Source organism: Ptychodera flava, unplaced genomic scaffold (genome assembly GCF_041260155.1).
Source record: "Ptychodera flava strain L36383 unplaced genomic scaffold, AS_Pfla_20210202 Scaffold_122__1_contigs__length_183411_pilon, whole genome shotgun sequence".
NCBI classification, from domain to species: domain Eukaryota; kingdom Metazoa; phylum Hemichordata; class Enteropneusta; family Ptychoderidae; genus Ptychodera; species Ptychodera flava.
Window position 1 is genome coordinate 63,971 of NW_027248304.1, and position 72,089 is coordinate 136,059.

The window sequence follows — 72,089 nt, forward strand, 5'->3', positions numbered from 1 at the left end:
AGATGGCGGCGATTGGACGACAGGTGCACTCATTCAAGGGCCACAATTACACGTACTTAAAGTGCGACCATTGTAATTGCACTGAATCGGCTGCCGGGGATAGGTATGCCGTGAAAGAGATTGAAAATTTCCCGTATAAGAAGCGCCTTGATTGGAATCGCTGTCGGCGCGCAGCAGACCACAAGTGTGCCCGGAAAAGGGTGGTCATTTTCCATACCAAAGAATGTAGATGGGATGACCGTCAGCGGGCAGTTAGTGAAAGTTTTACCCGCAAAAAGGATTGACAATTTGCCGTACCTAAGGTTCGTGAAATTAACTGACTCTATGGGGGCAGCTTGTGAAAATGCCCAATAAACAGCTGACTATCTTTCGTATCTAAAGTACGACAATTTCAATGGTCCATATACGGGCAGAAGCCATCAAGTATGCCGCTGCAGTACTACCAATCTCACGTCAGGAAAATAAATAAAGACAAAAATGTACAAATTTTGTTCTGCGTGTACATTTACTGCAGATGGAACAATATATACTTGGCAAACATGAATTTAGATTGATTTCCTTTTCAAAACAAAATTTACCATTCAATGAGTCAGCATAAATGTAATTGGGGAAATGCGTAGTGATGTGTTAGAGTGGCACGGTTCTACGGAGATTTTAATATTCTCCCCGAGACAGTTAACGGTCGAGCTAATAGAAGCTTAATAAAGTCTCCTACTGCTCCTGAGTGGTCAAACAAAGTCATGACAGAACGGATGTAGGCCTATGTTGTCGAGTATCAGGAATTAGGCAACCAATATACTCGGTAAAGTTTGCCAATGCTGACCACTAAAATTTGCGTTGACTAGACAGTCAGACGGCGGGAATCGGTGACAGGTGTATCCGATAAAGAATAGAAAATTTACCGTTCATATGAGCGTGAATAAAGATGTCAGCGTCGGGACCAGGATAGCTTATTGTGCGGTAAAACATTGACAAAAGTATTTTTTACTATAACACAAACGGGATACGAACCCCCACATACTCATGGCAACATCGCCTAGCTGCTAGGCCTCACAGAAAACCAGTCGGCTACCGTTTCCAACCCAAAAGAATTGGTCACACCAACCGACCTAGATGTTACAATCCTGTGCGCGACCGAGCAACACAATGTGAATGAAGCAGACGACACACAGACACAGTACAAACACACATATAGTAATCGGAAAAGCACGAAGCTTTTTACTGAGCTATCAGACAGACTCGGGGACAAGTAAATATCCACCAGCAGAAACTGTCCACTCAGGTTAAAGAAATATAATTTTTACTATAACCCAAACGGGATTCGAACCCCCACACACTCACGGCAACATCGTGTAGCTGCTAGGCCTCACAAAAAACCAGTGGGCTACCGTTTCCAACCCCAAAGAGTTGGTCACAGCAACCGACTTAGATGTTACAATCCTGTGCGCGACCGAGCAACATAGTGTGAATGGAGCAGACGACACAGAGACACAGTACAACAAAGTGTGAATGGAGCAGACGACACACACACACAGTACAAACACACACATAGTACCCCAAGTACAGTTATTTGAATGTCAGATGGCGGCGATTGGACGACAGGTGCACTCATTCAATTGCCAAAAATTACACGTACTTAATTAAAGTGCGACCATTGTAATTGCACTGAATCGGCTGCCGGAGACAGGTATGCCGTAAAAGAGATTGAAAATTTCCCGTATAAGAAGCGCCTTGATTGGAATCGCTGTCGGCGCGCAGCGGACCACAAGTGTGCCCGGAAAAGGGTGGTCATTTTCCATACCAAAGAATGTAGATCGGATGACCTTCAGCGGGCAGTTAGTGAAAGTTTTACCCGCAAAAAGGATTGACAATTTGCCGCACCTAAGGTTCGTGAAATTGACTGACTCTATGGGGGCAGCTTGTGAAAAATGCACAATAAACAGCTGACTATCTTCCGTATCTAAAGTACGACAATTTCAATGGTCATATACAGGCAGAAGCCATCAAGTATGCCGCTGCAGTACTACCAATCTCCCGTCAGGAAAATAAATAAAGACAAAAATGTACAAATTTTGTTCTGCGTCTACATTTACCGCAGATTGAACAATCTATACCTGGCAAACATGAATTTAGATTGATTTCCTTTTTTAAACAAAATTTACCATTCAATGAGTCAGCATAAATGTAATTGGGGAAATGCGTAGTGATGTGTTGGACTGGCACGGTTCTACGGGGATTTTCATATTCTCCCGGAGGCATTTTACCGCCGAGCTGATAGAAGCTTAATAACTTCTCATACTGCTCCTGAGTGGTCTAACAAAGTCATGTCAGAACGGATGTAGGCCTATGTTTTCGAGTATCAAGAATTAGGGGACAATATGCTCGGTAAGGTTTGGCAATGCTGACCACTAAAAGTGGCGGAGACTAGAAAATCGGACGGCGGAATCGGTGACAGGTGTATCCGATAAAGAAAAGACAATTTTCCGATAAAGAAAGACAATTTTCCATACAGATGAGCGGTACCCAAAGTACTGTTATTTGAATGTCAGATGGTGGCGATTGGACGACAGGTGCACTAATTGAAGGGCCACAAATTACAGGTTCTTAAAGTGTGACGATTGTAATTGCTCTGAATCGGCTGCCGGGGATAAGTATGCCGTGAAAGATATTGAAAATTTCCCGTATAAGAAGCGCCTTGATTGGAATCGCTGTCAACGGGCAGCAGACCACAAGTGTGCCCGGAAAAGGGTGGTCATTTTCCATACCAAAGAATGTAGATCGGAATGACCTTCAGCGGGCAGTTAGTGAAAGTTTTACCCGCAAAAGGATTGACAATTTGCTGTACCTAAGGTTCGTGAAATTGACTGACTCTAAGGGGGCAGCGTGTGACAAGTGCCCAATAAACAGCTGAATATATTCCCTACCTAAAGTACGACAATTTCAATGGTCATATACAGGCAGAAGCCGTCAGGTATACCGCAACAGTACTACCCATCTCCCGTTAGAAAAGTAAATAAAGACAAAAATGTACAAATTTTGTGCATAATTAATGAAGTACAGGATATGTCATCATAAGGTGTCCCATCATACCAAATATGAAGGGTGTAGCCCTTTTGGTTACTGTGTTATAGACATATATGTATATTTGAGGTCCAAGGTCGTCAAGGTCACGTGATATTTTGTCAAAAAAATTATAATCAATGGTTATCCTTATACACCAAATATCATACCTAAAGCTAAATTGGCTTGCCCTGGAATTAGATATGTGCATAGTTAATGAGGTAAAGGATATGTCGTCATAAGGTCTCACATCATACCAAATATGAAGGGTGTAGCACTTGTGGTTACTGAGTTGTGGACATATATGTATATTTGAGGTCAAAGGTCGTCGATGTCACTTGACATTTTGTAAAAAACATTGTACCCAATTGTTAACCCTATGTATAAAAAATCACATGTCTAGCTCTATTGGCTGGCTCAGAATTAGATATGCGCATAATTGATGAGGTACAGGATGTGGTGTCATAAGGTCTCCCATCATACCAAATATGAAGGGTGTAGCACTTTTGGTTATTTAGTTATGGACATATACGTATTTTCAAGATCAAAGGTCATCGGGGTGACACAACACTTTGTCAAAAAAATTGTACTGCTAAGTTGTCCCTATACACCAAAAATCAGACCCCTGGCTCTATTGGCTGGCTCAGGATTAGATATGCGCATAATTTAGGAGGTACAGGATGTGGTGTCATAAGGTCTCCCATCATACCAAATATGAAGGGTGTAGCACTTGTGGTTATTTAGTTATGGACATATACGTATAATCAAGGTCATCGAGATCACATGACATTTTGTAAAAAAAAATGTATTGCTAAGTTGTCCCTATATACCAAAAATCAGACCTCTAGCTCTATTGGCTGGCTCAGCATTAGATATGCGCATAATTAATTAGGCATGCGATGCGGTGTTATAAGGTCTCCCATCATACCAAATATGAAGGTTTTAGCACTTATGGTTACTTAGTTATGGACATATACGTATATTCAAGGTCAAAGGTCATCGAGGTCATATCACATTTTGTCAAAAAATGTGTATTGCTAAGTTGTCTATATATATATATACCAAAAATCAGACCTCTAGCTATATGAGTTGGCAAAGAATTAGATATGCGCATAATTACTGAGGAATACGATGTGGTGTAATAAGGTCTCCCATCATACCAAATATAAAGGGTTTAGCACTTGTGGTTACTTAGTTGTGGACATATACGTATTTTCAAGAGCAAAGGTCATCGAGGTCACATGACATTTTGTCAACAAAATTGTTATAAGTTATCCCTATGTAACAAAAATGAGACCTCTAGCTGTATTGGCTGGCTCAGAATTAGATATGGACATAATTAATGAGGTACAGGATGTTGTGTCATAAGGTCTCCCATCATACCAAATATGAAGGGTGTAGCATTTGTAGTTACTTAGTTATAGACATATACTCAAATTTAAGGTCAAAGGTCATCGAGGTTACATGACATTTTGTGAAAAAAATTGTTTTGCCAGGTTATCCCTATATACCAAAAATTAGACCTCTAGCTCTATTAGCTGGCTCAGAATTAGATATGCGCATAATTAATGAGGTACAGAATGTGTTGTCATAAGGTCTCCCATCATACCAAATATGAAGGGTGTAGCACTTTTGGTTACTTAGATATGGACATATACGTATATTATAGGTCAAAGGTTATCTAGGTCACATGACATTTTGACAAAATAAGTGTATTGTAAGTTGTCACTATATACCAAAAATCAGACCTCTAGCTTTATTAGCTGGCTCAGAATTAGATATGTGCATAATTAATTAGGTATACGATGCGGTGTTATAAGGTCTCCCATCATACCAAATATGAAGGTTTTAGCACTTGTGGTTACTTAGTTATGGACATATACGTGTATTCAAAGTCAAAGGTCATCAAGGTCACCTGACATGTCGAAAAATGTGTATTGCTAAGATGTCGCTATATACTGAATATCAGACCTCTAGCTCTATTAGCTGGCTAAGAATTAGATTTGCGCATAATTAAAGAGGTATACGATGCGGTGTTATAAGGTCTCCCATCATACCAAATATGAAGGTTTTAGCACTTGTGGTTACTTAGTTATGGACATATACGTGTATTCAAAGTCAAAGGTCATCAAGGTCACACGACATTTTGTCAAAAAAATTGTATTGCTAAGTTGTCCCCATACACCACAAATCAGACCTCTAGCTCCATTGGCTGGCTCAGAATTAGATATGCGCATAATTGAGGAGGTACAGGAAGTGGTGTCATAAGGTCTCCCATCATACCAAATATGAAGGGTGTAGCACTTGTGGTCACTTAGTTATTGACATATACGTATTTTTAAGGTCAAAGGTAATCGAGGTCACAAGACATTTTGTCCAAAAAATTGTATTGCTAAGTTGTCCCTATATACCAAAAATCAGACCTCAGGCTCTATTAGCTTGCTAAGAATTAGATATGCGCATAATTAATGAGGTACAGGATGTGGTGTCATAAGGTCTCCCATCGTACCAAATATGAAGGGTGTAGCACTTGTGGTTACTTAGTTATGGACATATACGTATTTTGAAGGTCAAAGGTCATCACTGTCTCATGACGTTTTGTCAAAAAAATTATTATGCTAAGTTATCCCAATGTACCAAAAATCAGACCTCTAGCTCTATTGGCTGGCTCAAAATTAGATATGGACATAATTAATGAGGTACAGGATGTTGTGTCATAAGGTCTCCCATCATACCAAATATGAAGGGTGTAGCACTTGTGGTTACTTAGTTATGGACATATACTCAAATTTAAGGTCAAAGGTCATCGAGGTCACATGACATTTTGTCAAAAAAATTGTATTGCTAGGTTGTCCCTATATACCAAAAATCAGACCTCTAGCTCTATTAGCTGGCTCAGAATTAGATATGTGCATAGTTAATGATGCACAGGATGTTTTGTCATAAGGTCTCCCATCATACCAAATATGAAGGGTGTAGCACTTGTGATTACTTAGTTATGGACATATACGTATTTTCAAGGTCAAATGTCATCGCTGTCTCATGACATTTTGTCAAAAAAATTGTATTGCTAGGTTATCAATATATACCAAAAATTAGACCTAAAGCACTATTAGCTGGCTCAGAATTAGATATGCGCATAATTGAGGAGGTACAGGATGTGGTGTCATTATGTCTCCCATCATAGCAAATATGAATGGTGTAGCACTTTGGTTACTTAGTTATGGACATAGACGTGTAATCAAGAACATCGAGATCAGATGACATTTTGTTTAAAACATTGTACTGCTAAGTTATGCGTATATACCAAAAATCAGACATCTAGCTCTACTGGCTGGCTCAGAATTAGATATGCGCGTAATTAATGACGATAGGATGTGGTGTCATAAAGTGTCCCATCATACCAAATATGAAGGGTGTAGCACTTGTGATTACTTAGTTATCAACATATACGTATTTTCAAGAGCAAAGGTCATCGGGGTGACACAACACTTTGTCAAAAAAATTGTACTGCTAAGTTGTCCCTATACACCAAAAATCAGACCTCTGGCTCTATTGGCTGGCTCAGAATTAGATATGCGCATAATTGAGGAGGTACAGGATGTGGTGTCATAATGTTTCCCATCATACTAAATATGAAGGGTGTAGCACTTTTGGTTACTTAGTTATGGACATATACGTATAATCAAGGTCATCGAGATCACATGACATTTTGTCGGAAAAATTCTATTGCGAAGTTATGCCTATATGCCAAAAATCAAACCTCTAGCTCTAATGGCTGGCTCAGAATTAGATATGCGCATAATTAATTAGGTATGCGATGCGGTGTTATAAGGTCTCCCATCATACCAAATATGAAGGTTTTAGCACTTATGGTTACTTAGTTATGGACATATACGTATATTCAAGGTCAAAGGTCATCGAGGTCACATGACATTTTGTCAAAAAAGGTTTACTGCAAAGTTGTGCCTATATACCAAAAATCAGACCTCTAGCTCTCTAAGCTGGCTAAGAATTAGATATGGACATAGTTAATGAGGTATACGATGCAGTGTCATAAGGTCTCCCATCATACCAAATATAAAGGGTTTAGCACTTGTGGTTACTTAGTTTTGGACATATACGTATTTTCAAGATCAAAGGTCATCGAGGTCACATGACATTTTGTCAACAAAGTTGTTATGCTAAGTTTTCCCTATGCACCAAAAATCAGACCTCTAGCTCTATTGGCTGGCTCAGAATTAGATATGCACATAATTAATGAGGTACAGGACGTTGTGTCATAAGGTCTCCCATCATACCAAATATGAAGGGTGTAGCACTTGTGGTCACTTAGTTATCGACATATACGTCTTTTCAAGGTCAAAGGCCATCGAGGACACACGACATTTTGTCAAAAAATTGTATTGCTAAGTTATGCCTATATACCAAAAATCAGACCTCTAGCTCGACTGGCTGGCTCAGAATTAGATATGCGCATAATTAATGAGGTACAGAATGTGTTGTCATAAGGTCTCCCATCATACCAAATATGAAGGGTGTAGCACTTTTGGTTACTTAGTTATGGACATATACGTATAATCAAGGTCATCGAGATCACATGACATTTTGTCAAAAAAATTGTACTGCGAAGTTATGCCTATATACCAAAAATCAGACCTCTAGCTCGACTGGCTGGCTCAGAATTAGATATGCGCATAATTAATGAGGTACAGAATGTGTTGTCATAAGGTCTCCCATCATACCAAATATGAAGGGTGTAGCACTTGTGGTTACTTAGTTATGGACATATACGTATATTATAGGTCAAAGGTTATCAAGGTCACATGACATTTTGTCAAAATAAGTGTATTGTAAGGTGTCCCTATATACCAAAAATCAGACCTCTAGCTTTATTAGCTGGCTCAGAATTAGAAATGCGCATAATTAATTAGGTATACAATGCGGTGTTATAAGGTCTCCCATCATACCAAATATGAAGGTTTTAGCACTTGTGGTTACTTAGTTATGGACATATACGTGTATTCAAAGTCAAAGGTCATCGAGGTCACCTGACATGTCGAAAAATGTGTATTGCTAAGATGTCGCTATATACTAAAAATCAGACCTCTAGCTCTATTAGCTGGCTAAGAATTAGATTTGCGCATAATTAAAGAGGTATACGATGCGGTGTTATAAGGTCTCCCAACATACCAAATATGAAGGTTGTAGCACTTGTGGTTACTTAGTTATGGACATATACGTATATTCAAGGTCAAAGGTCATCTAGGTCACATGACATTTTGTCAACAAAATTGTTATGCTAAGTTATCCCTATGTAACAAAATCAGACCTCTAGCTCTATTGGATGGCTCAGAATTAGATATGGACATTATTGATGAGGTACAGGATGTTGTGTCATAAGGTCTCCCATCATACCAAATATGAAGGGTGTAGCACTTGTGGTTACTTAGTTATGGACATATACGTATATTATAGGTCAAAGGTCATCGAGGTCACATGACATTTTGTCAAAATAAGTGTATTGTAAGTTGTCCCTATATACCAAAAATCAGACCTCTAGCTTTATTAGCTGGCTCAGAATTAGATATATACATAGTTAATGATGCACAGGATGTTCTGTCATAAGGTCTCCCATCATTCCAAATATGAAGGTTTTAGCACTTGTGGTTACTTAGTTATGGACATATACGTGTATTCAAAGTCAAAGGTCATCGAGGTCACTTGCCATATTGTGAAAAAATGTGTATTGCTAAGATGTCGCTATATACTAAAAATCAGACCTCTAGCTCTATTAGCTGGCTAAGAATTAGATTTGCGCATAATTAAAGAGGTATAAGATGCGGTGTTATAAGGTCAAGGTCAAAGGTCATCTAGGTCACATGACATTTTGTCAACAAAATTGTTATCCTAAGTTATCCCTATGTAACAAAAATCAGACCTGTAACTCTATTGGGTGGCTCAGAATTAGATATGGACATAATTAATGAGGTACAGGATGTTGTGTCATAAGGTCTCCCATCATACCAAATATGAAGGGATGTAGCACTTGTGGTTACTTAGTTATAGACATATACTCAAATTTAAGGTCAAAGGTCATCGATGTCACATGACATTTTGTGAAAAAAATTGTTTTGCTAGGTTATCCCTATATACCAAAAATTAGACCTCTAGCTCTATTAGCTGGGTCAGAATTAGATGTATACATAGTTAATGTCATAAGGTCTCCCATCATTCCAAATATGAAAGACTAGTACTTGTGATTACTTAGTTATGGACATATACGTATTTTCAAGGTCAAAGGTCATCTCTGTCTCATGACATTTTGTCAAAAAATTGTATTGCTAGGTTATCCCAATATACCAAACTAAAGCTAAATAGACGTAATAGACCTAAAGCTCTATTAGCTGGCTCAGAATTAGATATGCGCATAATTGAGGAGGTACAGGATGTGGTGTCATAAGGTCTCCCATCATACCAAATATGAAGGGTGTAGCACTTGTGGTCACTTAGTTATGGACATATACGTATAATCAAGGTCATCGAGATCACATGACATTTTGTCCAAAAAATTGTACTGCGAAGTTATGCCTATATACCAAAAATCAGACCTCTAGCTCGACTGGCTGGCTCAGAATTAGATATGCGCATAATTAATGAGGTACAGAATGTGTTGTCATAAGGTCTCCCATCATACCAAATATGAAGGGTGTAGCACTTGTGGTTACTTAGTTATGGACATATACGTATATTATAGGTCAAAGGTCATCGAGGTCACATGACATTTTGTCAAAAAATGTGTATTGCTAAGTTGTGCCTATATACCAAAAATCAGACCTCTAGCTCTATTGGCTGGCTCAGAATTAGATATGCGCATAATTAATTAGGTATGCGATGCGGTGTCATAAGGTCTCCTATCATAAAAATATGAAGTTTTAGCACTTTTGGTTACTTAGATATGGACATATACGTATATTATAGGTCAAAGGTTATCTAGGTCACATGACATTTTGACAAAATAAGTGTATTGTAAGTTGTCACTATATACCAAAAATCAGACCTCTAGCTTTATTAGCTGGCTCAGAATTAGATATGCGCATAATTAATGAGGTATACGATGCGGTGTTATAAGGTCTCCCATCATACCAAATATGAAGGTTTTAGCACTTGTGGTTACTTAGTTATGGACATATACGTGTATTCAAAGTGAAAGGTCATCAAGGTCACCTGACATGTCAAAAAATGTGTATTGCTAAGATGTCGCTATATACTGAATATCAGACCTCTAGCTCTATTAGCTGGCTAAGAATTAGATTTGCGCATAATTAAAGAGGTATACGATGCGGTGTTATAAGGTCTCCCAACATACCAAATATGAAGGTTTTAGCACTTGTGGTTACTTAGTTGTGAACATATACGTATATTCAAGGTCAAAGGTCATCTAGGTCACATGACATTTTGTCAACAAAATTGTTATGCTAAGTTATCCCTATGTAACAAAAATCAGACCTGTAACTCTATTGGGTGGCTCAGAATTAGATATGGACATAATTAATGAGGTACAGGATGTTGTGTCATAAGGTCTCCCATCACACCAAATATGAAGGATGTAGCACTTGTGGTTACTTAGTTATAGACATATACTCAAATTTAAGGTCAAAGGTCATCGATGTCACATGACATTTTGTTAAAAAAATTGTTTTGCTAGGTTATCCCTATATACCAAAAATTAGACCTCTAGCTCTATTAGCTGGGTCAGAATTAGATATATACATAGTTAATGATGCACAGGATGTTCTGTCATGAGGTCTCCCATCATTCCAAATATGAAAGACTAGTACTTGTGATTACTTAGTTATGGACATATACGTATTTTCAAGGTCAAAGGTCATCTCTGTCTCATGACATTTTGTCAAAAAATTGTATTGCTAGGTTATCCCAATATACCAAACTAAAGCTAAATAGACGTAATAGACCTAAAGCTCTATAAGCTGGCTCAGAATTAGATATGCGCATAATTGAGGAGGTACAGGATATGGTGTCATAAGGTCTCCCATCATACCAAATATGAAGGGTGTAGCACTTGTGGTCACTTAGTTATCGACATATACGTATATTCAAGGTCATCGAGATCACATGACATTTTGTCAAAAAAATGCACTGCGAAGTTATGCCTATGTACCAAAAATCAGACCTCTAAATCGATTGGCTTGCTCAGAATTTGATATGCGCATAATTAATGAGGTACAAATGTGTTGTCATAAGGTCTCCCATCATACCAAATATGAAGGGTGTAGCACTTGTGGTTACTTAGTTATGGACATATACGTATATTATAGGTCAAAGGTCATCGAGGTCACATGACATTTTGTCAAAATAAGTGTATTGTAAGATGTCGCTATATACTAAAATCAGACTTCTTGCTCCATTGCTGGTTCAGAATTAGATTTGCGCATAATTAAAGAGGTATACGATGCGGTGTTATAAGGTCTCCCAACATACCAAACATGAAGGTTTTAGCACTTGTGGTTACTTAGTTGTGAACATATACGTATATTCAAGGTCAAAGGTCATCTAGGTCACATGACATTTTGTCCAAAAAATTGTACTGCGAAGTTATGCCTATATACCAAAAATCAGACCTCTAGCTCTACTGGCTGGCTCAGAATTAGATATGGACATTATTGATGAGGTACAGGATGTTGTGTCAAAAGGTCTCCCATCAAACCAAATATAAAGGGTGTAGCACTTGTAGTTACTTAGTTATGGACATATACGTATATTATAGGTCAAAGGTCATCGAGGTCACATGACATTTTGTCAAAATAAGTGTATTGTAAGTTGTCCCTATATACCAAAAATCAGACCTCTAGCTTTATAAGCTGCCTCAGAATTAGATATGCGCATAATTAATTAGGTATACAATGCGGTGTTATAAGGTCTCCCATCATACCAAATATGAAGGTTTTAGCACTTGTGGTTACTTAGTTATGGACATATACGTGTATTCAAAGTCAAAGGTCATCAAGGTCACACGACATTTTGTCAAAAAAATTGTATTGCTAAGTTGTCCCCATACACCACAAATCAGACCTCTAGCTCCATTGGCTGGCTCAGAATTAGATATGCGCATAATTGAGGAGGTACAGGATGTGGTGTCATAAGGTCTCCCATCATACCAAATATGAAGGGTGTAGCAGTTATGGTCACTTAGCTGTTGACATATACGTATTTTTAAGGTCAAAGGTCATCGAGTCACATGACATTTTGTCAAAAAATTGTTTTGCTAGGTTATTCCTATATACCAAAAATCAGACCTCTAGCTCTATTAGCTGGGTCAAATTAGTATATACATAGTTAATGAGCACAGGATGTTCTGTCATAAGGTCTCCCATCATACCAAATATGAAGGGTTTAGCACTTGTGATTACTTAGTTATGGACATATACGTATTTTCAAGGTCAAAGGTCATCGCTGTCTCATGACATTTTGTCAAAAAAATTGCATTGCTAGGTTATCCCAAATATACCAAACTAAAGCTAAATAGACGTATAGACCTAAATCTCTATTAGCTGGCTCAGAATTAGATATGCGCATAATTGAGGAGGTACAGGATGTGGTGTCATAAGGTCTCCCATCATACCAAATATGAAGGGTGTAGCACTTGTGGTCACTTAGTTATGGACATAAACGTATAATCAAGGTCATCGAGATCACATGACATTAAATTGTACAGCGAAGTTATCCTATATACCAAAAATCAGACCTCTAAGCTCGACTGGCTTGCTCAGAATTTGATATGCGCATAATTAATGAGGTACAGAATGTGTTGTCATAAGGTCTCCCATCATACCAAATATGAAGGTTTTAGCACTTGTGGTTACTTAGTTATGGACATATACGTATATTATAGGTCAAAGGTCATCGAGGTCACATGACATTTTGTCAAAATAAGTGTATTGTAAGGTGACCCTATATACTAAAAATCAGACCTCTAGCTTTATAAGCTGCCTTAGAATTAGATATGCGAATAATTAATTGAGGTATAAATGCGGTGTTATAAGGTCTCCCATCATACCAAATATGAAGGTTTTAGCACTTGTGGTTACTTAGTTATGGACATATACGTGTATTCAAAGTCAAAGGTCATCAAGGTCACACGACATTTTGTCAAAAAAATTGTATTGCTAAGTTGTCCCTATGCACCACAAAATCAGACCTCTAGCTCCATTGGCTGGCTCAGAATTAGATATGCGCATAATTGAGGAGGTACAGGATGTGGTGTCATAAGGTCTCCCATCATACCAAATATGAAGGGTGTAGCACTTGTGGTCACTTAGTTATTGACATATACGTATTTTTAAGGTCAAAGGTAATCGAGGTCACAAGACATTTTGTCCAAAAAATTGTATTGCTAAGTTGTCCCTATATACCAAAAATCAGACCTCAGGCTCTATTAGCTTGCTAAGAATTACATATGCGCATAATTAATGAGGTACAGGATGTGGTGTCATAAGGTCTCCCATCATACCAAATATGAAGGGTGTAGCACTTGTGGTTACTTAGTTATGGACATATACGTATATTATTGGTCAAAGGTCATCGAGGTCACATGACATTTTGTCAAAATAAGTGTATTGTAAGTTGTCCCTATATACCAAAAATCAGACCTCTGGCTTTATAAGCTGCCTCAGAATTAGATATGCGCATAATTAATTAGGTATACAATGCGGTGTTATAAGGTCTCCCATCATACCAAATATGAAGGTTTTAGCACTTGTGGTTACTTAGTTATGGACATATACGTGTATTCAAAGTCAAAGGTCATCAAGGTCACACGACATTTTGTCAAAAAAATTGTATTGCTAAGTTGTCCCCATACACCACAAATCAGACCTCTAGCTCCATTGGCTGGCTCAGAATTAGATATGCGCATAATTGAGGAGGTACAGGAAGTGGTGTCATAAAGTCTCCCATCATACAAAATATGAAAGGTGTAGCACTTGTGGTTACTTAGTTATGGACATATACGTATTTTTAAGGTCAAAGGTAATCGAGGTCACAAGACATTTTGTCAAAAAATTGTATTGCTAAGTTGTCCTATATACCAAAAATCAGACCTCTAGCTCTATTAGCTTGCCAAGAATTACATATGCGCATAATTAAAGAGGTACAGGATGTTGTGTCATAAGGCCTCCCATCATACCAAATATGAAGGGTGTAGCACTTGTGGTTACTTAGTTATGGACATATACGTATATTATTGGTCAAAGGTCATCGAGGTCACATGACATTTTGTCAAAAAAGTGTATTGTAAGTTGTCCCTATATACCAAAAATCAGACCTCTAGCTCTATAGCTGCCTTAGAATTAGATATGCGCATAATTAATTAGGTATAAATGCGGTGTTATAAGGTCTCCCATCGTACCAAATATGAGGGCGTAGCACTTGTGGTTACTTAGTTATGGACATATACGTATTTAGAAGGTCAAAGGTCATCACTGTCTCATGACATTTTGTCAACAAAATTGTTATGCTAAGTTACCCCAATGTACCAAAAATCAGACCTCTAGTTCTATAGGCTGGCTCAAAATTAAATATGCACATAATTAGTGAGGTACAGGATGTTTTGTCATAAGGTGTCCCATCATACCAAATACGAAGGGTGTAGCACTTGTGATTACTTAGTTACGGACATATACGTATTTTCAAGGTCAAATGTCATCGCTGTCTCATGATATTTTGTCAAAAAGTTGTATTGCTAAGTTATCATATAATACCAAAAATCAGACCTAAAGCACTATTAGCTGGCTCAGAATTAGATAAGCGCATAATTAATGAGGTACAGGATGTGGTGTCATAAGGTCTCCCATCATACCAAATATGAAGGGTGTAGCACTTGTGGTTACTAAGTTATGGACATATACGTATGATCAAGGTTATCGAGATCAGATGACATTTTGTCCAAAAAATTGTACTGCTAAGTTATGCGTATATACCAAAAATTAGACATCTAGCTCTATTGGCTGGCTCAGAATTAGATATGCGCGTAATTAATGAGGATAGGATGTGGTGTCATAAAGTGTCCCATCGTACCAAATATGAAGGGTGCAGGACTTGTGGTTACTTAGTTATGGACATATACTCAAATTTAAGGTCAAAGGTTTGAGGTCACATGACATTTTGTCAAAAAATTGTATTGCTAAGTTGTTCCTATATACAAAAAACAGATCTCTAGCTCTATTAGCTGGCTCAGAATTAGATATGTGCATAGTTAATGATGCACAGGATGTTTTGTCATAAGGTCTCCCATCATACCAAATATGAAGGGTGTAGCACTTTTGGTTACTCAGTTATGGACATATACGTATAATTAAGGTCATCGAGATCACATGACATTTTGTCAAAAAAATTGTATTGCTAAGTTGTCCCTATATACCAAAAATCAGACCTCTAGCTCTATTGGCTGGCTCAGAATTAGATATGCGCATAATTAATTAGGTATACGATGCGGTGTTATAAGGTCTCCCATCATACCAAATATGAAGGTTTTAGCACTTGTGGTTACTTAGTTATGGACATATACGTATATTCAAGGTCAAAGGTCATCGAGGTCATATCACATTTTGTCAAAAAATGTTTATAGCCAAGTTGTGCCTATATACCAAAATCAGACCTCTAGCTCTACTGGCTGGCTCAGAATTAGATATGTGCATAATTAATGAGGTATACGGTGCAGTGTCATAAGGTCTCCCATCATACCAAATATAAAGGGTTTAGCACTTGTGGTTACTTAGTTTTGGACATATACGTATTTTCAAGATCAAAGGTCATCGAGGTCACATGACATTTTGTCAACAAAGTTGTTATGCTAAGTTTTCCCTATGCCCCAAAATCAGACCTCTAGCTCTATTGGCTGGCTCAGAATTAGATATGCATATAATTAATGAGGTACAGGATGTTGTGTCATAAGGTCTCCCATCATACCAAATATGAAGGGTGTAGCACTTGTGGTCACTTAGTTATTGACATATACGTCTTTTCAAGGTCAAAGGTCATCGAGGACACACGACATTTTGTCAAAAAAATTGTATTGCTAAGTTATGCCTATATACCAAAAATCAGACCTCTAGCTCGACTGGCTGGCTCAGAATTAGATATGCGCATAATTAATGAGGTACAGAATGTGTTGTCATAAGGTGTCCCATCATACCAAATATGAAGGGTGTAGCACTTGTGGTTACTTAGTTATGGACATATACTCAAATTTAAGGTCAAAGGTCATCGAGGTCACATGACATTTTGTCAAAAAAATTGTATTGCTAAGTTGTCCCTATATACCAAAAAACAGACCTCTAGCTCTATTAGCTGGCTCAGAATTAGATATGTGCATAGTTAATGATGCACAGGATGTTTTGTCATAAGGTCTCCCATCATACCAAATATGAAGGGTGTAGCACTTGTGATTACTTAGTTATGGACATATACGTATTTTCAAGGTCAAATGTCATCGCTGTCTCATGACATTTTGTCAAAAAAATTGTATTGCTAGGTTATCAATATATACCAAAAATTAGACCTAAAGCACTATTAGCTGGCTCAGAATTAGATATGCGCATAATTGAGGAGGTACAGGATGTGGTGTCATTAGGTCTCCCATCATACCAAATATGAAGGGTGTAGCACTTTTGGTTACTTAGTTATGGACATATACGTATAATCAAGGTCATCGAGATCACATGACATTTTGTCCAAAAAATTGTACTGCTAAGTTATGCGTATATACCAAAAATCAGACGTCCAGCTCTACTGGCTGGCTCAGAATGAGATATGCGCATAATTAATGACGATAGGATGTGGTGTCATAAAGTGTCCCATCATACCAAATATGAAGGGTGTAGCACTTGTGATTACTTAGTTATGAACATATACGTATTTTCAAGAGCAAAAGTCATCAGGGTCACACGATATTTTGTCAAAAAAATTGTACTGCCAAGTTGTCCCTATACACCAAAAATCAGACCTCTGGCTCTATTGGCTGGCTCAGAATTAGATATGCGCATAATTGAGGAGGTACAGGATGTGGTGTCATAATGTTTCCCATCATACTAAATATGAAGGGTGTAGCACTTTTGGTTACTTAGTTATGGACATATACGTATAATCAAGGTCATCGAGATCACATGACATTTTGTCAAAAAAATTGTATTGCTAAGTTGTCCCTATATACCAAAAATCAGACCTCTAGCTCTATTGCCTGGCTGAGCATTAGATATGCGCATAATTAATTAGGCATGCGATGCGGTGTTATAAGGTCTCCCATCATACCAAATATGAAGGTTTTAGCACTTATGGTTACTTAGTTATGGACATATACGGATATTCAATGTCAAAGGTCATCGGGTCATATCACATTTGCAAAAAATGTGTATTGCCAAGTTGTACCTATATACCAAAAATCAGACCTCTAGCTCTACTGGCTGGCTCAGAATTAAATATGCGCATAATTAATTACGTATGCGATGCGGTGTCATAAGGTCTCCCATCATACCAAATATGAAGGGTTTAGCACTTGTGGTTACTTAGTTGTGGTTATATACGTATTTTCAAGAGCAAAGGTCATCGGAGGTCACATAATATTTTGTGAAAAAAATTGTTTTGCTAAGTTATCCCTATGTAACAAAAATGAGACCTCTAGCTCTATTGGCTGGCTCAGAATTAGATATGGACATGATTAATGAGGTACAGGATGTTGTGTCATAGGTCTCCCATTATACCAAAGATGAAGGGTGTAGCATTTGTGGTCACTTAGTTATCGACATATACGTCTTTTCAAGGTCAAAGGCCATCGAGGACACACGACATTTTGTCAAAAAATTGTATTGCTAAGTTATGCCTATATACCAAAAATCAGACCTCTAGCTCGACTGGCTGGCTCAGAATTAGATATGCGCATAATTAATGAGGTACAGAATGTGTTGTCATAAGGTCTCCCATCATACCAAATATGAAGGGTGTAGCACTTTTGGTTACTTAGTTATGGACATATACGTATAATCAAGGTCATCGAGATCACATGACATTTTGTCCAAAAAATTGTACTGCGAAGTTATGCCTATATACCAAAAATCCGACCTCTAGCTCGACTGGCTGGCTCAAAATTAGATTTGCGCATAATTAATGAGGTACCGAATGTGTTGTCATAAGGTCTTCCATCATACCAAATATGAAGGTGTGTAGCACTTGTGGCTACTTAGTTATGGACATATACGTATATTATAGGTCAAAGGTCATCGAGGTCACATGACATTTTGTCAAAATAAGTGTATTGTAAGGTGTCCGTATATACCAAAAATCAGACCTCTAGCTTTATTAGCTGGCTCAGAATTAGAAATGCGCATAATTAATTAGGTATACAATGCGGTGTTATAAGGTCTCCCATCATACCAAATATGAAGGTTTTAGCACTTGTGGTTACTTAGTTATGGACATATAACGTATATTCAAGGTAAAAGGTCATCTAGGTCACATGACATTTTGTCAACAAAATTGTTATGCTAAGTTATCCCTATGTAACAAAAATCAGACCTCTAACTCTATTGGATGGCTCAGAATTAGATATGGACATTATTGATGAGGTACAGGATGTTGTGTCATAAGGTCTCCCATCATACCAAATATGAAGGGTGTAGCACTTGTGGTTACTTAGTTATGGACATATACGTATATTATAGGTCAAAGGTCATCGAGGTCACATGACATTTTGTCAAAATAAGTGTATTGTAAGTTGTCCCTATATACCAAAAATCAGACCTCTAGCTTTATTAGCTGGCTCAGAATTAGATATGCGCATAATTAATTAGGTATACGATGAGGTGTTATAAGGTCTCCCATCATACCAAATATGAAGGTTTTAGCACTTGTGGTTACTTAGTTATGGACATATACGTGTATTCAAAGTCAAAGGTCATCGAGGTCACCTGACATGTCAAAAAATGTGTATTGCTAAGATGTCGCTATATACTAAAAATCAGACCTCTAGCTCTATTAGCTGGCTCAGAATTAGATTTGCGCATAATTAAAGAGGTATAAGATCCGGTGTTATAAGGTCAGGTCAAGGTCATCTAGGTCACATGACATTTTGTCAACAAAATTGTTACGCTAAGTTATCCTATGTAACAAAAATCAGACCTGTAACTCTATTGGCTGGCTCAGAATTAGATATGGACATAATTAATGAGGTACAGGATGTTGTGTCATAAGGTCTCCCATCATACCAAATATGAAGGGTGTAGCACTTGTTGTTACTTAGTTATAGACATATACTCAAATTTAAGGTCAAAGGTCATCGAGGTCACATGACATTTTGTTACAAATATATTTTTGCTAGGTTATCCCTATATACCAAAAATTAGACCTCTAGCTCTATTAGCTGGGTCAGAATTAGATATATACATAGTTAATGATGCACAGGATGTTCTGTCATAAGGTCTCCCATCATTCCAAATATGAAAGACTAGTACTTGTGATTACTTAGTTATGGACATATACGTATTTTCAAGGTCAAAGGTCATCTCTGTCTCATGACATTTTGTCAAAAAATTGTATTGCTAGGTTATCCCAATATACCAAACTAAAGCTAAATAGACGTAATAGACCTAAAGCTCTATAAGCTGGCTCAGAATTAGATATGCGCATAATTGAGGAGGTACAGGATGTGGTGTCATAATGTTTCCCATCATACTAAATATGAAGGGTGTAGCACTTTTGGTTACTTAGTTATGGACATATACGTATAATCAAGGTCATCGAGATCACATGACATTTTGTCCAAAAAATTGTACTGCGAAGTTATGCCTATATACCAAAAATCAGACCTCTAGCTCGACTGGCTGGCTCAGAATTAGATATGCGCATAATTAATGAGGTACAGAATGTTTTGTCATAAGGTGTCCCATTATACCAAATATGAAGGGTGTAGCACTTGTGGTTACTTAGTTATGGACATATACGTATATTATAGGTCAAACGTCATCGAGGTCACATGACATTTTGTCAAAATAAGTGTATTGTAAGGTGTCCGTATATACCAAAAATCAGACCTCTAGCTTTATTAGCTGGCTCAGAATTAGAAATGCGCATAATTAATTAGGTATACAATGCGGTGTTATAAGGTCTCCCATCATACCAAATATGAAGGTTTTAGCACTTGTGGTTACTTAGTTATGGACATATACGTGTATTCAAAGTCAAAGGTCATCGAGGTCACCTGACATGTCAAAAAATGTGTATTGCTAAGATGTCGCTATATACTAAAAATCAGACCTCTAGCTCTATTAGCTGGCTCAGAATTAGATTTGCGCATAATTAAAGAGGTATAAGATGCGGTGTTATAAGGTCTTCCAACATACCAAATATGAAGGTTGTAGCACTTGTGGTTATTTAGTTATGGACATATACGTATATTCAAGGTCAAAGGTCATCTAGGTCACATGACATTTTGTCAACAAAATTGTTATGCTAAGTTATCCCTATGTAACAAAAATCAGACCTGTAACTCTATTGGCTGTAGCTCTATTGGGTGGCTCAGAATTAGATATGGACATAATTAATGAGGTACAGGATGTTGTGTCATAAGGTCTCCCATCACACCAAATATGAAGGATGTAGCACTTGTGGTTACTTAGTTATGGACATATACTCAAATTTAAGGTCAAAGGTCATCGTTGTCACATGACATTTTGTCGAAAAAATGTGTATTGCTAGGTTATCCCTATTTACCAAAAATCAGACCTCCAGCTCTATTAGCTGGCTCAGAATTAGATATGCGAATAATTGAGGAGGTACAGGATGTGGTGTCATTAGGTCTCCATCATACCAAATATGAAGGGTGTAGCACTTTTAATTACTTAGTTATCAACATATACGTATTTTCAAGAGCAAAGGTCATCGGGGTCACACGACACTTTGTCAAAAAAATTGTACTGCTAAGTTGTCCCTATACACCAAAAATCAGACCCCTGGCTCTATTGGCTGGCTCAGGATTAGATATGCGCATAATTTAGGAGGTACAGGATGTGGTGTCATAAGGTCTCCCATCATACCAAATATGAAGGGTGTAGCACTTTTGGTTACTTAGTTATGGACATATACGTATAATCAAGGTCATCGAGATCACATGACATTTTGTCAAAAAATTGTATTGCTAAGTTGTCCCTATACACCAAAAATCAGACCTCTAGCTCTATTGGCTGGCTCAGAATTAGATATGCGCATAATTACTTAGGTATACGATGCGGTGTTATAAGGTTTCCCATCATACCAAATATGAAGGTTGTAGCACTTGTGGTTACTTAGTTATAGACATATACGTATATTCGAGGTCAAAGGTCATTGAGGTCACATGACATTTTGTCAAAAAAGGTTTACTGCAAAGTTGTGCCTATATACCAAAAATCAGACCTCTAGCTCTCTAAGCTGGCTAAGAATTAGATATGGACATAGTTAATGAGGTATACGATGCAGTGTCATAAGGTCTCCCATCATACCAAATATAAAGGGTTTAGCACTTGTGGTTACTTAGTTATAGACATATACTCAAATTTAAGGTCAAAGGTCATCGAGGTCACATGACATTTTGTTACAAAAATATTTTTGCTTGGTTATCCCTATATACCAAAAATTAGACCTCTAGCTCTATTAGCTGGGTCAGAATTAGATATATACATAGTTAATGATGCACAGGATGTTCTGTCATAAGGTCTCCCATCATTCCAAATATGAAAGACTAGTACTTGTGATTACTTAGTTATGGACATATACGTATTTTCAAGGTCAAAGGTCATCTCTGTCTCATGACATTTTGTCAAAAAATTGTATTGCTAGGTTATCCCAATATACCAAACTAAAGCTAAATAGACGTAATAGACCTAAAGTTCTATAAGCTGGCTCAGAATTAGATATGCGCATAATTGAGGAGGTACAGGATATGGTGTCATAAGGTCTCCCATCATACCAAATATGAAGGGTGCAGCACTTTTGGTTACTTAGTCATCGAGGACACACGACATTTTGTCAAAAAATTGTATTGCTAAGTTATGCCTATATACCAAAAATCAGACCTCTAGCTCGACTGGCTGGCCCAGAATTAGATATGCGCATAATTAATGAATTAATGAGGTACAGGATGTGGTGTCATAAGGTCTCCCATCATACCAAATATGAAGGGTGTAGCACTTGTGGTTACTTAGTTGTCGACATATACGTATATTCAAGGTCAAAGGTCATTGAGGTCACATGATATTTTGTCCAAAAAATTGATATGCTAAGTTATCCCTATATACCAAAAATCGGACCTCCAGCTATATTGGCTGGCTCAGAATTACATATGCGCATAATTAATGAGATACAGGATGTGTAGTCATAAGGTCTTCCATCATACCAAATATGAAGGTTGTAGCACTTGTGGTTACATAGTTATGGACATATACGTATATTCAAGGTCAAAGGTCATCGAGGTCGCATGACATTTTGTCAAAAAAGTGTATTGCTAAGTTGTCCCTATATACCAAAATCAGACCTTTAGCTCTATTGGCTGGCTCAGAATTAGATATGCACATAATTAATGAGGTACAGGATGTTTTGTCATAAGGTCTCCCATCATACCAAATATGCCGGGAGTAACACTTGTGGTTACTTAGTTATGGACATATACGTATATTCAAGGTCAAAGGTCATCGAGATCACGTGACATTTTGTCCAAAAAATTGTTATGCTAGGTATGCCTATATACCAAAAATCAGACCCTAGCTCTATTGGCTAGCTCAGAATTAGATATGCACATAATTGATCAGGTCCATGTGTGGGTCATTTCGCAAAGCACCATGGGTAATTTCCAAGGCCTTTCTCGCATTTTGAACCCAGTACGCAAGCGGCTCACTTCCGGCCAAGAAACGTGCTCCATCAAGGCTGTGTTTCGCGTTTGTTCTCCGTATGTTAAAACATCTTTGAAGGTAAGAAACTTATTTATTCGTGTTTTCATTCTACTTGTCTGTCATTGTGATTCAGTCTTGGGTCTATTCGAACCGATAGGCACGGGTTGCGGCTCGGCGTGAAGCATACAAATTAAAATCGTCCTGCGTACGGCCTACGGAAGCACAAAGAGCTGACCGAGCCATCGTGTTGTGGGGCCCGTATGTTGTGATTTAGCGACTCGAGCTCTAAAGTTCGTTCGATACAGGTGTTTTAAATGACGATTGGAGACGGTGGTCCCGAAATACGTGAAACGTTGTAACAACAGCTGCATCTTTATTTTTTGTTACTTATTTAGTGGAGATATGCATCATATGAAGTGTATAAAAGCTACAAGCTATGTGCTTGTCCGTAAATAAAACGTTTGCTATCCTGTAATGAAGCATTATGATAACGATGCTATTTTTTCTTGCCGTGTATATTAGGTTGAAATGGGTATAAAAAATTTATTACCAAAACTAACCAATGCCAGCAAGAGGGTTACTTTTGAGGAGATGAGGGGCAGTGTAATTGCTGTTGATGCTTCAATGCTATTGCACAGAGGGGCATACGGTTGTGCTGCAGATCTTTGTTGTGGAAATGTCACAGACAGGTAAGACTTAATCCCCATCGAGTATAAAACTTAGATGTACTACATTTTACATGAAGCAGTTAGTTTAGAAAATGTCAGCCTTTCTGACTTGGTTTTCAGTCTTGCATAATTGTGTTACCCCAGAAGAGACAGTCTGCTTTGTGTTTATATCTGTGTTTGTTTCATGGGATTAACACGACTTCTTGCTTGAGTTGACTAAAGCAGTGGTACTTGTTTTTCACTAAATTCTAGAATTTTTTTTGTTTCAGCTATGTAAAGTACGTGATGAAGTGGTTAGATGCACTGAAAGCCCATGGTATTCAGCCAATATTGGTATTTGATGGCATTCCATTACCAGCTAAGAAAGATGTAGATGACACACGTAAAAGGTCTGCATTTCTTGTTTCATATCTCAATGCTCCGCAGAACTACTAGTACCTTGAATAGAAGAATTCCGCACGCAGACATACAACACAATTATTCTGTATTATCATGTGGTGCTTCATTCACATCAAGACCATTTACAGTCTTTATATTTGCCTTGCTCATGGGTCATTTTTACTGATATTAAAACGAGAGCGTGCAGCGGCCGTTACTAGAGGAAAAGCGTTATTACAAGAAAATAAAATACAAGAAGCTAATATTCAGTTTCAAAGAGGGGTCACAGTGACATTTCAAATGGTGACTGCAGTCATAAAGGTAAATTATCACGAGAACTTAGGGTATCGTGTATTTAAAATTCATTTCCCACCATTCCAGGTTGTTATAATTGACTATATTATCCACTGCAAGATTACATTTGTGTATGTGTGGTTTTTGCCTTTCCAGAGCATTCATTCATGTTGGTCAAAGTATTGTGCAGAAATTTAGTATGTGGAAATTAGTTCTGCTTGTGAAGTAATCCCTGTAAAGTAAAATAGATGACCGTCAATTCGGTATGCCCCTCCCCCAATGCACAGTAGCTGTAACTTTGATGATTTTTTCAGTATTTTTGCTATGTTTATTTACTTCAGTTTCTTGTTCAACACCCTAAAGCATGTTTAAATGCCCAGTGTCCAGCCTGTGGATACAATAATGCATGCTCCTTCATAGTGTACGTAAGTTATTTGCACTGTCAGTGTGGACATTTGAATTCTATTCAGGACTAAAATTATTCATCAACAGTAACAATCTTTAATATATATACAGGTTGTGTTGATAAGTTGAACACAGCATTTCAAGATGTTATATGGATTTGAACAAGAAACTGAAGTAAATACACAGAGCAAAAACACTAAAACAATCATCAAACTTACAGCTACTGTCCCTTTAATATACATCCGTTGATGTGAATTGACTTACTAGTAACACAAGTGTTTCAATTGCAGGCAGTGCAGCAAACAGAATACTACTACATTGTTGCTCCATACGAGGCTGATGCCCAAATGGCTTACATGGCTAGAAGAGGTATTGTTGATTTTGTTATGACCGAAGATTCAGACCTTTTAGCATATGGGGCTCCTAAGGTACAGATGTTTATGATGATATAGCGACTGATATGTTCATGCAAATGTACTAAAAACTTGTAAACAGTGGCTTTGAGCTATTGATTGTAGTACTCCCTTCATTGGACTGACTGCTGTACCTACAGGATTGTGTTATCCTAGACTTTTCTCACTCCACTGTTTATGATGTTATTCATTGTACGTAGTATGACACAGTGTAAGGATTCAGCTTTGTTTTTGGTCATGGACTTAGACAGCATGGAAACCAATACATGACAGAACACCACCTTAGTAATGTGTGACACATGTTTTATCGTATCAGTATTGTCTGGTTGCTTCACACTTAAATGCTGTACTCTCATTTTATCCTAGGTACTGTTTTAAGGCACGTAGAAGATGGCGGAGGAATTCTCATAGAACAGGAGAAGCTACATCTTTGTTTTGAATTCCCATGGACTTTTGAAAAGTTAGTCTGGTTGTGTATCCTACTGAGGTGTGACTATTTGAAAATATAAATAATGTCGGTTTTGTCGCAGCATGCAAATTTCTCATGTCAACTGGTGACAAAGATATTTTTGAGGTAATGACTCATTTTATAAGATTTCAACTTATGACAATGCTAGTGTTGTATGTTCAAAAAGTACTTTTTTATTCATTATGGACAGCACATACATGAAGGGATACCCACGGTGTCAGTATTCACTCAGTTGTAACAGGAACACTTCAGACGCAAATGTCAGGTGTACAAAGTTCCTTTGACAGTTCCAGAGTGATCAGCTACCATACACAGCTTAACCAGTTTTACATAACAATGAACTGTACACAGCAGATGCGTGGCTGATGATGACCTTATGGTATTATGTTCATTATTTCAGACACTGCCATACATAATAGTCATACTAAAGAAATCATTGCAGATACCACATAACTACGGCCACCAGTTTCGGGTTGCATTATATACATTCAAACACAAGCTGATATACGACATTAACAACAAGTACCTGGCACCTGTAACAGCATATCCAAATGGTAATGATCACCGGGACTATCCACAAGCTGGAACGTATCCTTTCACATGATTTGCATCTATCTTGACATTGTTTGCACAATGTTTGTACAATATTGTACTGTATTGTACTGTACCTACTCGGAATAAATGTCATGTACATATTACATATACTGCAATGTTCTATGGAAATTGTACACTTGAGAAGTCATGTGATTGTGATACAAACAGAATACAAAATAGCTGTGATTACAAGTTTTAACATTTGCCTTGAATCAAACACTGGTTGATTGAAGCTGTGAAGGAGATGACTATGCACATTGTAGGTTGTCACGTGACAATGATATGTTCCTAGACACAAAAGACCAATCAATGTTAAAATGCCTTTAACAATAAATTCAGAAAACTGAGTCCGTCCAAAGTGCTTGAAGTGGCAGTTGGAAATATTCATACGAGCAACTTCAAGACAGTAAATTCATTCACACCATCTGCCTTGTTGGTGAGTATTACTGTGCTGGTCTCTTGGTATATGTTATATAGCAGGGGCCTTATTAGCTCACATCATCAGTTGCCTGTGTGTATATGTACGTAACATATATGTGTTGATCCTCTGCACATCTTTAGAACAGCTGCATGTATCACCTTAAAATTTTTGTTGATTCAAGATAAGCTGTAGATCTCCTTAAATGAATTGGTCTGCATATGCATTGAAGATTGTCCATTTTTTTAAAAATCTGATTGCTACTGTGCTTTGATATTCACTTCATGGTTACCTTTTATTGTAGGGTACATAATGGTGAATTTATCCTGACATGCTTGACTTTTACTACTTTTAATTCAATTACATTTTCTTTATCATAGGACCCAAAATCCATATTTGTGACTGTGGAAAGAGTGGACAATATGATTACATGGACGCTACCATGCTGCCCTGTTATAACGCTTCATCTAAGGACAGTGAACATCAAAACTGATTGTAATGCCTACCAAACTCTAACAGGTGTGATGAATGCAGCAGACATTCAAGTTAATTTAATGTCTGTACCATGTAAGATCCTGTGTAGTGCTCATTGTAATGTAACAATAAATGCAACCAATTATGTAAATTTATGGCAATGGAAACCCTGTAACGATGTTACTATTACTGGATCAGTCACCACATCTGAGTCTGGTAATTCTATCCTAGATAGGGTTGCATCGGTGTCTGATTCATTAGGATCTCTAGAAATTTCTAGCCAGTTATCTGAAGATACTGATACTGAACAAATGTTGAACATAGTCTGCAGTTTAAGGTTTTAGGGGTGACCAAAGATAACTCTCGCCAATCTACCCTTGAAGAGGCTTTTGTTAGGATGGAGGATAACAATGAAAACATCTCAGTTCGTTTGAGTCCAGAACCAGAAAGTGTATTTGACAAAGATGCCATAGCTGTGTATATTAATCTAGACACTGTGTGGAAAAAATTGGATACATAGCCTCTGAACTAACACAGTATGTTCATCCTCCACACAGAAGAAATTGTATTACAAATGTAGAGTTGAGTCATGTGAGGTATAGAACAACATTTAGAGAGATGGAATTTTATGCGACATTACGTATCACCCGCAAAGGTCAATGGGAACAAGTAGTTGTTCATTAAAGTCTATCAGTGAGGTAATTGTTGTGTAGTTTTACTGATCAACGGCCAAGTTTGGTGGAGGTGGCAGCACTTCAGGCAGGCTGTGAAATTCTGCTCTAACTGACAGAGCTCCATGTCTTGGAAGGCTGGCTCTGTTGGCATGAAATACACCGGGATCCGCCCGTCTCTCTATGCGCATTCGATCAAGTCTTTCAATGCCCTGTCTTGAAGGTTCGTTGAATGAAGGCAATTCACCAATTGTGTAGCGATCCTCTGTTCCTGTCCAATAATAAAAAGGAAGGTCTGCATCTAGTCGCTCGCTGAATTCGTACAAATTTTCCTGTAATAAAAATGCTATGGTCACTATGGCTTCATGGAGCAAGAAACTACTGTTTAGCACACTGAACACAAATAATGACAAATTGCAAAAAGTTACAGATAGTGTAAATTCCACTGAATGAACTGCCCACAGCAAATATACTAACCTTGTGTTATCCTTGAATGTTTTATGATCAAATATTCTGCCAAACATATTGTGGATAATTGAAAAAAAACCTTCTACGTCATCTGTGGTTGATGCCTGAGGATGCTCTGGTCCATACAAGTCATTCAATTTCCTTCGGTGTTCCAGACTTTCAACATTTGCTATTATAGCAACTACCACCTCTCTTGTGAATCCCTTGATCCCTTTCAGTGGCCTATGTAAAAACGAATAACCAAAACTATCACATGATTATGGCTAGGCCAGGGCAATGTAATGTGTACTGCATACATAATTTTTTGTTTGGTTGCAAGGTTGCAATCATCTGTGTTGATTTTTATTTTAAATATCCATTGATTAGTATTATTGCAGTGAAAAACAGGATGCATTAGTCCTGTGTTGCAGCTCACTTTAGATTCCCAGTGATGTATTTTGACCCTGATTTATTATTGCTAAACAGACAATCCTTGGCTTGTGTTGAACTGAAACCTTATTTTTTTTTTAATTTTCTGTACTTTTCCTATACACTGATTACACAATTACATTACCTGTATACTCCTTTAAACATACTTGTCAACTCAGTCTTCATAATGTATATTGTTATTGTCAAAAGATAATTTCAGTCTTGATTCTTATTTACTTGTAAATGATAGCAATTCTCTTATGCATGTAGGTTGTGTTTGTATGGTATGTGTAAAAAGAACAAGAATTGTCCTTTTGAAAGAGAACTTATCGCATACCTAAGTGACTCGATTGTACTGTAATCCCTATCATACCAGTACCAAGGCATCCAATCCTCAAGTAGGAAATCCAGCATATCAATATTGTATTGACTTCTTGTAGCTTCGGTGAGGCCTCGCCCATCTATGGCTTTGTGCCAATTTGCCATAATTCTGACAAAACGAGCCTCCTCACGGTAGTTTTTTGACTCAAAGTAAGCAGCTACAGCAGGTGACAGCAGCCTTTCAACATCTTGCACATTTTGTTTCCTTCTCCCATAAGGGCTGTATAAGTAAGTCCTAAAGATTTAACAAAACCTTGTGCATTCATTTACTGAGTGTTGTTCAAATTTGCAGTATAATCATATTTATTGTGAACAGTGATTGATACACAAAGAGGTGTTTTGAGAGAAGTTGCATTTGCAATGCTAAGCATAAATTTACCAAGATTTTCATTTTTTTACACAGTGAAATACACTTTAGTATACTACATCATAAATATTCTTCTTTACATTTCTATAATTGTTTACATTTCTGTGGTGTTGACCACATGACCTGTTTTAAGAATGGTCAAGAGCATAAGTAAAGGCATGTTACAGGATTTTTTTATTTTCTTGGTTTCATGCCCCAGTATTCATATTGTGAATACTGTGTGTATGTCAGTCTGTCTGTATGTGTGCATGCATGCATGTCTGTCTGTACGTGTGTATGTATGTAATACAGTATGTATGTATGTATGTACAAGTATTGTTCTAGATCTTCGAGACGTTTGAATTTAAGTTAAGCGAAAAGCTGAAAATAACAGTGGATACTGTACATTTGACCTTTTTTTTGGATTTTAATTAGTCAATTTACTTTAAAAACTAAGATTTACCTGTATTAGGGTCATGCAAAGCTTCAACAAATCTTCTTAAATCTACTGGGACTGATCCTCTACGTGTACAATGGCCAATTCTTTTGAAGACATGGCCATGGTCTTCCCTTGCATGTTCTTCAACTCCTGTTATATTGCTGACCTCAGGTATGTACAAGTACTTGGAAAAGTCTATGCCATCACATTAAAAGCCTTCACTTTATGGCAAAATAGGTACACTGTCATCAGGCTCTTCAAACATTCACTCTGTGTTTCACTTTTACCTTAATAAGCAAAATCATAAGATATGAAGAAATTAGCCATTTTCATGACCTGTCTGTGACATGACCGTTTGGATTTTCTGATGTCTGAGTGTTATTGTTAGGTTACAAATTTCGCACATATTAACAATTTCAGTTTGAATACTGTATTGAACTGCCGCTGACTATCTCATTTTCAAGCACTACTTTGTATTTTTGTGCAAAAAAATGTTCAATTTTGACTTCATATACATTTGAAAATATTGGGATGTTGGGTCATGTAAGGTCATGAAAGTGACCAATTACATTATATATCTAACTGTGTGTAGTGGTCAAAATATGAAAGATGTAACAGAAAAAAATTGGAGAAATTAAAGTACCTGGTATCCATGTATGAGGATCATAAGTGAATGGAAACAATTTTCTCTTTAATACTCTGATGGCTTCATTGAACCCCACTTCCTCATTATAATGCCAACCATTTAACATCTGATAGCGGGACTGCTGGGTGATGGATGAGAGGGATAGTGGGAACATCATTACCTTTAATAAAAAGGAAAGAATTGATTTGCACCAGTTGGCCTTTAATTGATGATTGTAACCAGTACAGCACTGATCAGTATCAGGTTGATAGTAACCATGTGACAAATATTAGCAAATTGTAGAAGTACAATGAAAAGTGGGTGATAAGATCGACCCTCTCGAAAAAATTTCACTGGCTATGTTGTGTATCTGTGATAAAGTATGCTTACCATACTGTTTTGCTGTTAGGAACTGGGCAATTTCATTACTAAGTATACCTCTTTCTTCAGCCTTGCTGTCCATGATGAGCTGGATAACAGACAGGGGTCTTGAAGCTCCCTTTGTTCTTAGAGAATTAATTCCCCATCAGTTACAAATCCTGTCAACAGTAAATTTAAATAAAGTTTACATGTATTGTGAGACAAGTATGGACAATGAACTCACAAAAGGTCATAGTATTGAAGTACTGACATGACAATGTGACAAGAGTGACAAGTACATGGACTTGCAGGGAATACATTCACCCATCCAATATAAGTACTCCATGCAGACTATTGCAGTGTTCTACAGAAGTGCTCAAAGAAGTCAGTGGTTGCAGTACAAACAAAATATATATAGTATATAGGAATACACGCATCGCACATGGTGGTGTTTGTATTGTGGTGGGTTCAATTTCAAGGTTTTAACTATTACAAAAAGTGAATAAAGTCTAACACACTTACCTACAGCAACCATATCTAAACCATTCATTTCCCGTACCAGTTCTTCTTTCAGTTTCTGTAACTTGGAGTCTGTTAGGGATTTGTACGGCATCATCCTTACAGGGACTGCATATGGTTTCATATTTCTTTTCTCATCAGAGACCATGAAAACCATTAAATGAGTTGCAGCTTCCCTCTTCTTCATTATTACGCCCTTGACGTAATTCTTGAGGCTCTTCCGAAATCTGCACAAACAACCACTGATGTTGAGAACATGAATTCTGTCTGTGATTCGTTCTCTGATTTCTGTTGCCTCACATTTCAACCTTCTATTTTCTTTTTCTAGCTGTTCAAACTCTTCAATGTTCCATGCAAGGGCAAACAGGCTTTCTTCAGACACACTGTGCTGCTTCTGCTTTTTCCTGTAAACATCTCTGGCATTTAGAAGCCCTTTCTGAAGGAAATTGCTGTCCTGAACCAATAAAAGAGTCACTGTTTCAAGATCCTGTTTGACCCTTGCTAATGCCCTTCTCTCCTTCAAACCAATTCCCTCAACAAACTGTAAATTCTGTAAGTTCTTCTTGTGTTCTTCCTGCAATTTCCCTTCACCCAGGTCCACATCACCTGACCACTCATGTTTCATTGACTCGCGCAGTCCAGCATGTAAATCATCAGTTCAATCTGCTTTAATCCACCACCGTCCATCAGGAATCTTCTTTTTAAAGCCTCTAAAACTTTACGCTGTATGTTAAAAGAAAATTTGCATTTCATTAATGATTCTGTGATACTGAACATAATGAAGGTATAGTAACAGAAATCTAGGTGCAGTGACAAGTGATAAAAATAAGCTTCACAAGTTTATTTAGAAGTGAAAAGGCTAGACTGTAGTATAATCAAAGGACTACTTGATACACAATAGCGTCATATTAAGTTTCATATACCATTCTTTATTGTATGATTTGGCTTACTGTACTGTGTAAAGAAAACACCATGCAAGTGAAAAAGATGCTGACCTGGATCCCCGTGTCTCTTGATTGGCCACTTCTTTCAGTCCTCCTTGTGATGGTTCTCTTTGACACTCCAACAATGTTCACTTTAGCCTATATATGAATAGAATTATAATGATTGCACTAAGCTAAATGAAAATGTTGACAGACACCAATCTCACTATTAATGCAGCAACATCCTGTTCTTAGGCATGTTCAACCTACCCTGAAATATTTCATTTGCATGACCATGATGCATGTATCACAAATATTTTGCATTGTTAACATGTTTTGGTAAGCTCATTAAACATTCTCAACATGTCATACATACACACATACATGCATACATACATACATTCACACGTACAGACAGACAGCCGTATATATTGCCAATGGGACTAAACTTAACTTTATGTCAGAATGACTATTTTTAAGGACGAATTTGGCACTTGTTCATTTACCTGCAGGTACCACTACTCTGTTGAGCAACATCATGAGCAACTTCAGGGTTTTCATCATCTATGTCTATCTGCTCACCCGCTTCAGTATAGAAATGCTGGAGTGTTAAACAGAAATGAATACCTCATTACCTCAGTCACCTGAAAACTGCATATCACTACTGGCAATTTATTGAAGGAAATTTTGAACTCTCAAAAAAAAACCACATATATTATTTATACATAGGGTACAGCAGCCGTATGCAGTAAAACTTTACAACATTTTTTTATGCATGTTTTAATACACCTACTGCCATTCATGTGCTCAATTCATTTCTCTTATATTTTAGTTCAGGGGGTCCCAATACAAACAACACATTTAACTTGGTCTGTGCCTGAGTATCTGGAGCCTTCTATTTTTAGCAGATGCCACTATCGCTTCTATAATTTATATAAAAATTAACAATATATAAAAATTTACAATTGTATTCTGATTCAGCTCCATACAGGCTATTGAAGAAGAATTTATGGAATTGCCCTCTCACTTGTGTATTTTCCCTGTCACATGTTTGATCTTGAAAGCTAGAAGCACAGGATGCTGTCTCCTCCATTCTTTGTAATTCTTCTCTTACTATTGAATTCACTTCCATTGCTTTGGCCAAGATATCATCTTCGGGCACATTTACAGTGACAGCAGAGTTGGATTCTTTAGGTGGTATATTTTCCAGATCTACAAGTTCAAGGTCCTCTTCTTCATTACTTTGCAACTCATTGTACGACCACATTGGCCCACAGTGAAGGGATAACCACCTATTACCAAAGTGGTCGTACATGGTTTCCAGATATTGCTGGTACTTTTCTGGACACCTAACATCCTTGATAGAGTCTACTGCAAAGAACTTGATATTGTATGCCAACATTGGCCAAGGCATTCTACTCAAGGGTAGGCGCGGACACTCACTATCTTGTCTTTTGACACCTAGAGCTTTAGTCAGGTGATAAACAGTGTTTTCTTGTTCATGGCTCTTCAGTGTCTGCAGTGCTTTCGATAATAGATCTATAGAGTCCAATGGAACAAATGGGGGAACTAACTCTGAAGAAACATTTTCAATTAACTATTGTTGGAATAATTGAGTTAGGAGACTAATTTTCTGTTTCGTAGATAATTTTGAGAACCAACAAGTGTATTATTGAAGTACTCCCTACGACTCTGCATAGGATTGGAAAATTTAATTTGACTGAAGGCAGCCATTGGTGATGATGGAAAGGGACTCGCAGATGCCTTTTTTGGTGTTGAGGTTGGTTGCAGCCATGTATTCATAACGGCACTGAAGTCGTCCATGTAGGAAATGTTAAAATGATTTTCAGCATCGTCAATGGTCTTGAATCTTCCTTGATGGGTTTTACTCACACTTGTCCCACATGCATTCCCTAAAATATTAAAATAAGTTTTTTACAGAAAAAAATTATATGCATATCATGCAAGATAATTAAGCATTCATTCTGATAAAAAATATGTCACTCATTTTTTTTTCAATTCCCCCACAAGAAACATTTCTACTTGTAAGGTACACATAAAATGTACCTGGAAGTCAACTACAAAACACACCAGTTTCAAGCAACATGTATATAATTCATATTTACTGCAATAGATCCACTATTTTACCTTCACGCCTGTGTTCCCCGGTTTTTTACTGACAGCAGCAGCACAACAACTCCAAAATTATGTATTATGCATACTGGGCCATTGTGAAAGAACCATGTTCACTACTGTAATACAGTGCCACATACTCGACAAGGGCAGCATCCTCCTGGAAAGTCCAAGGTCGTCGTTTTGCACTAACTGGATTTGAGGGGCCTAAAGAATTATAGAGAGAAGCAATAAATTCAGCCATTAATTAATTGATTCATCAAACAAATGGCATTCTAAAACAACAAAGCAAGCTGTGACTAAGACTTGAGTCCATCCTATTCAATTTTTACAGTACTTTGTACAGTGTCATACAGTATCATACTTACAAAATCTTGGTGAAAGAGAGATCTACGCCTGGTGGATTGACGTTCATGTTCAGTAATTCTTTGTTTCTTCAGATGTCTCGGTGTTGGGTCCTGGTCTCGTGGATGAATGTTGCTATGTACGAAAAAAATGTACATGAAGTCAATATGTAATAGGACAATCAAACCTATATTTACTCACAGACAAAGTCCGTGATTTAATGAACATGACATTAGAAATACGAATATAAATTGACCATGGAAGTGTACATGAGCTCTTGTACGTACATTGACATAACAGGAAATTTTGTGAGTCAGACTTTCCTTGTGCTGTGTTTGCCCATGGAGGTAAGAAAAGACTTACCTCCATGGTTTGCCCTATGCAGCTGTTGGCCCATAATGTGGTGTTTTCAGACGGGTTTTTACCTTTTTGGGGGGTGATTTTGACTTTCACGACTTTTTAAACCGCACCACAGCTATGAGAAAATCCCATAGGCGAGACTCCAAATCCGCCCGCATGTACCCTTTGCGCAAGTTTGTCGACGATATTTCGAACGTTTCACGTTCAAATCACAATCTGCTGACCGGTAGCCGGCTCTACTACCGCCATGTCACGATCAAAATTTCGCACAAAATTCACCGTGGCATCTTCGCACAGTTGCACTCGATTGTGAGTTACATAGGCGAAGCAGTACCATACTGCATAAGACACTGTCGACAGCCCGTGGACCACATAAACAAACTCACTATAACACGAACATTTTAAACGCTAACGTTAACGATCATCGGATGGGGCGCTTAGGGGCGCTTTATTAATTTTAAGTTGTTATAGACATGAAAAGCATGTACTGTTTTTAGTAAAGGTATCGCCCGCACCATTTTAGTGCTAGCAGTGCATAAACACAGCTAATTAACTTTCTCTGTCGTCATGTAAATCACTATCATCGTAAGTCAGGAGGTAGATGTCAACCCGGTGTATAACGTTAATTTAATCTTTCCGAAGGGATGGAAAATTTGTCTTAACTAGCTTTTTAAGGTATCGTTATGAATACCAAGCATTGTCACTTGAACGACCACAAAACTAGCAAAACTGACGTTTCTCTTACCTTTCCCGCTGCCGAACTTCAAGTCCGTGTATTCGGCCATGGTGGATTTCACTGCGCTCTGATTGGTCACTTTAGTGATCGCGCGAGGGCGTATGTCATGACCCACACCGCCTGGTGGTGTCATAAGGTCTCCCATCATACCAAATATGAGGGGTGTAGCACTTGTGGTTACTTAGTTATGGATATATACTTATATTAAAGGTGAAAGGTCATCGAGGTCACGCGACATTTGTCAAAAAAATTGTATTGCTTGGTTATCCCTATATACCGAAAATCAGACCTCATACCTTTATAAGTTGGCTGTGAATAAATTATGCGCATATTTAATGAGGTACACGAAATATTTGCTTCAATTAAAGGAAAAAATGGCATAAAACAGTCATTTTAAAACTAAAAGTGACAATATTTAAAATTTCTAACCCTAACCCTAACCCTAACATTAACCAGTCTTCGCCATGCTTATGATCATGACGACAATGCTCATACCTATCGCGGGTAAGTTAGGCATTTAGTCGTCAGCACTCTCCATGACAGCTAATATCTATGCCAGTTAGGCATTAAGCTTTGACATATCCATAAAAAGCGACAGTAACTTTATCTAGGTAAGTCAGGCATTAATCCTCACCATAGACTGGAAGATCAGTCGAAAGAGGAGCGCAGGGAGCGTCTTCTAAATTTTCTATATTGGACAAGAATTTAATTATTCTAAGATAGAGACCTAGAGGTCGAGAAAAGTATATAATCTAATCTATTATCAATGTGAACAACAAATGGGATTCAACTGTAATCTCTTTCACAGTCCCCTCGACCGCTTCTTTCTCTCAGATCTCTTTCGATACGCCCTCAACGGACTTCCAAGTGATCGTGCTTCAAGGAATTGAGAAGTGGGATGTCACACATTCAAAAGTTCAAACGAAGCTTGACAACGCCGTGGATTTTAGAGGTCATTCCTAAATATTGAACGACAATTAAATTATTCTATCGGTCACCACCTACCTAACTAACCAACATCTACATAGTTCCTATCTACCAAACTGTCCTAACAAAAAGGCTAACCCTAACCCCAACCCTAACCCTAACCGCTGTCTTGTATAAATCGCTCAATCACAGTACCCTAGTATAAATCACTCAATAAAGGGTTGTATTGTACAAAAACCACACAAGTAGAATCTGTCTTGTACAAATCACCTCAAATGTAGTTTATGTTGTACAATTCAACTAATTGGAGTTAGATTTGTAGAAATCGCTCAATTAGAGCGCGTCTTCTATAAATCGCTAAATTGGAGTTTTTCCTGCAAAAATCACTCAGTTGGAGTAAGTCTTGACAAATCACTCAATTAGGGTTTGTCTTGTAAAAAGTGCTGAATTTGAATTAGTCTTCCATAAATCACTCAATTGGAGTTTGTCTTGTACAAATCGCTCAATTAGAGTTTTTATGCACAAACCACTCAAATTTAGTTTATGTTGTTCAATTCAACTAATTGGAGTTAGATTTGTAGAAAACGCTCAATTAGAGTGTGCCTTGTACAATTTACTCAATTTGGGTTTGTCTTGTAAAAATTGCTGAATTTGAGTTAGTCTTGCAAAAATCACTCAATTGGAATAGGTCTTGTACAAATCTATCAATTCAGACTTTTTCCTGCGTAAATCATTCATTAGAGTTAGTTTTGTACAAATCACTCAATTAGGGTTGTCTTGTAAAAATTGCTGAATTTGAGTTAGTGTTACAGTTTGTTTTTTACAAATCGCTCGATCAGCTTTTGTTTTGATACAAACCACTCGATTAGATTCTGTTTTGTACAAATCACTCAAAAGGAGTTTCTGTTGTACAAATAACTCAATCGGAGTGTCTCTTCAAAAGAAACTCAATTGGAGTTGTTTTTGTAAAAATTGATGAAATTAAGTTAGTCTAACATGTAAATCACTCAATTTGAGTTTATCTTTTAGAAATTGCTCAATTGGAGTTTTTCATGCACAAATCACTCGATTTGAGTTTGTCTTGTACAAATCGCACAATTGGAGTTTTTCTTGCACAAATCACTCAATTAGAGTTTGTCTTGTACAAATTACTCAGTTTTTCTTGTACAAATCGCTCAATCGGAGTTTTTCTTGCACAAACTACTAAATTTAGTTTATGTTGTTCAATTCAACTAATTAGAGTTAGATAAGTAGAGTTAGTTTGGTACAAATAATTCAATTAGGGTCTGTCTTGAAAAAATTGCTGAATAAATCACTCAATTGGAGTTAGTGTTGTACGAATCTATCAATTTGGAGTTTTTCCTGCACAAATCACTCAATTGGAGTTTGTCTTGTACAAATCGTTCCATCAGCTTTTGTTTGGATACAAACCACTGAATAAGATAATGTTTAGTATCCATCACTCAAAGCAGTTTCTGTTGTACAAACTATTACATATGTACCGACAGTTTACTTGCATCGAAGCGCGTGTGTACTACCGGTATTTGCACTGCAGTGCAAATACTCAAATCATTATTCCATACCTGCATGCAAATGAATAGAACAGCGCGTGATGCTTGTCTTTCAATGTGTGTCGCGTAAACTATTTAAATGTGTTCGTTTGTGTTTTTAGTTCCTTTGTTTTCTCGATAAAATAACAGGGGAAAATATGTAAATAATAAACAGAACCCCATGGCGAGGAGCAAGCTTGCCGTACCAGGGGTATTTGTACTCGTGTTTGCATTGAATCCGGCTGTCCTTTCACTCGCTGCGCTCGTGAAAGCACGACCGCCGGATCCTCGCAAACACTCGTGCAAATACAGCTGGTAGGCGCGCTTGCACTCTCTTGCCATGGATATTCTGTCATCTGTCATCATTCATCTGTCATTCTAATCGGAGTGTATCTTGCAAAAAGGCACTCAGTAAGAGTTTTTCTTGTAAAAATTGCTGAATTTGAGTTAGTTTTGCATAAATCGCTCTATTGGAGTTTGTCTTGTACAAATCGCTCTATTGGAGTTTTTCCCGCATAAATCACTCAATTAGAATTTGTCTTGTAAAAATTGCTAAATTTAGGTTATTCTTTCGTAAATCACTCAATTGGAGTTTGTCTTGTACAAACCACTCGAATTTAGTTTATGTTGTTCAATTCAACTAATTGGAGTTAGATTTGTAGTAAACGCTCAATTACAGTGTGTCTTGTACAAATCACTCAATTTGGGTTTGTCTTGTAAAAATTGCTGAATTTGAGTTAGTCTTGCATAAATCACACAATTGGAATAAGTCTTGTACAAATCTATCAATTCAGAGTTTTTCCTGCATAAATCACTCAATTGGAGTTTGTCTTGTACAAACCACTCAATAGATTATGTTTTGAATCAATCACTCAATCGGAGTGTCTCTTGCAAAAATCACTCAATTAGAGGTTTTTTGTTAAAATTGATGACTTTAAGTTAGTCTAGCATAAATCACTCGATTGGAGTTTATATTTTAGAAATTGATCAATTGGAATTTTTATGCACAAATCACTCAATTAGAGAAAGTCTTGTACAAATCACTCAATACGGTTTGTCAGGTAAAATTCCTGTATTTGAGATAGTCTTGCATAAATCACTCAATTGGATTATTCTTGTACGAATCTATCAATATGGAGTTTTTCCTGCACAAATCACTCAATTGGAATTTTTCTTGTACAAATCACTCAGAGTTAGTACAAGTAAGTCGCTCGAACAACATGTTTTGATAGAACCCACTTAAATAGATTCTGTTTTGTACAAATCACCCAAAAGGAGTTTTTGTTGTACCAAATAACTCAATCGGTAGTGTCTCTTGCAAAATTCACTCAATTGGAGTTTGTCTTTTACAAATTGCTCAATTGGAGTTTTTATGCACAAATCACTCAATTAGAGTTTAGTTTGTACAAATCACTCAATTTGTGTTAGTTTTGTACAAATCTATCAATTTGGAGGTTTTCCCACACAAATCACTCAATTTGAGTTACTCTTGGACAAGTCACTCACTTAGAGTTTTTTTTTCGTGAAAATTGATGAATTTGAGTTAGTCTAAGCATAAATCACTCAATTGGAGTTTTTATGCACAAACCACTCAAATTTAGTTTATGTTGTTCAATTCATCTAAGTGGAGTTATATTAGTAGAAAACGCTCAATTAGAGTGTGCCTTGCACAAATCACTCAATTTGGGTTTGTCTTGTAAAAATTGCTGGATTTTGAGTTAGTCTTGCATATATCACTCGATTTGGAGTTAGTTTTGTTCGAATCTATCAATTTGGAGTTTTTCATGCACAAATCATTCAATTAGTGTTTGTCTTGTACAAGTCGCTCGATTGGAGTTTTTGTTGCACAAATCACTCGATTAGAGTTAGTTAGTACAAGTCGCTCGAACAGCTTATGTTGGATACAAACCACTAATTTAGATTCTGTTTTGTACAAATCATCCGAGTTTCTGTTGTACAAATAAACGCAATCGGAGTCTCTCTTGCAAAATTCACTCAATTTGAGTTTTCTCGTGAAAATTGATGAATTTGAGTTATTCATGCATAAATCACTCAATTGGAGTTTGTTTCGTACAAATCAATTAGCTTTTATTTTGATACGAACCGCTGAATTAGATTCTGTTTTGTACAAATCACTCAAAAAGGAGTTTCTGTTGTACAAATAACTCAAACAGAGTGTCTCTTGCAAAAATCTCTCTATATCAGATTTTTTCTTGTAAAAATTGTGAATTTCAGTTAGTCTTGCATAAATCACTCAACCTTTTAGAAATTGCTAAATTTTTTTATGCACAAATCTATTAAGAAAATCGTACAAATCACTCAATTAGGTTTGTCTTGTAAAATTTGCTGGATTTGAGTAAGTCTTGCATAAATCACTCAATTGGATTTTGTCTTTTACAAATCTATCAATTTGGAGTTTTTCCTGCCCAATTACCTCAATGGCGTTACTCTTGAACAAATCACTCAATTAGAGTTTTTTTTAGTGAAAATTGATGAAATCGAGTTAGTCTAAGCATAAATCAATCAATTGATTTTTATGCACAAACCACTCAAATGTAGTTTATGTTGTTTCATTCGACTAATTGGAGTTAGATTGTAAAAAACGCTCAATAGAGTATGCCTCGTACAAATCATTAAATTTGGATTTGTCTTGTAAAAATTGCTGGATTTGAGTTAGTCTTGCATAAATCACTCAATTGGAGTTAGTCTTGTACGAATCTATCAATTTGGAGTTTTTCCTGCACAAATCACTCAATTGGAGTTTTTCTTGCACAAATTGCTCAATTAGAGTTAGTTAGTACAAGTCGCTCGAACAGCTTATGTTTCGATACAAACCACTTAAATAGATTCTGTTTTGTACAAATCACCCAAAAGGAGTTTCTGTTGTACAAATAACTCAATCGGAGTGTCTCTTGCAAAATTCACTCAATTGGAGTTTTCTCGTGAAAATTGATGAATTTGAGTTAGTCTTGCATAAATCACTCAATTGGAGTTTGTTTTGTACAAATCGGTCAATTAGCTTTTGTTTTGATACAAACCGCTCAATTAAATTCTGTTTTGTACAAATCACTCAAAAAGGAGTTTCTGTTGTACAAATAACTCAAACTGTGTGTCTCTTGCAAAAATCTCTCTATTTTAGATTTTTTCTTGTAAAAATTGCTGAATTTGAGTTAGTCTTGCATAAATCACTCAATTGGAATAAGTGTTGTACAAATCTATCAATTCAGAGTTTTTCCTGCATAAAATCACTCAATTAGAGTTAGTTTTGTACAAATCACTCAATTAGGGTTTGTCTTCTAAAATTGCTGAATTTGAGTTAGTCTTGCATAAATCACTCAATTGAGTTAGTCTTGTACAAATCTATCAATTTGGAGTTTTTCCTGCATAAATCACTCAATTGGAGTTTGTTTTGTACAAATCGCTCAATCAGCTTTTGTTTTGATACAAACCACTGAATTAGATTATGTTTAGTATCAGTCACTCAAAAGTAGTTTCTGTTGTACAAATAACTCAATCGGAGTGTATCTTGCAAAAAGCACTCAATAAGAGTTTTTCTTGTAAAAATTGCTGAATTTGAGTAAGTTTTGCATAAATCGCTCAATTGGAGTTTGTCTTGTACAAATCGCTCTATTGGAGTTTTTCCCGCATAAATCACTCAATTAGAATTTGTCTTGTAAAAATTGCTGAATTTAGGTTATTCTTTCGTAAATCACTCAATTAGAGTTTGTCTTGTACAATTCACTCAAATTTAGTATATGTTGTACAATTCAACTAATTGGAGTTAGATTTGTAGAAATCGCTCAATTAGAGTGTGCCTTGTACAAATCACTCAATTGGAGTTTGTCCTGCAAAAATCACTCAGTTGGAGTTAGTCTTGTACAAATCACTTTGCTTAGACTTTGCTTTGTAAAATTTGTTGAATTTGAGTTTACTCTTGTGTAAATCACTCAAATGGAGTTTTTCTTGTACAAATCGCTAAATCGGAGATTTTAGAGCACAAATCACTGAATTGGAGTTAGTCTTGAACAAATCACGCAATTAGAGTTTGTTTGCAATTAGTTGTCCTTTTGAGTGATTTGTACAAAACAGAATCTAATTGAGTGGTTTGTATCAAAACATAAGCTGATTGAACGACTTGTACATAACAAAATCTAATTGAGTGATTTCTGCAAGGAAAACTCCAATTGAGCGACTTGTACTAGACAAACTCTAATTGAGTGATTTGTGCAAGAAAGAAAAACTCCAATTGAGCGATTTGTACAAGACAAACTCCAATTGAGTGATTTATGCAAGAGACACTCCGATTGCGTTATTTGTACAACAGAAACTCCTATTGAGTGATTTGTAAAAAACAGAATCTAATTGAGTGGTTTGTATCAAAACTACTTGCCTAAATTGCATCTTGCGAGCAATAAATTTCATCATTGAATAACCGCATTCTCCGAGTGCGTTTCAGGCACGTAACTTTGATAATAATAAGACATGTTTTTGAGAGCTCCCCCCCCCCCCCACAAGTGCGAAACAGACAGTATATATCAGAGATATATATTTAAAGATTTTCAGCGTGCCATTTGGGTGCGTTACTTTACAATATCAAACATATTTTTCAGCACGCCCTTCATCCGCATGACTTTCATATATCACATATCAGAGATATCTGGATGTTTAATATTTTTCGGCGCGCCCTTAGGGTGCAGTATTTTAATATATCAGAGATATATGTCAGAAATATCTCGGTGTCTGTAATTGAAAGTCAGCTTTACAATGTGTACTAATAATTGTGAAATCTGCAGTTCATATGAATAACATGACAACTTCCTGATACTTTTCTGTTTCCTCTATTCAATTATAGAAAGCAACATGCACTAAAATTTCACAAATTTTACATTTGTCTTATAACAATTCTGGAGACCTGGTTATGCATAAAAGTGTGGAATATATTCACAGCTCATTCAAAATACTGTATTCAAACTATAGAATTGACTTTTAAGGTCCTATCTTACAACTAACATGACAACTACCTTTTATTTTACCTTTGTCGTGCACAGGGGGTCCCCCTTTCAAAAGTTGGAATAGGGAGGTCAGCCACTTTTTGACACCGGCAAAAATAATCCACCGCCCCCAGGCCGAAGACACTGACCGGTCCCTAACATTTCCTGTCAAAGGTCAATGACTTTTAATGCCATAACTCTAATCTGAAGAAAGGTTAGCTATAAAAGTAATACGATCACACAATTCCATGTTCCCTATGTATTGCCAAATATTAGTCATGTACTTCTCCCAGGTTTAACACCGCTCCTTCAGGGAAAGAATTTTCCAACAAGGAAAAAATTCGATGTCTGCAGCAAGCATGGTAGGATTGTCATTACCTACATTTGCAGATGCACTCTCACATAATGGGTGTAAGTCTGCATTTGTGTTTAAATTTCGCAAACACTTTTCAACGTTTTTGGTCCAACATCTTTTGTGATATATAATATCAATGGCTCTAGCATCATTTGGATCTGTTGTACCTCTGAGTCTGACTTTTAACAAGTTTGAATTCCCTTGGTTTACTGCTCTATGTAGTTTTCCCCCAGCATTGAATGGAAAGGACCCCCAAAAAACCTATATTGTTGACAGAAATAACACATGCTTTTGTCGTATGTACTAGCTGATGGTCTAGTGAAAGGAACTTTAGGTTCAGATGAACCAGCACTTTCCATGGTAGATGAGGCTTGAAGTTGCTTTACCTAATAATACAGAGCTATAACCTTGCTTTAATGCTTTTTCCATAGTGTAATTTTACTCTCTTGAGTCGACCTCTGTGGCAAGTATTTGCATAGTATTTCCTATGCCAGCTAGCACCATAATCTCGAAGGGAAAGGAGAATCATCATCACTGAGTCTTGAACTTATTTTTGGAAAGACACTATCACCAAATTCACCTCTCTGATGAACAAACTCCAGCACTGTGTCATATGCAGTTGGGTTTGACACAAGCTCACCACTTGCTTCCTGACGTATCAGGCATAAAGAGAACGTTCTGGAACAGACTTTAAGTCTGCAGTCTGTTTCAGAACGCCCTCTCCATACTGAAAATTTTGACGAAGTTACTTGCATGCAATGTCAGTTATGTGAAATATTTATATGTGAAACGCAACCACTAAATGTTGACTTTTCCGTGACAATAAAATATTTAGTATAGAGCCTTTGGATAACGGTTTCTGAGAAACTACTAACACCGTATGTGACTTATCTCATCGTCTTTAACCCTAAATAACCTACGGACTCCCTGTGTCTAAATAAAGGATCAACTCATTGTTAATGAATCATTTTTCGTACTCGGCATCGATGTTTTGATAATGGGTGTCTTGGTTAGTACAACATTGTGTGTACTGCAGTTGAATTTCAAAAGACACAGGTAATAGCCTATATTTCTCAGCGTGGCTGCGCAGAGGCTTAGTTTTGATGAATGGCTTCTAAATGTAGCCTATGTTTAGCAACGAGTCTCTAATCCCTGCTATTGTTACTAAGGAAACATCCAAATCGTTTTACATGACTTGGAGAGAAATGCGAGGAAAAGGGATGACTTACTCTTACTAAAAGTAAAGAATACACTGCTAGCTGCACAGTAATCCAGTCTACACTCGTTCAATTCTTCACAGAGGTCTAGATTTTACAACCTTGCAGAGCTGGTAATACTGCAGACGGCTTACGGTAATTACGTTGAAATGCACGGAAATTGATAAAATAATGTCTATGATGTAGTTGTCAAGCACAGTGCATATCAGAAACTGATCTGTGTCATTATTTTTAACACAGTGCATAAGAAACGATGTAAAACTGCAACAAAAGCAAATCCTTGTAACTGTATATAAATCCATATAAAACGGTAAAATAACAGATCCAATAATGCCCCAAACAAGGATTTTTAAATCTCTTATGAGCTGTTAAGTTCCCTTACACAAATGAAGGTATTATAAAGTAGTTTGGTCAATGATTATAGCCAATTTGTATGAACTACAATGCTTAATCAATAGAATTTGCTGAGCAATGAATGACCTTGAATTTGACCTTGACAAAGTGGAAAGAAAAAATGCCAACAATATTTTTTGGACTGTAAAGGTATTAAGGAACAAAATGATATATGTTGACAAGAGTCTTCACGAAATGCACACGGAAGCCAAAATCACGACAAATGACCCTGGACTAATATAGGCATAACTTAGCGATATAATTTTTTTGAGAAAATGTCAGGTGACCTCGATGACCTTGAAAATATCTAAGTAACCACAAGTGCTACACCCTTCATATTTGGTATGATGGGACACCTTATGACAAAACACAATGTACCTCATCAATTATGTGCATATCTAATTCTGAGAGAGCCAATAGAGCTAGAGGTCTGATTTTTGGTATATAGGGATAAAATAATCGCAATCATACCAATCCACAATCCAATAACACTAGGTCAAAATTTGTAAGACAATAGTTGTAAACATAGACACAAAATAGCACAGAACAGACAGTAAATAGACGGTACACAAACAAAGTCAAATTCATGAAAGAAAGATATATGGACCTCTGGCCAAAAGACCAAGAAGTGATGTCAGGTGTTTCGAAAATAGTAAGCGCATCCTGCCCCACATGTGGCACCCGCCATATATCAATCTGTAAGTCAGATAGGTAGTGGTCACTAACTAAGGCCCCATGTCACCGATGCCATCAGTGATCATTTGTCGAAGAGAGATATCGTATTTATCAACCAGCTTGCGATACCTGCCAAAAAAGCGTTTGAATGTAGAGACAAGTCTTGCTATGGTGTAACCTTGATTTAACAGTTTGAAAGAGAGATGGCCATGTCTCTCTACAAAATCACCATATGAACTGCATGCTCTTGCATATCGAATAAGCTGGGAAATGTATACCCCATAAGCAGGTGATAGTGGAATATTACTGATGAGGTGTGGAAAATTAATTATACTAAAGTTGAAATCATCTCTCTTGTCATATAGCCTAGTAGAAAGGTGACCATTAGAGTCAAATTCAAGTAAAATGTCCAGATATGAAGCAGAAGAGGCCGTTTCTGTAGTTTCTTTAATCTCCAATTCTGGAGGATAAATCATAGCGAGATATTTACTGAATTCAGAGTTATTCAATGAAATAACATCGTCTATGTATCTAAATGTAAGGTTGAAAGTACGAGCTACAGAGACCTTTTTCTGCTTGATAAGGTTCTGGATAAATCTGCCTCGTATGAGAACAGAAATAAGTCGGCAAGTAAGGGAGCACAGTTAGTGCCCATGGGAATTCCTATACACTGTTGGAAAATGTGTCCTCCAAATTCAACAAATATGTTGTCAATGAGGAAATCAAGCATACTGATAATGTCTTTCTCGGTATAAAACACTTTAGCGTTAGTAATATTTTTTACAAAATATGTAGAATTATACCCTAATACCACATATTTGTAACGGCGTGAACCATTTTTGCAGAAAAATGCTTGGTTGATGATGTTTTTCAAGCGTTCTTTCAATTTATCATGTGGTATTGTGGTATACAATGTGGAAAAATCGAAAGTTTTAATAGATGTTATTTTTAAAACAGATCTTGATTCCAAATTTTCCAAGAGTTCCTTCGAATTTTTTTAAATCCACATTTGATTTATACCAATCCGAGAAAAGACAACATCACAGTATGATTGAAGTCCCTGTTTAACAGTACAAAGAACAGAAGTCAGTATCTTCGATAACTCTGTTGTTGAACATTTTGAAGATCCTGCGATAAATCTAGCTTTGTAAGGTGTTTTGTGGAGCTTTGGTATCCAGTATAAGCTAGGCAACTTATTATGGTCATCCTTTGTTAAAATATTAAAATTATCCATGAATGACTTATGGTTTGCCAAAATTTCAGATTTATTGAACATTGATTTTCTGTAAGTGGAGTTGGTGGAGGTCTTAGTTACATCAAGTTCGTCTATAAGACATTCAAAATAATACTTCTTACAGACAAATATAATGTTATTGGCAGCTTTATCAGCAGGGACGACAACATATTTGTCATGGATATCATTCAAACACTTAACAGCATCAGGATCTTTAAATACAGAATAGGGTCTTCTGCAAACATGTGATCTTAGTCGACCAATACGGCCACGCACTATTTTCCTCACAGATTTGACCCATTCTGACAGTGTGTCCAGCTCTACATCCTCCCTTTTAGCCCATTTCCTGGCATATTCTTCAACTGAGTCCATAATGATCTTAAAATTATGGTTCCAGTTGATCCTGCAAGGTTCTCTGAACTTAGGTCCACAAGATAATATCTTACGAAGGTGGTGATGTTCAACCAAGTTCAGATCACCAGTGATGACATGGCCAACTGGAGTATATAACTTAGTGTAACAATTTTTTTGACAAAATGTCATGTGACCTCGATGACGTTTGACCTTAAATATGAGTATATGTATATAACTAAGTAACCACAAGTGCTGCACCCTTCATATTTGGTATGATGGGAGACCTTAAGATACAACATCCTGTACCTCATTAATTATGTGCAAATCTAATTCTGAGCCAGCAAATAGAGCTCGAGGTCTGATTTTGGTACATGGGGATAACTTAGTGTAACATCAGTAAACTATGCCTTATCTCAAGCTATTGCCTATTTCATGCCAAAGATGAACCATCATGGTGTGAGGCTTCAATATTGTCTTCTTCCAAAAGTGCAACTATTAAATAGCATTGTATAATGTACATTTACCAACCAATCTATATGTTCATCTGTATTTCACAGATTTGCTTATGTTTTGCGCAGTTTTTCCTTGTTAAACGTTTTATTGGTTTTTTTTTCTTTGGCAAGATGTTATACGTCATGTTCTTCATTGTTATTGTATTGTTTTGTTTGCCCTGCCTCTTGCCAGTTCGAAGAACATTTTGCCTTTCTCATATTCGGCTGAGGACCTGGGATTTTTGTGTATCTTCTTTTTATTGATTATGAAATAAAAAGTGATTTATTCATTTGACAAAATGTCATGTGACCTCGATAACCTTGAAAATACGTATATGTCCTCAACTAAGTAACCACAAGTGATACACCCTTTATATTTGGTATGATGGAAGACCATATGACACCACATCGTGTACCTCGTTAATTATGCGCACATCTAATCCTGAGCCGGCTAATAGAGCTAGAGGTCTGGTTTTTGGTATATAGGGACAACTTAGCAATACACTTTGTTTTGACGAAATGTCATGTGACCTCGATGACCTTTGACCTTGAATATACGTATATGTCCATAACTAAGTCACCACAAGTGCTACACCCTTCATATTTGGTATGTTGGGAGACCTTATGACACCAAATCCTGTACCTCATTAATTATGCGCATATCGAATTCTGAGCCAGCCAATAGAGCAAGAGGTCTAATTTTTGGTTTTTAGGTATAACTATGCAATACAATTTTTTTTGACAAAATGTCATTTGACCTCGATGACCTTGAATATACGTATATGTCCTCAACTAAGTAACCACAAGTGATACACCCTTCATATTTGGTATGATGGAAGACCTTATGACAACACATCGTGTACCTCGTTAATTATGCGCACATCTAATTGGGAGCCAGCTAATAGAGCTAGAGGTCTGGTTTTTGGTATATAGGGATAACATAGCAATACACTTTGTTTTGACGAAATGTCATGTGACCTCGATGACCTTTGACCTTGAATATACGTATATGTCCATAACTAAGTAACCACAAGTGCTACACCCTTCATATTTGGTATGATGGGAGACCTTATGACACCAAATCCTGTACCTCATTAATTATGCGCATATCTAATTCTGAGCCAGCCAATAGAGCTAGAGGTTTGATTTTTGGTATACATGCATAATTTAGCAATACAATGTTTTTGACAAATTGTCATGTGACCTCGATGACCTTGAATATACGTATATGTCTATAACTAAGTAACCACAAGTGCTACAACCTTCATATTTGGTATGATGGGAGACGTTATGACAACAAATCCTGTACCTCATTAATTATGTGCATATCTAATTCTGAGCTAGCCAATAGAGCTAGAGGTCTGGTTTTTTGTATATAGGGATAACTTAGCAATACAATTTTTTTGACGAAATGTCATGTGACCTCGAAGACATTTGACCTTAAATATGAGTATATGTCCATAACTAAGTAACCACAAGTGCTACACCCTTCATATTTGGTATGATGGAAGACCTTAACAGTCCGGGTCAGCTCCAAAATTGGAGACGCTATACCATAATATTTTCCCCCTCTCATTAGCCAATCAGCGGCCAGCGCGCCATCAGTAAAAATTGTATTTCCTGGCAACCTCCACATGCGTCCTTCGTTACGTACGCCATACTGTGTCGAACTCCCGCGCTGTATTCTGTCATAATGTCGAACAGTTGTGTGGCCACTCTGTCAAAACACAATTTCAAAATCGCGTACCAGTTTTATTCTGGCTAAGACAACCAAACCCATATATCGCTGTGATTCCTAGACTCTGGCTTGAAGTCCTGCGAAATATAAATCGTGTACCTACACAGATCGTTCAGAATACCCCATTGTATCGGAGATGGCAGCGATACAAATTCTACCGTATGGGGAACAGTTGTGTGGCCACTATGTCAACACATTTTCAAAATCGCGTACCATTTTTAGTCTGCGTTTGACAACTACAAAACAGGTATCGTTTTTAAAGCTCTGACATTGCTCTTCTTTCTTGCAAAATGTTATACGCGTACCTACACAAATAACCTTTATAACAGTATTTCTAATAGAGATGACGAACATCCACAAAATGATTCTCGGTACTTGAGCGAAATCGATAAACTGGGGGTAGAAATGAATCGTTAATATTTCGAATATTTGTCTACTAATCGGACTCCTTGTTGGACATGACCTTCTGCAGAACACGTGAATTATGTTGACTGTCGAAATTCGTCGAAATTCACAAGACAGGGGCTTAGTAAGCGGCCCCAAACTGCCGATCACACTTGGTGGGTAATTTGTGACCCAGCGTGACCTGTACTTTATCAATGATGTAATCTGGTCGATGATTGGCTGAATGCCGGAATACATTATCATAATGAGTCTCCAATGTTTGGAGCTGACCCGACTGCTTAAGACACAACATCCTGTACCTCATTAATTATGTGCATATCTAATTCTGAGCTAGCCAATAGAGCTAGAGGTCTGGTTTATGGTATATAGGGACAACTTAGCAATACACTTTTTTTGACAAAATGTCATTTGACCTCGAAGACCTTGATATACGTATATACGTATATGTCTATAACTAAGTACCACAAGTGCTACAACCTTCATATTTGGTATGATGGGAGACCTTTTGACACCACATCCTGTAACCATTAATTATGCGCATATCTAATTCTGAGCCAGCCAATAGAGCTAGAGGTCTGATTTGTGGTATATGGGACAACTTAGCAATACATTTTTTTGACAAAATGTCATTTGACCTCGAAGACCTTGATATACGTATATGTCTATAACTAAGTAACCACAAGTGCTACAACCTTCATATTTGGTATGATGGGAGACCTTTTGACACCACATCCTGTAACCATTAATTATGCGCATATCTAATTCTGAGCCAGCTAATAGAGCTAGAGGTCTGATTTGTGGTATATGGGGACAACTTAGCAATACACTTTTTTGACAAAATGTCATTTGACCTCGAAGACCTTGATATACGTATATGTCTATAACTAAGTAACCACAAGTGCTACAACCTTCATATTTGGTATGATGGGAGACCTTATGACAGCACATCCTGTACCTCACTGATTATGTGCATATCTAATTCTCAGCTAGCCAATAGAGCTAGAGGTCTGGTTTATGGTATATAGGGACAACTTAGCAATACACTTTTTTTGACAAAATGCCATTTGACTTCGAAGACCTTGATATACGTATATACGTATATGTCTATAACTAAGTAACCACAAGTGCTACAACCTTCATATTTGGTATGATGGGAGACCTTTTGACACCACATCCTGTAACCATTAATTATGCGCATATCTAATTCTGAGCCAGCTAATAGAGCTAGAGGTCTGATTTGTGGTATATGGGGACAACTTAGCAATACAATTTTTTTGACAAAATGTTATGTGAAATCGATGACCTTTGACCTTCAAAATACGTATATGTCCATAACTAAGTAACCACAAGTGCTACACCCTTCATATTTGGTATGATGGGAGACCTTAAGACACAACATCCTGTACCTCATTAATTATGCGCATATCTAATTTTGAGCCAATAACAGAGCTAGAGGTCTGATATTTGGTATATAGGCTTAACTAAGCGTTACAATTTTTTTGACAAAATGTCATGTGACCTCGATGACATTTGACCCCAAAAATAAGTTTTTACCGATATATCAGTAACCAAAAGAGATATATTGTTTATTTTTGGTAGGATAGAGACAATATGATGCCATATTCTGAACCTTATCAATTATGCACCTAATTATTTGCTTTACAATACAGGTTAATATATCATTCTTTATAATGTTATATATTGTAACCATTTGCTCATTTTCTCGAAACCCTTCATCGCTGCATTGCAGCTATATTTATTTTTCTTTTTCTTCTTCCGTCCTCTACATGCAACTGCCATGCGAACACTGTTGTACCTAGAAACTTCAAATTTGACATATAGGTAAAACTCCTCACAAGTAATTTTTTGATTCTTTACTATGACAATTGGTCAGGTGAGCTTGCGGTCATATTGAAAATAAACTTTCAAATAAACTTTCATTTGCATAAAAATTAATCAATTGAAATTCTTTCAACAACTTTTGCAGACCATAGGCCTAGGCTCCTTCATGCCAGATATCAAGGTCATAGGCACTGCCAATTTTGAGAAAAAGATTTTTAAAATATTGGGGAGCATTCGTTTTTTATGGGGAGGGGGGCCGGTAAAATTTTGTAATTTGAGCGACAAATGAAACGTGAAAAGCGACCCCTCTCCAAATCAAATTTCTAAAATTTGACCCCCGCCCCTCAATTCATCAATTGTAAAATGTGACCCCCCTCCCATGAAAAAAAAAAATTCATCAGATTTGATTCATTAACCCTTCGCACCCTGTGACCCCGGGCTGAAAAAGTTTCCTCACATACTAGAGAATCAACAAATTTTGGTGAAATGCCAAAATCAATTTTTTTGCACACACATGAACTTGTAATCACTCTCGTCTAATCAAGTACACTAATATCAATAATCAAGAGTAAATAAATACACAGATTTACCTAGTTTTATATTGGAAAAAAATATTCATAGTTTCCTCATAGACAAGATAGTGTATCAACATTTCGGTGACATTCCAAAATCAATTTCTTGCACAAACATCCACTTCTAACCACCCTAGTCTATTCAAGTACATTAATATCAATAATCCAGTTATCTCCACAGACCGTTGCAGGGCTGTGGTGGAGGCCGTATAACGCCAGGAACACACAGACCTGTACTCAGGGCTACATGCTCTGTTGCTGCTCTAGAGAGGTTAACGCCAGTCTCGGACTTGTTGGCCATGCTAGAGAAATAAATTTGGCTGAACTTTGGTCGGTTATCATTCTGCTGTCTGGACACATCGGTTAAACAAGCAACATTTCGGTGAAATTCCAAAGTCAATTTTGTTTTCCATAACTCAATACAAACCTTTGTAAAATTTGACCCCCCATTCAATCATTCATTGTAAAATTTGATCCCCCTTAAAAAGTGGTTTTGTAAAAGTCAACCCCCGTGATTTTCACCGACCCCCCTCCCTGTAAAAAACGAATGCTCCCTTATTTTTCTGATTTTTCATTGACCTTTGACCTCCCATATACCTTTGCAGCTAAGCTATGGCAATGGCTTATTCTGGCCTATGTTAAAGTCCGAGAATACCAGCGTATATTCGACAATGACAAGTAGGGGACCAATTGCACTCCACAGTTTTTGGGATACCACTTGACCTTTGACCTTGGCATATTCCTGCAACTCATTTATTATGCATATACCTAATTCTGGGCATAAAAATAGAGCTGGAGGTCTGATTTTTGGTATGTAGGGATAACTATAAGATACAATTTCTTTGACAAAATATCACATAACCTGGATGCCCTCTGACCCCAAATATACATATATATGCATATATCCATAACTTAATAACAACAAATGCCACATCCTTCATATTTGGTATGATGGGACGACTTATGACGACATATCCTGTACGTCATTAATTATGCACATATCTAATTTTTTGCAAGCCAACTGAGCTTGAGGTCTGATTTTTGGTAGATAGGGATAACTATGACATTCAATTCTTTTAACAAAATGGCAAATCACTTCGATGACCTTTGACTTCGATTTCACAAATACTACCATAGCCCTCCCTGTTATTGCATATATATTTCTCTATTGCCTCTAGTTAAAGCAAATTTTAGTGGTCAGCATTGGCAAACCTTACCGAGCAAATATGTCGCTTAATTCCTGATACTCGATAACATAGGCCTACATCCGTTTTGTCATGACTTTGTTTGACCACTCAGGAGCAGTATGAGACTTTATAAAGCTTCTATCAGCTCGGCCGTAAACTGTCTCGGGGAGAATATTAAAATCCCCGTAGAACCGTGCCACTCTAACACATAACTACGCATTTCCCAAATTACATTTATGCTGACTCATTGAATGGTAAATTTTGTTTAAAAAGGGAAATCAATCTGAATTCATGTTTGCCAGGTATAGATTGTTCCATCTGCGGTAAATGTAGACGCAAAACAAAATTTGTACATTTTTGTCTTTATTTACTTTCCTGACGGGAGATTGGTAGTACTGCAGCGGCATACTTGATGACTTCTGCCTGTATATGACGATTGAAATTTTCGTACTTTAGATACGGAAGATAGTCAGCTGTTTATTGGGCACTTTTCACAAGCTGCCCCCATAGAGTCAGTCATTTTCACGAACCTTACGTACGGCATATTGTCAATCCTTTTTGCGGGTAAAATTTTCACTAACTGCTTGCTGACGGTCATTCTGATCTACATTCTTTGGTATGAAAAATGACCACCCTTTTCCGGGCACACATGTGGTCTGCTACGCGCTGACAGCGATTCCAATCAACGCACTTCTTATAAGGGAAATTATCAATCTCTTTCACGGCATACCTGTCTCCGGCAGCCTTTTCAGTGCAATTACAATCGTCGCACTTTAAGTACATGTAATTTGTGGCAATTGATGATTGCACCTGTCGTCCAATCGCCGCCACCTGATATTAAAATAACATACTTGGGGTACTGAAGTTTGTCAATGTTTTACCGCACAATAGCGATTCTGGTCCCACCACTGACATCTTTATTCACGCTCATATCAACGGTAAATTGTCTATTCTTTATCGGATACACCTGTCTCTGATTTCCGCCGTCCGATTTTCTTGTCAAAGACAATTTTAGTGGTCAGCATTGGCAAACCTTACCGAGCATATTGGTCGCCTAATTCCTGATACTCGACACCATAGGCCTACATCCGTTCTGTCATGACTTTGTTTGACCGCTCAGGAGCAGTACAAGACTTTAAAAAGCTTCTATCAGCTCGGCCGTAAACTGTCTCGGGGAGAATATTAAAATCCCCGTAGAACTGTGCCACTCTAACACATCACTACGCATTTCCCCAATACATTTTAATACTGCAGCGGCATACTTGATGGCTTCTGCCTGTATATGACCATCGTACTTTAGGTACGGAAGATACTAGTATTGTGCGGCAAACACTGACAAACTTCGGTTCCCCAAGTACGGTTATTTGAATGTCAGATGGCGGCGATTGGACGACAGTTGCACTAAATCAAGGGCAACAAATTACACGTACTTAAAATGCAACGATTGTAATTGCATTGAAACAGCTGCCTGGGACAGGTATGCCGTGAGAGAGATTGAAAATTTCCCGTATAAGAAGCGCCTTGATTGGAATCGCTGTCAACCTGCAGCAGACCACAAGTGTGCCCGGAAAAGGGTGGTCATTTTCCATACCAAAGAATGTAGAGCGGAATGACTGTCAGCGGACAGTTAGTGAGAGTTTTACCCGCAAAAAGGATTGACAATCTGCTGCCGTGAAATTGACTGACTCTATGGGGACAGCGTGTGACAAGTGCCCAATAAACAACTGACTATCTTCCGTACCTAAAGTACGACAATTTCAATGGTCATATACAGGCAGAAGCCGTCAAGTAGGCCGCTGCTGTACTATCAATCGCCCGTTAGAAAAGTAACTAAAGACAAAAATGTACAAATTTTGTTCTGCGTCTACATTTACCGCAGATGGAATAATCTATACCTGGCAAACATGAATTTAGATTGATTTTTTTCTAAACGAAATTTACATTTCAATGAGTCAGCATAAATGTAATGGGATAAATGCGTAGTGATGTGTTGGACTGGCACGGTTCTACGGGGGATTTTAATATTCTCCCCGAGGCAGTTTACGGCCGAGCTGATAAAAGCTTTATAAAGTCTCGTACTGCTCCTTAGTGGTCTAACAAACACTATGTGAAAAAGCCTGAATCCATTAAGCATTGTTGTGGATTCCTCCGTGGATTCAATCATAATCCAAGGGAATCCAGAGATATCCATTGTGGGTACTCAGGGAATCCTAAGGTATCCAATTATGGATTCTTCTATATACGGAACACTTTAGAATCCACAGCAGAATCCATTACAGCATTTTAATGGATTCCATAAGACAGTCTCCTGAATAATCCTGTGCAGGATTTCAATGGATTCTGCGTGAAATTAGTGATCATGGGAATCCACCCTCTTGCCTTAAATTTTCCCATGGTACCTTGCGTGAAATCGCATAAAATATCACTGCTCTGCTGTCATTCCTTTTAATTTTTTGAATTTCTCATGAATCGGTATTTACTTGAAACAGTAACCTGTACCTTTTGCACATTTTGTACTGTTTCATAATTTATTTTCATAATTGTATACCAAAATAACCTTGTATTCTGCTTCTAAACATGGCCTCTGTATCCTTTATGTTATTTTTGACAGATCCATTTCAAAAGGCCTTACTTCAGTGCAATTATCAACAATTACACTATGATGCATGGACATGCTTAGAAAATAGATATGGGGCAGTTAGTTCTATTATGGGGAAACAAACAGGACCAAGTTAATACATAATGTACAGCGCGGATATTTAATATCTTTTCTGCATTCTTCCATTTTGTGTTTACAGAATTATGTGCAGGCATATTGCCATAGGATGGTATGCACAATATCCACCATTATTGATTAAAATGTATTACCGGTATTCTCATGATATACTAGTATTCTTTCATTTTACTCATACTCACATGTTACACTACACACATCAACAATTTAAGTTCATACAACTGTTATGCAATTAAAAATAATATCTTTTTTATTCACTGAACAATACTGTTCCAATGAAATATTTACAATAATTGACACGTGTTAAACAAAAGCGGTGGTTTCTGAAAAAAATTCACAAATAATAATAAAACCAGACTTTTTGAAACCAATATTTCAAGTCATTCATTGAACGTCTGCACAATTGTAGCAGCGATTAAAAAAAAGACTTGGCAAAAGACAATGGTAAAAATCTTGCCAAAAATACAATTATGCAAACTTCACCACAATTTGAAACAGTCTTACTGAGCTGTACCCTAAAAACCTCCACACCAACTTTCAAATCAATTGGAGTTGTGGTCTCAGAGAAGATTTCTTGACCAAGAATAGAAAATATTGCCCCAAAAAACAATTATACAAATAATCACTGTTTATGACTCGTCGGTGTAATAACAGCCTGTATCTAGTGAATACAATACTCGTCTGAGTATAAGCCCCTACTCGAGTATAAGCCCCCCTACTGATTTCAGAGGATTTTAGAAAATGCATTACATCCGTGTATAAGCCCCTACCCTAGTGTAACTCAAATACAGAAAGGTTAGGAGAGTATGTTTGGTCAGTTAACTTGGTAAAATTACTTTAAGATAATAAAGAAACTATTAAAAGATGTTAAAACAATGGGAAACTGGAGTTCCCTTGACAGCATCGTAAGAAAAATTACACGTTTTCCCAGTACTATCTTGATTCTTTGACCCTGCTCACCCCCATCGCCTAAATAGAATAGTCTCACTCACGTCCGCCATTGTTTATTTTCATTCAGGGCCATGATTTTTTTTATGCTCAAAACATGCAGTTTCTATTGTTTGAAAGCAATTATCCTTTCATTTGTGAAGACTTTTCCTGGTGACTATTACAATTTTCACTGCTATGTTGTTGTTTTCATACGATGTAGACAGTTTCATACTGGAATATTGAGTTGCCGTTCCGTGTAGGCAATGCATGCCTGTTCACATTACTGTTGATCAGCAGCATACATGACGTCTTTGTTTCAAGTTTGGGGTTTTTTCGACACTGAAATTTCACCAAAATGTCACTTCTCTATAGCGATAGAAAAATCGAGTGGTGTTGAAAAAAATCGTGCATAAAATTAGCATAAATTAAGCGTCCATGGCAGATAACATGGGGTTGCTCGAGTATAAGCCCCTCCCCTAGTTTTACTGCTGTTTAGTGTTGCCGAACCGGGGGGCTTATAATCGGACGAGTACGGTAAAATTCAAAAGTTGAGTGGTCTTTGTTCAAAACAAAAAATGCATCATTGAGCTTTTAGCAGAATCAAGAAAATGCAAAAACATATGCTTATACATTAAATATTGTCCTGTAATGAGTTGTCAGCGCTGTTGATATTGTCATTTGTCTGTATAAGGGCTCATGGCCCACCATCCTCATCCTCACGCTCTAGTCTGATTGAGGCCACGCCCTCAATACAAGGTAGCCTCAACATGCATTTCCTTTGATGCAAGTGTTTTTCCATACTGTACGCAGTTTCACATCTTTCTCTATCCCATGGCAAGTGTCTCTGAATAAAGGCACCACCCTTGCAACTTCTGTCCTGCTCGCTGTCCTTAGAAGAAACACACACAACTATCAAATGTGTTCAGCTTCATGCTAGTCCTTGGATAGCCTCGTTTACGTCCTTCAATTTCTGTAAATAACGATACACAGAATAAATCATCAGAATTGTAAATTATCCATTTAGTTTTTTTGTTTAAATCTGTGTATTTATAGACCATTGATAATTCATTTGAAAGTACTTCATTTGACTACAATGGTTAAAAGTTGATATGTATGCAAGAAATTTGATTTCTGAATTTCACTGAAATGTTGCTTCACTATACATTGGAGTCTATGTGAATAATTTTTTTACAATGCTTAACAAACACATTCTGTGCTTTCTGAGGTGTTTGACAATTGATACAAATGTACTTGATTCAAATAGGGTGTTTGAAAGTTCAGATGTGGACAACAGTCATGATATTGGAATTTCAACTAAACTTATTTCACTTTTCATAGTACTAGTGGTCAACAGGTCACTGTTAAATATTTTCCCTGACTAAACTTGCTATATCTCTAATATGTAAGTAATAGAAATTGTTCATTGCCCTCAGTGAGCTCGATTTACAATAAGACAAGCCTCAGAGTTGCCAAGGCAAGATGTTTATGTGACAGATAATTATACTTTTGTTCAGATTTACAGTTAAATGACTACCGAGAGAGAAATAATGCAGCGAATCATTTTATCTCCAAGAAAAGTTTTTGAACACTTAAACTGCTTTTTTAACAGGACAAATACTTAAGAAAATTAAGTGACCCCGATGGTGTTGGAAAAATACATGACCCCCTTTGCATTTTTCAAATTTAAGGTGAACCCCACCCCGTTCAAATTGTGCTGGCTGTAATAACTGAATGCTCCCTTGATGAATTAACTGGTCATCTATGTACTGTTGCAAATCAATCTGATAAGTTTATGCCATAATATACAAATATGAAGATAAAAACGTTTTTTTCACTGATTCATTGACTATTTCATTGATTAAATATTCCTGTTTTTGTTAGGAGAGACTAACATCAATGTATCTCCAAGACGCATGGTGTATGTATGGTCATGCTTCCACTATTAATTTTGCAAACATATCATCAATTAATGCTTCAGCAAATGGACCAAGTCTTTTTACGTTGGTCGAGAACTAATACAGTAAAACATATACGTTAGAATATTAAATCTGTCAAATTAGGATGGAAGATTGAGGTAGAATATTTTTGTATCATGCAGCTTTGATCTACAGTGCCTTGTAACATTTACATATATTGAACTAAAAAGAGGGCATGTCACGCTGGGGAATCACCCAAATCAAAGATTGAAGTGACTGCGTATGGGTGCCAGTAATAGTATGGATTAAGAGTTAATCTCTCAGTACTTGATCTAGAAGTCATTGCTGATGACATACATGTAGTCCCCGCTGGATTATGGCATTTGAATTATGGTGATTGAATAACAATAACATGCTTGCTAGATTCATTACAGGGGAGAGCAGTGAATTTGTTAAATGTTTGGAAATCACATGCTAGTGATCTGTTGGGGGTCATGTTTGTGTATTTGGGACAGTACAATTATGAAAACATATATATTATGCTACAATTTTTGAAAAAAGCAATGGTTTTCTTGCACACTGTATGTCGTTCCGAAAATAGTTTCGTTCAATTGTACAATTGTAGTCAAGATAAAATTATGGGTTTTGAGCATGTCATGTAATCTGGAACATGTTATCAGAACAGAGGATTGTTTCATCTTTCATTACACATTTTGCAACAGACTCTGCAACCTCAGTTTGTCTTGTGATATTGTTTCAAAGTTTTGTTTCCCAGACAAGGTTCATAAAACACACTTCATGGATTCATTCAATAGTATTTTGGCCAGTGTCAGGAGACAGTATTAAAAAGAACATTTCCTTGGTTTGACTATGCAATTATTGTATGTCATGTACATTTGTGTTTGGAACTCATGTACATGTAAGAGCCCCTGAAGTTGTTTCAACACTATGCTTTTCTATAATAATTTCCAGGGTTTACATATTTCACTGTGATTTCAAAATTTGACATGGGCTAAGCTGCATCACTATCGATTACATCTGTATCTTCAAAAGAAGATTATAAAGGCAGATTTTGTCGCTTATGGCTGTTAGGTGCCCAGCAAATATAACCAAACATCAAAGTTCAGCTAAGTAAAATTGTCGTACTTGTGTCGTGATGGTTCTGCTTAACCATGTTCATGTACCGGTACTATAATTCACCAACACTGGTAATTTGGTTAACTTGCCCTTTAAAGTTTACGTAATAGAGAACCACCGACACCGAGGTGGTTCTTGGTTTCGAATCGCCGAGGGCCGCAGGCCCGAGGCGATTGGAAACCAAGAACCGCCGAGGGGGAGGTGGTTCTCTGACTTAAACCACGATCCCCCATGAACTACGACACACTCGGGGCCTTGTTTACTATCAACACAAAAATATTTGAAGATAGCTTGTAAGAATAGATCAAGAAATATTGATAAAAATGAGATTTATTCCTGACTGATGAGAGCAAAATTTGATTAGCCACCCCTTTCAGAAAAATGAAGCATACAGCGGGGGTTCTAGAACCTACCGCTCTTTGTGTAACATGTGCGAACTCGGAGCAGGTGTTGACATTTCTGTCTTTTAAGTTATTTGAAGATACAATCGTGAAGACGTTTAAAATGAATATGCATGATGGTTTCTTTCAATCAAGGCAGGTAGTGTGCGTTATCTTGCACAAGGATGTTTCTGATTGGCCATTTCCATTGTCAACGCAGATGCATGAATGTTGCCACCAGTAAGGTCAGTCTTCACACATCATCGATGTGTGCAAGTGAGGCAGTTGTACTCTCGACGTGGCAGAGGTAAGATGTCTGACTCCGATCAAGATCTGTTCATAACCCAGAGCTCTTTTAGGCCTGTCGAATCAGATAATGGTTCTTCTAATGACAATATGTGCGGGTTTTCTCTCACGCGATTTTTGAATGAATTCGATGCGTTTCAGTGTGCTAATAGCGACGAATTTATTGCTGATGGCCAAAAAAGTGAAATCTTGAATGTGAAGGCAAAAGTGGTCGACGAGACTTTACGAGTTGGTGCACTAGTTTCGGACTCGGATTTGTTGAAAATTTATGATGAAAACATACCTGCAAACACTATGAAAAAAATGCAGTGGTCTGCGCAGTTATTTGAGAGGTGGAGAAACGAAAGGAATAGACGAATTTTGGAAGGTGAAGTTGAAACTGAAAATTTAAGCGTTATAGAACCTTCTCTACTTCAAATGACAAACGAGGAAATAAGTTTCTCTTTGCTCGCTTTGTTCAAGAAGTAAAAAAACGGGATGGATCTAATTTTCCAGGAAATACCCTATATGAAATTATCATGGGCATTCAGAAATATGTAAGTGAATATGCTAGAATTGTCAAGTTCATGAACTATCCAATTTTCAAGGACCTACAGAGAAGTTTGGATTGCGTGATGAAATCACGAGCTAAAAGTGGGCTTGGTGTACACAAAAAACAAGCACAAATTATAACTTTCGCCGAGGAAAATATACTTTGGGACAAAATGCTCTTGGGAGATTACACCCCTCAGTCGTTGTTGGACACCCAACTGTATCTGTTTGGTCTAAATTTTGCTCTACGGGGAGGTCAGGAGCATCGAAATTTGCGACATAAGAATTCACAAATTCAACTGAGAGTCGATGGTGCTGGTAGAAAGTTCCTTGAATACCATGAGGATGTAAGCAAATCCGATCAAGGAGGTCTAAAATCCAGAAAACTCCAGCCAAAAGTAACGAGAGCATATGAAAACACTGATATGCCAGAAAGGTGCATTGTTCGTCTCTATGAACGATACAACCAGTTATGGTAAGTACTGCCAATCTTGAAGATTGTCAATCACAGAAATAGATCTCTAGCTCTTCGAGATTTGAATAATAACTCGTACTTCCTTGTTTCCTTCTTTATTTGCTCTTTATTTGCTAATCTGCTCAATGATCAAATTTTATTTACAGTCCGTCCGATCGACCCGACGGTGCATACTACCTATATCCACTCTCCAAACCTACCACTATTTGCTGGTATACCAATCGACCTTTGGGCCATAATGCTTTGAATGGAACAGTTGCACGGATGTGTAAACAAGCGGGAATTGATGGGTATCGCTCTAACCATTCCCTAAGAGCTACTGCTGCAACCAGACTATTTGATGCAAACGTCGACGAGCAACTGATTTGCGAAAAGAAGGGTCACCGAAGCAACGCTGTAAGAAGCTATAAGAGAACATCTGATCGACAACAGCAAAACATCAGCAGAATTCTACAAGGTTAGTGAGATTTTTGTCACTTTGTTAAGCACCTTTGGTAAAACCAATACCATATTAGTTGACAAAGTTTGGCTTTCAATATTTTCACTATCTTGGCCTTTGAAACAATTGTAACTATTGGTGGCATATCCATATTTTTAGGTTCACAAAACGCGTGAGCAAATAGTGCAAATGAATCTGATCTGGTATTGGTGGACAAATGTTGCTTGTAGTTCCTTAAGGGCGTTAGGCACAAAAAGCCGTGTCTTAAAATAAATAGTTCACTTATATCCACGAAACTCCTTGTGAGTGCGAGCATACTATGTACATGTAATACATGACAAAAGTTGTGTGCTCTGATTTTATTTTCAGGACATGTAGGAGAACCACCAAAGAAGCTGGCCTGCATTCAACCGACGAGTCAGAGTATTGCCAAACGCGAAGACGCACAAGTTTCAAGCGACTCGCAACGTCGATCAGAAGTTGAGGTCAGACGGGCTGCCGAAGCATTCGAAAGTCCGCCAAGCACATCTGCGTCATTGCCATCAATAAATATCACAATAAATCTTTCAAAATAAAAGTAACATAATGAAAATAAAATATATCGTTGACCTGCAAAATGTTTTTGTCGTCTTTAATTCCCAGGGTAATCTTGTTGAATGCGAATTTCCTGGAAGGTGATTTTAGAATTACCTGGAGGTAATTCTAGAATCACCTGTCGGTATCACATTCAACTGGATCTTTCCAAATAGAAGGGAATTCGTCCGGATAATTACCTCCGATTTCAATAGAGTGACGTCACGATTGTGGTTTAATACTTTAGACTAAAAACTTATCAGTGCAGACTTTGTAGTACATACCTCTCATATTGTTCCAAGTTGTTGGCATGCCTTTTTGTGTGACTGTCATTCCTTTGGGCACTACACTTTCCCTATTTCTACAACGCCTAATAAATACATGTACTTCCAGGGGACCTGCAACTTCCAAGAAAATAAAAAAAAAATAAAAATCCTACCGAGAAAAATCAAATTATTTCAAACACAGATGATGAATCACATTTCAAGCCACAATAATGACGATGAATAACCATATTAATCTGACAGTCCATCGACACATATTTGAATCAGAAATATATCAAGCATTTTCATGGCCTAAAAAGGCTCAACATAATTGGATTCACACTGCACTATGCATTCCTGCAGTATCTCAGAGCTGGTAGACTGTCAGACCATTGATGAATAATTGACTCTTTTTACATCGATGGTCATATAAATATCCAAAAATGCATGTTGAAAATAACACCAACACTTCATTTTCAGCAGAAATAGAAATAATTTAGAAAGCTAAAAATTTTATGATGCAAAATAAAATGACATATCATGTTTAGGTAAGATTAGAATTAATCTCATGTTAACTTAAAGCCCCCACTAGCTGTATCTTCTAGCATTGTTTTTTTTATTTTACATTCAAACCGAAATAAGTTTGTGGGAATGTACTGATTTTGGTGATGTATACACTTTTTATTAACTACCCACTGGGACTGTACATGCAACTTTGGCCAAGAAAGAGATTGCAATGTGATTAAATATTTGCCCTAACATAAAATCCCATCACCGTACATACGAGCAAAAACCCTGGATAAAACCCTGAATGCCCGAAGAGAATTGCATGACGTAATTGCTCTGCATATTTAGCCATTGCAACGCTGGTTTTAAATATGGATAAATCTTTTTATAACAAAAAAATCTTTTTATACAAAAAATGGTTATCGAAAAATAATTTAAAATATGGATAAATCTTTTATAACAAAAAATGGTTATCGAAAAATAATTCAAAGTGCTAATTTTTTAGTAACATATAGAAAAAGAATGGGCGGATGACGAGATAATTCAAAGAACCATTCCCCAAGGGGTGGGGGAGGGAGAGACAAAGCGGACGACCAGAAACGGCTCATCTGTCGACTCTAAATGGAGTGTCCCTCATCTAACAAACAATAGTTGTGCATACACACTTTCATGTTCTCAGGGGCACTAAATTAAACTTCAAACACACTTTCATGTTCTAGGGGCACTAAATGAAATTTAAATTTATCCTTTCAACGTCGAGTCATAAACTACACACTACAATTTTCCTGTTCTACAACCCCCTTTGAACTCTAATCGTGAGTTACCGGTAATTAGAAACTGCAATGGAGGTACATTTTGTAGGAAGGGATCGCAAATCCGAGTAGCCGTTTTCTGCTGTCAATTGTGCAGTCTTGGGAAAATAATTGAGAATGGTCAAAATCTAAAAGCCAACAACCTCTCAACCAGTCATTGGGAAAAATGTCGGGAAAAATTCTTGGAAACGGTCTTTGCATACATAAAAACATGCACTGTACTTATAATTTTGAAAACTCATGCCGTGCCAATCTTTACCAGCAACAATTTTTAGAGCAGGTGTTTTCAATTCAGGTTTCGAATCATGCAGAATGCCTTATCGAAATCTCATGCACGATTATTGGTACATCTGTAACTTACAGGCAGGCATAATATCTAAACTGTTTATGAGACTCCCTAGATCAGACCTTCTAGTCAATGCACCAAAACCCGAAAACTTTACGTCATCATCTGGGCATTTCTCCCGGCATGCTTTGTGGAGGCTGAAAAGGTCTCCATATTGCCTGATTTTGATATTTATTTTCATGGATAACTTCAACAACTCACTGCTGATTAAATTTTTGGTGGATATAAGGTGGTGCAAAGGAAGTTGGGTAGAAAGGACTGATGTAGAGTCAACAGTGCATTGGAGCTGTATGCATGTGGCATTGCCCATGAATGTAAATGATGGGTATGCCCTCAAATTGAAGTCTACAATGTCACAGTCCATACAAACGTTGAACACTGCAAGGAAAGCATCCATGCAGGTCAGTTATGCTCGTTTTGAACAGCATCATTTTCTGATTTTCAAGAGCAAACCCTTTGGTCAGAACAAATGATCATAAATTTCCTAATACATACAAGTTACTAGTATGTTTAAACCCTTTTCCTGCCAAGACCATATTTCATCACCAGGTCAAGATGGTTAAAATTAATGAAACACAACATATTTCATATTTTATCATAATACTGTACATTTGAAAGCTGTTGAAAACTGTAAACTTGATTCTTTTGGACTAAAGATGTTATAACAGACCAAGCCAAGTGGGTGAAAATATGTCATGTTTTGGCTCAATACTGGTTTTTACTGACTTGGCTGATGGGGAAGGGATACTGTCTGGCAGGAAAAGGGTTTTAATAAAATTCGATATATCGATTACTTTATTTAGGTCACATATTGATAGACTATAGTATTTTCCACAGAAAATTCAAGGGTTTTACATGTATATTGACAATGGCCGCCCCTGATTTTCTTAAATGACCCCCTTGGGACAGGAGTACGGGCCCACATTCATGATTGTCCCCCTGTTTTGACATCCTAGATTGAATGTTCACCCTAGAGGTGAATGTTTTCAACTGTGACATTGTATGTTCTGTCTCCTTGTTAATATTACCAATTTTTGAAAAGGGGCGATAATCAAAATGGCTGTTAAAATTTGAGTTTACTGTATAAATGTTTCTCAAAGGAATGTTTCCTAATGCAGTAAAAGCCAATATCCCTTCAGAGGGTAGAATTCAGAGAAAACCACGACAAAATGGGAACATATTCTGAGGTCAACAAATTTCACGAGTTACAGCTAGTGGGGCATTAAACATGCTATGTCATGTTACTTTGCACTATATATAACCTTATAAATTAATACTATTATTGTGACAGAGGAAATAAATTGACAACACGGATATAATGCCTCTATAGTAAAAAGATAAAAAATATCAAGGGGCTCTTTTCTGTCATTGAGCCATAGTACATACATAAATTTGAGTGACAAGAATTAGGAGACTTGTGGGATTGAATTCAAAAATCTACAAACATATTCCACTTATTGCAATTTCAAAAGAAAGGATAGCAACACATCATAATCTTATTGTTAACCTTCATGCACAGCCATTTTGAGTAGAGGTTAAACAAACAATAGAGCGTATCAATCATGTGTTCCTAGAATTATTTTTCATGGGGACTGAACAGAAATTACTGGGGGTAAGGCTTTTTTGGTGGGTCGCTATTTTAAAAAAAAGCATTTTTGAATTGTCATGCATACCTTTGGGGCAGGGTTATCATTTTGCGCAACTATTGCAACTATTTGAAAACAAGATGTGGCCAATACAGTGCTTCACCAAAAAATATCAAATCATGATACATTGGAATCTGTTAGGCAAAATATTGACAGTTTTCCCCTATACAATGTACCAGGTTTGATAATTTATGTGATTTTTGTACCCTTTAAATTTTGAGGTAATATATATCTGTGTACAAGAAATTTGATTTTTGGATTCCATCAAAAATTTTATTCACTATACATTGTAGTCTGTTGAAACCATGATTTTTCAATACACAACTCGCTATATATCTGTAGGCGCATGCTCTCAGCTTGAGGGAAAATCCATTTATGATGTTCCACGCCAGAATTTAAATATACTGTTATGATATAATAGCAATAAATCACACCAAGCGACGGTGTACCACTTGATTTTGACCATTTCACTTCATATATGCACTCGCTATCGCTCATGCATATATGCCGTGAACTGGTCAAAATCTCGTGGTATACCGTCGCTGGGTGTGCTTTATTGCTTAAATACAACACAAGCTAGACCTGTGCTCTTATCAATGTTTGGCAATTGATATTAATGTACATGATGAGAATAATGGTTAAAGAGCAGATGTGAACAACAAATATGATATTCAACTTTCACTCTACTGATTATTTCTATTTGGTTAAAGGTATTCTTTAAAAGTTCAAAGTCAAATGAGAACTTATATGTCAATAATTAAGATATCATTTATACAGACTGTGACTCACAGGTCATACAAAAATTTGGGAGGGAGAATCATTTTCTTGCTAACACTTTTTGAAGGGGCATTATTTTCCATGGATTTAAAAAGGCACTTTTTGCTGATCCCTAGAATTGCCTTTGTTCTAGTATGTAAGAGGACTATGGAGGGTTGATAGCCTGTTGTTTTCCACTGAAATTGTATTCTGGTGTGTAAATTTTCTGGTGAGACAATCAGGTGCCAACACAGGCCTTTAAAAACACCAACCAAACCCCCCTCGCCCTTAATTTTTGTCCGGTCCCTTACATGAATCAACAGTCATCCCGGGGTGCAAACCACTAAAAGTCACATTAGCATAAAGTGACCTGGAAATTCGATGTTCATTGAAATTATCAGGAATATCGATGGTTTAAAACAAACAAACGTTAGATACTTTGCCAGATCATGGCAAAGTATCTAACGTTTGGCCAGATACAGACATTGCTGAACACGTTCATACAACAAGGAGTAGACGTATCTTATTCTTAGACACAATTGGGCTGGTTTAAAATAAGACAGCAGCTATACATACCTGGTACATAATATTGTACACGAGAGCCGTCCAGCTGATGCAGAGGCTTGAAGTGTGTGTCGACCTATCGCTGGTGCGGAAAAGAGGTACTCTCTTCCGTTTTGGCGAGTCTCGTCCTGGTTGAATGGAGAATAAAGCTTGCTGCTTGTCGGACATGTCATAACTGCATGACACGGTCGATGACACACTAGATTCAAACGTACCGCATAGTCGTCATGATGGTCCAGGAATTCAAGGGTAGAATCTTTAGCAGACGTTCCTAAACACCGACGGGACATGTCAGTAGAAGCTAAAATATCGACAACTGAAGATTATTGACGGCACGATCACGGGGTAGGAATGGTACGATGTACAGATGTAAGCGACGCGACGCCACGTCAATCGTAACATTGGGTCTTCTGAGTATGACTCCGTAAGTGCTCAAGTATTCATGAAATGGACTTTGCAAAGAATTTGATTATAACTATCATTTTTTACTCAATCTTGAAGAAAATGTTATTTTTTTGCTCTCGTTAGACAAAAATATTGCTAACTGAACCATATTTTTCGTGTTTCGCCAGATAAAGGTACATCATTGTACACATTGACCCCCCTAGCATCAGGCTGCAGTCCAGCCTCTCTGCATGTACACTAAGCAGCTTACGCATTTTTTATCTTCATGAATATTCCGTGTTACGCACACAGACGTGCCCAACCAGTGCACTGAGCCGGATATTTGGCGAGATGTTTTTCAAGATGGTAAAAAATAGCAGCTATTTGGCCTAATTAAAACTTTGGGAAATAATCGTGTGTGAGTCATACGAAGTAGGCCTATATTGCTTGTATTTTGAGGACGGTTTTGAAGAATTCATTCGATTTTTGTTGCATGTGATTCCTATTGAACTACTTCAAATAAACGAAATCTCTTCTATGATCTTGCTTTCTTAGATATGTATGTGCGTGTGTATGTTAGACGGGTTGAACTGTGCAAAGTGGCTAGTAGGCCTATAACATTGATATTAACATTGATAGTGCACTGCAGATACAGCCAATCGTGCACCTTGTATTCTCTTTCTTATTGTACATACAACATTCTTACTGTTGCAATAGCCAGATTTGGATTCATTTCAACACTAACAATGTTGCTATGTACACGCCGGCTATGCTCAAAAATAGTATGGAGGAAATTGAGAATAATACAGTTCATATACAAAGAAAAATAAATTGAAAGAAAGAACTGCAGCAGTACAATATTTCATCCTCATTTGACCGATGTCGTATCCTAACCTAGGCCTACTGAAATTAGTTTCTGACGAACATACAAGGACGTGTAATATTCACCAAGGTGGTGCAATGTGTTTCGAGACATTGCAGAAATATTGTAGTTCTGACGATGTTCTCCATGTCAGCTTACGTATATAGGAGATATACCGGTATCTTTCCGAACGATAATGTGGATACACACAGCGAGGTCTACGCGAAAAGGTGATGAATCAATGGAATAAAAAACGGTTTTTGGAGATCATATCTGTATTATTTCATCAATTCTGAACATGGTTTGAAATCGGTCTCATATAATAACTACCAACTTGTACTGACGGGCCTGGAAAAGCGAAATTCTAGCACTTTTTTATGAAATCCATTATCGTATATCATCGGGTCACGGTCGCAATTTTACATGCGGGACTGAGCTCAGAGTTCACTATGACTTGATGTGGGATTTGATGGAACACGAAGGTAAATGTAGAAAGTGAAAAGACGTTTTCTTGAGCAATTGTCGCTCCAGTGTGGTGTCTTTTCCCATGCACCCGCTTTTTTCGGAAAAGTATTTTAATAAAACTGTGCACATTTTAAAACTTCGAAGTTCATCGTCTAAAAGTTTATTTCATATGCAACAGTACGGTACACTGATAGTTCTCGAAACAATTAAAAAGAATTCGTCTAACTCTGAAATTAAACTAGTCGATGGTGTCTTCTGAACGTCCTCGAACACCTGACTGCGACCCTGTTTGCTATGCGTTAGGTAATTCAGAATTAATCACGATAGATAGATGCATCACAATTTACAGATTCACGTGACTGAACTATCTTGTGATTAGTTTGTTAATTGATGTTTGGGGCGCGGCGGCGAAAGTCCAAGGCCCAAAAGAGAAGTACGCAGTCCAATCACATATTTTCGAAGAAATAACCACTGCTTTCCATATAATGTGCAAAATCCGGCCCTGACGAATGCTGCCGCCCTGCTTCCAAGAATAACTTTCGAGCTTTGAAGCAAGCAACAGTAGCAATGCCGCTAAAGAGCCTTGACTAGCCCTGAGTCGATTTTTGATGTGGTTGAAGCACGGTCTGAAGAACGAGTACATTTTGCGAAAGATTATGATGGATTATAAGGCTACCAGGCTGTTATAAAACGTGTCTGCCTTAGGAATTCTTAGGAAGTCATTACTGCTAAAGTCGTACAATATTCATAATAAGGGACTGGTTAGTTTATTCGGCGGGGGGGGGGCAGTGGATTCATGAGGGTCACCCTGCTTTTGACTATGGTGATAGGGGGGGTCACTATGTTTTGAATGCATAATTAGGGAGGGGGTTCAGTGTGTTTTAAAAATTTCGACACGGGCTCATACTTGCCTAAAATGCATCGTGCAAGCGACAAATTTCATCATTCAGTTGCATTCATGGCGCGCCCTTTAGGTGCTTAACTTTAATAACAATAAAAAAACCCCATATTTTTCAGAGGCCCCTCCAAGCACGAAACTTTAATATATCAGACATATATGTCATTATTACATGCCTCGTATATCGAACGTCGCGCGTTCCATTGGATTCAATGGTAACTCGCCGATGACGTCGCGGGCCGCAAAGTCATCATTGGACTGAAAGTGAACCGAAACTACTTTTAGCTTGACAACTTTTTATGTAATTATGAATTTCATGTTTTGCATATGAAATCCGTTTTGGAAAATTTTGCAGAAAAAAATTGATAAACCGCATAACAGTAGTTTGAATATATAATTGCGCCATTCGATGATGAAAATTGTTCCATTTTTTTAACAGATTTTCATCTAAGATGGAAATAAAGCATTGGGTTATCATTTGCCAATAAATCTAAATATATTGAGTGACAGATGTTTAAGAGAGACATGTAATAAAAACATTATAGCCCAAACATGGGACTATGTACCCTCGGGGCAGGAGACCATTTGCCCTCCTTACGTCGGGCAAATGGTCACCTGCCCTCGGGCACATAGTTCCATGTTTGGGCTATAATATATAGAGATATCCGTATGTTTAAAATGTTGTCGGCGCGCCCTTCGGGCGCATTACTTTAAATTTCAAACATATTTTCAGCATGCCCTTCAGCCGCATGACTTTCACATATCAGACATATATATCGGAGATATCCATATGTTAATATTTTCAGCGGGCGCCCCCGGGCGCTGTACTTTAATATGTCAGAAATATATAGAAATATTTTGATGTATGTAAATTGAAAGTCTGTTTTACAAAGTGTACTGATCATAATGAAACCTGCAGCGCATATGAAGAGCATGATAAGTTCCTAATACTGTTCTGTTTTCTCAATGAGAATTCAGCATTAGAAAGCAACATGCACTTGTACTTCACAATCGAGCGTCATACTTCTTGATATCTGATAGGCACATTGGATCACTACATTAGTACACTGTCTGTGTGGTCAGTGTCTCCAATGGTCACCCATGTATTAGTGTGGCCAGGTACACATCAAGTACAGATACATATGTACACTGTCTCTGTGGTCAGTGTCTCCAATGGTCACACATGTATTGGTGTGGTCAGGTAGACATCAAGCAGAGATACATAAGAACACTGTCTGTGTGGTCAGTGTCTCCAATGGTCACCCATGTTTTAGTGTGGTCAAGTACATCTCCAATACAAAAACATAAGTGCACTGTCTGTGTGGTCAGACAGTGTCTCCAATGGTCACCCATGTATTAGTGTGGTCAAGTTCATCTCCAATACAAATACATTAGTACACTGTCTGTGTGGTC

General features: G+C 37.3%; 1 protein-coding gene and 2 long non-coding RNA genes across 3 annotated transcripts; 2 read left to right on the forward strand and 1 right to left on the reverse strand.

Annotated features, from left to right (window-relative positions):
- The first annotated feature begins 26,065 nt into the window (after positions 1 to 26,065).
- LOC139126691 (uncharacterized) lies at positions 26,066 to 27,268 on the forward strand. Its single transcript, XR_011550695.1, has 3 exons — positions 26,066 to 26,209; positions 26,555 to 26,651; positions 27,014 to 27,268. It is a non-coding gene; the product is annotated as an uncharacterized lncRNA (long non-coding RNA).
- A 1,981-nt stretch (positions 27,269 to 29,249) lies between these two features.
- On the reverse strand, positions 29,250 to 31,972 carry LOC139126692 (uncharacterized). Its single transcript, XM_070692740.1, has 5 exons — positions 31,328 to 31,972; positions 30,836 to 30,984; positions 30,464 to 30,626; positions 29,845 to 30,107; positions 29,250 to 29,270 (listed from the first exon to the last, which is right to left on the reverse strand). Exons 1-2 carry the CDS (start codon positions 31,947 to 31,949, stop codon positions 30,953 to 30,955), a joined length of 654 nt encoding a protein of 217 aa, XP_070548841.1. The 5' UTR covers positions 31,950 to 31,972; the 3' UTR covers positions 29,250 to 29,270; positions 29,845 to 30,107; positions 30,464 to 30,626; positions 30,836 to 30,952.
- Positions 31,973 to 61,094: 29,122 nt separating this feature from the next.
- Positions 61,095 to 63,383, forward strand: LOC139126693 (uncharacterized). The gene is made up of 3 exons (XR_011550696.1): positions 61,095 to 61,156; positions 62,308 to 62,618; positions 62,970 to 63,383. It is a non-coding gene; the product is annotated as an uncharacterized lncRNA (long non-coding RNA).
- Positions 63,384 to 72,089: the final 8,706 nt, after the last annotated feature.

What these genes read in the sequence shown, in the direction of transcription:
- LOC139126692 (XM_070692740.1), bottom strand. Translation starts at nt 31,949, where the DNA reads ATGAAACATGAGTGGTCAGGTGATGTGGACCTGGGTGAAGGGAAATTG. An exon ending in TTTAGATATGGTTGCTGTAG is followed by an intron (nt 30,985 to 31,327) that starts GTAAGTGTGTTA and finishes TACTGTTGACAG; the next exon opens with GATTTGTAACTGATGGGGAA.